The sequence below is a fragment of the Papaver somniferum genome, unplaced genomic scaffold (genome assembly GCF_003573695.1).
Source record: "Papaver somniferum cultivar HN1 unplaced genomic scaffold, ASM357369v1 unplaced-scaffold_150, whole genome shotgun sequence".
Classification (NCBI taxonomy): Eukaryota; Viridiplantae; Streptophyta; class Magnoliopsida; order Ranunculales; family Papaveraceae; genus Papaver; species Papaver somniferum.
This window is the reverse complement of record NW_020624377.1, coordinates 4,427,257-4,498,878: the sequence shown is the minus strand read 5'-3', so window position 1 is coordinate 4,498,878 and position 71,622 is coordinate 4,427,257. Positions and strand designations below refer to the sequence as shown.

Sequence of the window (71,622 nt, the reverse complement as noted above, 5' to 3'; positions counted from 1 at the left end):
TTGTTATTCTAAATCTAATGTAATAATCATTTCTGTTAATGTGAAATAAAACTATCTTGCTTTCTGTAATTCATTGACTTGCCTGCCTACTCTAGCGTGGGGACGGTCTATTTACTTGCACGTTGCACCACCGGTTAGATAATCTAGGTACCAGGTCTACATGGTAGGGACAACCAATGAGACATGGCATTACATAAATCATCTATTGGCGTTTGGCAAACATGAGGATCCTTTGGTTTGTCCTTTATGCCGTATTAAATTAAACATCTGGGTTTTTCGCACTACTTTGGAAAGTAACATTATTGTTAATTTTTCTCGCAAGTGATTGAAATGATTTTTTTGTTCTTTCTTTGTAGGCAAATAAAAAGTAAAAACTGTCCCTTATTTGTCAATTGTCACCACATAAAGTAGGCACAAGCCAGACCGGTTAGGTTCATGTGTGTAACATGAACCTTTGCCCAGTTAGCTAACCTATGAGATGTCCGATTAGCAGATCAGTTGATATACACAAAGACACCAGACCTAAATATGAAAATTAGGGTTTGTATATCTTGATACACAAAGCGAGTACGTAGATCTCCCATGAAAGTCTTCTGGTTGATTTGTTTCAGTATCGTTTCAGCATCGTTCTCGATAATAATCCGATCTTTCTTTTTTCCCGCAATAAATTTTAGGGAATCTTTAATGACGCATACCTATGCTTCTTCTGCAAAAAAACAAAGGAGGTAAGTTGCTTGAGCATAGATAAATTCACAATCCGAATCTCTGATAATAAATTCTAGCCCTTCTTGCTTGAGCATTGAAGTGTTTAGTTGGTTTTATCTCTTCTTGGTTTCTCTTTTGACATTGTAGTTATTTTAATAATATTGTCTTTTTTTGTTTGATAAATTCTTTTTGTTCTCAAAACTAAATAAAATTGTTAAAGGGTATTGCCAAATTTGGTTGCAAATTGCTTGTAGATGATGATGTGATGTCATGTAATCCCACGTCGTCACGGGCCTTAGGTTATGGCTTTGGCTCCAAAAGAGTGCACCATTTATAATTCAGGGTGTACGTATGATTGGAGAGATTGTTTTTTATCTTTTGAAAGAGGAAGTTTTAGGCCAAGCACTATGGTGCCCGATTTCCCTTCCCTAACCCTCGTTCGTAGGGAAGAATCCAAATTGGTAGGGCTGTCAATGGAAGAATATCCGTCGGATATCTGGATATCCGATATCCGACAGGTTAAGAACTATCGGATATTCGATATCCGAGAATATCCTATAGGATATCAAAATCAGATATCGATATCCGATAGGTTAAGCTATCGGATAACGGATATTTATCCGATAATATCCGTTAGTAACAAAAAAATCTGTAAAGGTGAAATTATTCTCATACTGTCATACATAAAACTTGGAAACAGTACTCATAAGATGGCATCTGAATTGTCTTCATCTGAATGTAAGTCTCTTACTCACACACATACATGAAAAAAAGCACAAGCAAATGCTAAAGAAAGAAAAAACTTAACAGATATTCAAACAGGGTCTCTCTTGTCTTCATTCGTCTTCGGTTTCCAAAATTTCCATATCTGCATTATAACAATTAACAAGTCAACATTCAGATAGAATAAGATACACAACAATTGTCTAAGTAGTAATAATAGGAACTATGCACTGAGTTTAAGAAGAAAAAAATGTTTACCTTCATCACAAATGAAATCTGGCAACCAATCGCTTAAGCATAACAATGCTTCAACAACCTCTGGATCTAATGAAGCTCTGTGTGTTGTAAGCACTCTACCACCTGCACTGAACATTGATTCGGATGCCACACTGGTGACTGGGATAGCCAAGACATCTCTTGCCATCTTTGCAAGAGTTGGGTACTTAGGTGCATTTAGCTTCCACCAACTCAAGATTTCAAATAAATACTCATCTTTTGGTGAGCCTTTGCTAAGCATTGGTTCTTCTAAATACTTGTAGTACCACTAAGACTACCAGCATCAACTATCTTCTTGCAATGATGGCATGTACCTAGTACAACAGCTTCCCTCGCATTCTTTTTACTGTTGTATCTTACTTTACAGTCACTTTCAAATTCATCCCACACTGGTGACCTTGTTGATCTAAGCTTTTTCTTCAGAGCAGTTATCAGTGGATCCTCACCAGCTTCTCTATCTTCATCACCTGAGCCACCTGTATGAGAGCTTGGCATGTTGATGTTATCATCAGTTGGGTTTTCTTCTGGTTCTGTTGAGCCAATTGCTGAAGCTTGAACACTTTGTGATTGTGAACCATCCCTAGAAATGATAGCATTTGATGTAGTTTGAGGCAAAGGGGTTGACTTTGAGGTTGCAACTGTCTTTCCCTTGGCTGGTTTTTTAAACATTTTTGCAATTTCCTGTATTGAAATGTAGATGCCCATAGGGTGAGAAGGATATTGTATCATAAGCTAGAAGGCAGTGGAAGGACACAAGAAATAAAACAGTAAGTTACAAAAGATATTTTCACTATAGCTAACTAGAAGTAAAAGCTACTAAGCTAGATTTCTGTATCCAGTTTCACTAATTTAATTTGAGCAGGAATCATACAAAGAGGGAAACTAAGACACATGAAACTCTCAAGCATCAATGCTACAGAGCACTAATAATACCAGCTTAAAGAAAAGTCACTGAAAGCTTAGTCTTTGTTCCCCAGTCCCTAGTTCATCCAATACTATCATGTGTATGATACAACATTACCAAATCATTTTCAAGAACAGTGGTCACATAATCACATTCCCCTAATTATTCTAAAAATCTCTATGATGCATTTGCTGAACCCCTAATTCACTTTTCTCAAATCAAAAAAAAAAAGGGAAAATCATACAATGATCGATCTAAACTACTAAAAACCCTATATCCATCCAACATCTAAAATTCAAAAACCAAAAATTAGAAGAAAACTCACATCAAAAGATATTCATCAGTTTCCCTATTTCCATAAAACTTTCATAAACTTTCATAATCTCAGATTGTTAGGCCTCATATTCTTATTTAAGAATAAACCCATCTCAAATCTTTCTCTAATTTCATCATACCCTAAATTTTTTTGCAAGACAGAAACCACAAATCCCTAATTTCATGAAAATCGAACATAAAAATCGAATATGGAAATAGAAGTACCTGATTGAGCGGGTGAGTGATTGTCTGATTGATAAGCAAAGCAACTGAGTGAGTGATTGATCGGGAGAGACAGAGAGTGATCGATTGAGAACTGAGAAGAGAAGAGAAGGAAAAAAAGAAAACGAAAAAAATGACTCGGTTCTCGACTGAATCCACTCAATCCAGGCAGTGATAATCGATTAATAGATGAAATTACAATTATACCCCTAATTCTATCGGATATCGGATGTTAAACAAACGGATATAGCCTAATCCGATATAGATAGGTTAAGGAAGAAATATCCGATAATTTTTTTTATCCGATATCCGATAAAACGGATAAAATCCTATAGGATCTCGAATAATCGGAAACGGATTCCGGATATCGGACATATATTGACAGGCCTACAAATTGGCAACCACTATGGTGTCCCATATCCCTACAAAAATAAGGAAATTCCTTCCCTTCCCTATTATGTGGATCGCATCTGATCCGGGTAGTTGGGAAGGGAAATGAGACGGATACTCAGTTTTAGTCAAAATTTCTGCTTTACAGAAATTCAGTATCCGTAGCATATTTAACGGTAACTAAGTTTCCGTATTTGGTATTTTTAGTTTTACCCTAAAACTTTCTTTTTTCACGCTCTTTTTACTAAAACTCTTTTTTTTTACCTATAATATCTATTTTTTATCTATCATGTCTCATTTTTTTACTCTAAATTATCTTTTTTTATCTAAACAAATATATTCCAACGGAAAAGAAAATTGAGAAAAAAACGAAAACTAAATTTCTATATGACATTATTCATGCGAAAACTGAGTTTCCCTAGGAAAGGGATAAAAGGGCACTACAGTGGAGCTGCTCCATCACATCCAAATAATATACTCCCAATTTCAGGGTGTCATTCACAATAACATGCATGCCTAAATGTGTCACTCAGTGACCCCCAAAGAACAATATGCAACTTTGTATAGTATATCATCTAATCTAGTATATCATCTAATCTAGTATCTACGGACTCACATTCAGACCTAAAAGCTTTTTCATTGTGTTCGGGTTTCCAAACAATAAACACACATTTTTATGGATAAAACAAGCGGATTTAGTCTGAGGTGATCCGACAATATTATCACCGGATTTTACAACTGAGACTAAAGATAGAAGTATGACAGCAAGTTGGTGTCTGTACTGAACTAGAATGATTATGGGTAAAATCAATCGGAAATTGAACGGGAAAATCAGTAACCTCTGCCTAAGCAGCCATTAACACTTCAGTAATTCATAAATGTTCCCAAAATCGGATATTCTTTCAGCTTAAATGAAAACAAGAGAAAGAAAGAATCCTAAGCTAATGACGAATACAGTCCACACACCTGTATCTCTAGCATTGGTTGGACGACAATAGCTATCAACCACTGAGAGACAATTATTAAGTCACCCAATAAACAGACGAGGGCAGCCACTCATGCAAGTTATAAGAAAGGCACATGACAAATACCCTCCCCATTAGTAAATCCTTGTCCTCAAGGATCGAATTTGGGAAAATGATGAGCTATGTGCTTGGTGTCTTCCCAGGTAGCATCAGCTGCAGAAGCATTAGTCCATCTACCCAGTAGTTTAGGTACAGAGACTCCCCCTCTTATGACAGTTTTAGAATCCAGAGCAGCAGCAGGAATGACTAAAATCTGTCCATCTGTATCAAGTGCTGTCAATGTTGGAGAAGGAGTAATGGAGGTACTAATCTTCTTTTTGAGTTGTGAGACATGTAAAATAGGGTGAATCCTAGCCTCTGGAGGTAAGTCCAACTTTTAAGTGATAGACGCATTTATGTGTCTATTTTGTTCTCAATATTCTGTATTGTTAGACTCGATTAAGTACTTATTGTGTTATTTTGTGTTTTTGTAGATGTTTTTAGAGAAATAAGCCTTTGCGGCGAAATGAGCTCAAAAAAGTGATGATTTACACCCCGGAGAAAAGTACTAAAGGCACCCCAGAAATGCACCGGAAGCGTCCCAGAAATGTACCGGAGGAACCCAGAAAAATTATCATTTCCACCCCAAAATTACTATTTCCACCCAAATTACTATTCGCACCCCAGCACTCTGGATAAGGGGCACCTTCTTCTCAAATTCAAATAAACTTTTTGGCGGGAAAATTGGTTCATCAACTGGCAGAATTTCAATCGACAAAATGAAGGTGTTGTGGTGCGATTCAATGGCTCAAACTTGGTAGGAAGATGTGATATAGGTTAAGGAACACGTTTTGGGCTTTTGGTTCGATCAAATTTGGCCATAATTAGCTGGAAAATTCACGGAAGAAAAACAGGGAAACACGGGTTGGACACGGGATTGGAGAAGATTTGAACGTGTTATTCTCATGCATGAGGGCTCTAGCAACGTTTTGGGTCGTGTTTAAACACTTCTAGAGTGACCAGGATGGAAATCTATGCGTACCAGAGCAAGAATGGAAAGAAAATATTCCCAAGAATATTTTTCTTTACTGCCGAGTTAAAGAGAATTATATGGAGTAATTGAGGGAGATTCAACGAGCTGTAGGTGTATAAATATGTTCCCTGGGAGTACTAGAGAGGCTGTCGAGAGTTGGGAGAAGAGAGGAGAGCCACAGACGCAGAAATCAAGAGTTGATCAAACTCTGCTGCTGCTGATGAAGAACACCAAGAACACGAAGAACGGACTCGCAGCAGCAGTCGTTTATCAACAGTGAAAATGACTCACATACGTGGGTCGTAGGTGTGGGTCTTAGCATTTCAGCGACAACAGCACCTCAGCTTTGTCGTTAATTTTGGACGCCTTCTGTGGGTCGCAGAATCCTGTTTTAGAACATTTACTTATCTTTCTCTTTATTGTAAACATCAATTGAGCTTAATAAAATATTTTGAGAGGTTTTCCAACATGATGAGTTAATTCCCTCGTAACCAAGGCAATGGAGGAAGCTATTCACGCAACATAAATGGGTAACTATTTCATTTAATTATATAATTCACCTAATCGCTGCTTTTGCAGAGTTTTAAATTGTTTGAATGATTGTCTTAATTATTTTTTATTCAGTTTGATAGGTTATTCTTGGTTTAATCTCTTGATAATCTATGCTTAAGGTTTACAAATAATGTTTGAGAATTTGTATGATTGATAGTGAATTAAAGATAAAAGAGGACTTAAGAATTGAATAGAGTTTTGAAATATTTATCATTCAATCTTGCGTAGTAGTGGAATCTAGTGTCTTGGTTACCTCTCGCCCAAAATTGTTAATATTTTGTATATATATTTTTATAAGTCTAAAAAAATCCTTTACCTTCACAAGTCTTAGAGTTCGAACCTTTATTACTACAACCCCCATTAAATCTTTAATCATTAAGCAACAACTCATATATTCTGCAGAATAGTGAATGGGCCATAAAACTTTGCTGCCAACTTGAGGTTTCTTTTGAATGCCACAGATACTTGTCTGTAAGGTTGTAGCCTCAGGTAAACCTTGTCACCCACCTCAAACACCCTCTCGGTCCTCTTTTGATCAGCAAAAAATATGATTCTTTCTTGTGCTTGGTGGAGGTTGTCCTTTAAGAGAGAAAGCATGAAATCCATCTGTTCATGTAAACAGCAACCTCAGTGGCTGAAGTAGTAGTAGCATATGGAAAATCTAGGTGAGGAGGAATGTAATCATATAGATCTTGAAAGGGGATCATCTTCAATACTGTGTGATAATTGTTGTTGTACCGCCACTCTGCTAATGGAAGCCACAGGTGCCATTTCTTGGGTTGGTGACTGCACATACATCTTAAGTATTTTTCTAGACAAGCATTTACTCTCTCAGTCTACCTATCAGTTTGTGGGTGGTAGGCAGTGCTGAGGTGCAGCTGAGTTCCTAGAGCTTTGAACAGGTCTTGCCAAAAGTGACTTGTGAAAATCTTGTCACTGTCAGAAGTAATTGATGCTGCATGGAGCTTCAACACATTGGCAATAAACTCTCTGGAAACATAGGAAGCTGTGTAAGGATGATGAAGGCCAATGAAATGGTTGTACTTGGTAAGTCTGTCTACCACCACCAAAATGATAGACTTTATTTCGCTCATTGGGAGTCCTTCAATGAAGTCCATGGATATGTGCTGCCAAGGATGATCAGGAATTAGTAAGGGATGAAGTAAACCAGCTGCAAATTGATGCTCCACTTTGTTTCTTTGGCAGATATCACATGTGGAAACATATAGCAAAATATCCTTCTTCATTGCAGGCCAGAAGAAGTAAGCTTTAGCTTTATTCTGTGTTGCCTGCATTCCAGAATGACCCCCAACAGTAAAGGAGTGAAGAGACTCCAGAATATTGGTTCTTGTGTTAGCAGACATGCCCACATATAATCTACCCTTGTATCTCAATAATCCATCAATGTAAGAGTACTTGGTAGGTGCATCTAGTGTGAGGGAGAGTAGTGTGATGAGATTTGTACCTTGGGGTCTGCAATATAGCAATGATGTCTTGAGCCCATGTGGTTTGTGAAGAAGTAATGGAGTTATAGTGTGCAGAGTCATGAGGTCTTCTAGACAATGCATCTGCAACTTTGTTGTCTGAGCCTTTCATGTAAAGGATTGCATAGTCAAAACAAAGAAGCTTCATGAGCCACTTTTGTTGTAAAATAGTAGAAATCTTCTTCTCTAAGAAGTAATTTATATTCTGATGGTCATTTTTTATGATAAACTTTTGACCTTGTAAGTATTGTTTCCATCTGGTGACAGCTTGCACAATTGCCAAAAGTTCCTTCTCATAGGTAGACAAGGCAGCAACTCTTGGTCCCAAAGGTTTGCTGTAGAATGCAGTGGCTCTATTCTCCTGCATCAATACAACTCCAATGCCTGATTCACAAGCATCAGTTTCTAAGGAAAATTGCTTGTTGAAATCAGGCAAGGCCAGCACATGAGTTGTGGTCATGGCAGTCTCGAGAGCATTGAATGTAGTAGTGGCAGCAGGTGACCACTGGAATGCATCCTTCTTTAATAACTTAGTCAATGGCCTGCTGATGATACCATAATTCTTGACAAATTTCCTATAGTACCCTGTGAGACCTAAAAATCCTCCCAGTGCTTCAATGTTTGTAGGAATATGCCAATCAACCATAGCTGAAATTTTAGCAGGATCAGCCATAACCCCAGTGCCTGTAATAATATGGCCCAAGTACTCTATGTTTTGTTTTCCAAATGAACATTTGGAAAAATTGGTAGACAAGTCGTTGTTTCTGAGAATTTCCAATGTAGTTTGTAAGTGAAGCAAGTGGCTTTCTAGGGTAGGTCTATAAATCAAAATGTTATCAAAGAATGCAAGGATGAACTTCCTTAGGTGGTCTTGAAAAATAGTATTCATGAGAGCCTGAAGAGTGGCAGGAGCATTGGTGAGGCCAAATGACATGACCTGAAATTCAAAGTGCCCATGATGGGTTCTGAAAGTTGTTTTATGAATGTCAGATGGGTGTACTCTGATTTGGTGGTACCCAAATTTCAAATCAATCTTAGTGAAGAACTTGGAACCATGTAACTCATCTAGAAGCTCATCAATGATGAGAATAAGAAATTTATCTTTGATGGTGAGGCTGTTTAACTTCCTATAGTCAACACAAAATCTCCAGGAATTGTCCTTCTTCTTGACAAGAAAAATTGGAGAAGCAAAGGGGTTGTTGCTGGGTTGTATGATTCCAGCTTGGAGCATTTCTTTAACCAAATTCTCAACAACAGTTTTCTGCAAGTAAGGACACTTGTATGGTCTGAGATTAACTGGTTCTGAATTTGGTTTTAGAGGTATTTTGTGGTCCAATGCTCTCGTAGGGGGTAGCTTGGTTGGCTCACAAAAAACATCAGGGTATTGGTTGAGTAATGATGATATTTGAGGTGGTGTGGTGGAGTTGGTGGTGGAAGTAAAAATGGAAAATAACTGACCCACTAATCCATGAGTGTGCTTCTAGAAAAATTTCTTAACAGGTGAGCCACTCATCATGCTGAGTGAAGGTTTGTGTTGCACTCCAGTGAGAGCAATCTTTTTACCCTTACACTTAAAAGTAATGCACAGTTTAGAAAAGTTGAAAAGTACATCTCCCAAGTTTCTCAACCAGTCAACCCCTAAGACAATGTCACAGCCCCCCAAGGGAAGTAGCCTCAAATCACCACAAAACTTGTGCTCTTGCATTGACCAAGTTAGCTGAGAGCAGATACCTGAGCTGATAGTTTTATCATCATTTTCGACAGTAAGTAATAAATTAGCAGTTTGTTCAACTGGGCATTTGAGCTCTTCGACAAGAGCACTGTCTATGAAACTATTGGTACTCCCAGTATCAATAAGGATAGAAATGTTTTTCTTATTAATTGAACATGGTATTCTAATTGTATCAGCAGAGATAGTACCAGTCAAAGCATGTAGAGAAATCTCCATGTCACTTTCCACAGCAGGTGCCTATTCTGTATTCAATTGGAACTCCTCTTCTGGCTCAGAACTTTCAACAGTTTCTTCACCTATTAAAACGCACATATATTGCTTCTTGCAGATGTGACCTCTTTTTTAGTATTCATCACAGTTAAAGCCTAGGCCCTTAGCTTTTCTTGCTTGTACTTGTTCATGTGTAAGGCTTTTAAGGGGAATGCATGGGTGCATTGGTTTTTGCGAGTGGTTGTGGATTTAGTGAAGTAGAAGGAACAACACTAGGCTTCAGAGTGGATGTAGTGGGAGAAAATGTCTTGGAGTTAGAAAAATTTGGGTTGAAAAGTTTTTGTGGTGGCTTGGTAGCCTTCTGTTGGAGGTTGAGATTTTTTTCTTGCATTCTAGCAAGTGCAAAAGTCTGTAACAAGGTTTTAGGATCGAACATTGGTACTGCGCTTCTTAGTTCTTCTTTCAGACCACCAATAAAGCTAGGAATGAAGTATGACTTAGGAAAATGTGGATGAACACTCAACAATAAAGATTTCAAATACTCAAATTCTTCAAAATAAGCTTTAACTATAATGAGTTGATTCATCTTATTGAACAAGCCCACGATATTATCATTTGCAGGGTTTTCAAAAAGATCACACACATTATCACAGAAGAATTTCCAAGAAATATGAGGCTGATTGAGGCAAAAGTTATCATATCATTTAGAAGATTTACTATCAAGATGGATCGCCGCCATCCGAGTTTTGGTGTTATCTGGAAGATCGTGCATCTGAAAACAATACTCACATTTCTGTAATCATCTTTTTGGATTATCACTATCAAAACGAGGGAAATCAAGTTTTGGCATACGTTGTGGTGGTGGAAGAGGTCTGCCTCCTGAATGCATATGGAATTGAGATTCAACTGTGTGGTTACCTCCTGAATAAGACTGTCCTGCGATAGTAACAAATAAGACTGCCACTGTAACAAATAAGACTGTCGAGCGACAGTCGCTGTAACTGTAGCAAAATAAGACTGCACTGTGTGGGTCTTATGTTCTTCGTGTTCTTCAGCAGCAGCAGAAAAATGGCAGCTCTGTAACTTGATTTTTTTCTTCTTCTATGGCTCTCCTCAGACCCCCAAACTCTCGACACCCCTTCTATGATACCTTGTGAACATATTTATACGTGATTGCGACGTTGAATCTCCTCCATCAACTCCAAATAATATTCATTTACTCGGGATATTTTCTTTCTTTTTTTATCAATGATTTTGATTTTTACGCATCTGCAGCTGGATTAAATTCCTTATAAATCTTCTTCACGTTCCAAAGTGTTGATTAAGGCTTCCAAACACGTGCATTACACGTTTAGATTCACCACAACTCGTGTAAGATCATGTTTTTCCTCCAACTCCCTGTTTGAATTAAACCAAGTTATCCAAACAAATTTGATTGAAACAAACACCCATACTAGCTTTGTTAAGACATATCACAACTACCCATGAAGTTTCAGCGATTGAATCGTACAAAAACTCCTCCAAAATCCGATCGAAAAATCTGCCTGTGAAAAGAAATATTTTCCCGCCAAAATATTTTTTTGAATTTGTGAAGAAGGTCACCCCTTATCCAGTGGTCGCCCCTTATCCGTTGCTGGAGTCCGAATAACACATGTCCTTTGGGGTGCCTTAAGTAATTTTTCTGGGGTGTTTCCAGCATTTTTTCTGGGTTCCTCCGGCGCATTTCTGGGGTGTTTTTAGTCTCTATCCTGGGGTGTAAAACACCACTTTTCGAGCCAATTTCGCCGCAAGAGCTTATTTTTCCAAAAACATCTACAAAAACATAAAATAACACTATAAGTATTTAATCGAGTCTAACAATACATAACATTGAGAACAAAATAGACACATAAATGCGTCTATCAGAAGGTAGTTAGAGAACTTACAAATGGAGAAAATAGCAAGGAATAGAAAACTCGTTTATTAGCTAAAATGATAATTTCATTTTTGAACCTTCGACATTAATCTCAAGAACCAGACAAATTAGCTTAGGGGTGTAAATTGGGTCGGGCCGGGCAGCCCGGCCTATTTATTAAATGGGACGGTATAGGGCGGGCCGGAACATCTCTTATCCATGAAATTAAAAGGGCCGAGCGGGCAGGGTTATTTATCTACAGTTAGTACCCATGGCCTACCCAAGCCTGTTTTGTAATTTGGGCTCGGGCGGGTAGGGCCGGGAGGGCCTTGAATATTACAAACAAATATATATATTATACATATATATTGTTAAAAATAAAAAGAAAGTAGTAATAATACACAAGTTTTACTTAAAATTAATAATCAAATACGAGAATTGAGATGGGAATAAGATAAACCAAACTTCCTATAATTTTTCCTGAATTGAATCATCAGAAAAGGAAACTGCCTTAGATTTTGCTCAATATTTTCTCTATATGGTTAACAAAATTAGACTCTTATGGAATAATAGTTAAGAAATACATATGAAAACTATGAGGGTTGACTGTATTAAGTATATGTACCAAGTATATTGTAGGATAAAACAAATGAGAACAGTCACTTGGGCTAGGTAAATAGGGAAGGTATTGGGCCGGGAAAGAAAATTTGAATTATGGCCTGTGCCCGCCCTCTTATTTAAATGGGCTAGGTCGGGCCAGCCCGTAAAGGGCCACGGTCACCCATGGGCTGTCATGGGACAGGGCGGACGGTACTGGGCCTCGGGCTGCCGGGCAAAATTTACACCCCTAGATTAGCTCCAGTGGGAGGATCGGGCGAAAAGTGAGTCGATTCGGTTGATTAAATCGGTGAAAAATTTCATAAACTTTAATCTAAATCTCTTTTGTTTTCATGTCTAGTTGAATTTAACCTGTCGTTTTTTACTGATTTGATTACGTATTTCTCTATTTCACTTTCATGTGGTCTCTTTTGCTAATCAAATGTTAATATTGTTTACTTTTCACTATTGTTTTAATGTTTTTTCTCTGTGTGTGATGAAGAACTGAGTTTCGTGATTTGTAGTGCTTTGATTCACTCTAGTAGTGTACCAGTTGTGGTCTTAAGTGGGAGCAGTGGTGCTGATTTGATTCTCTTATATCTCGTTAAGAAACAATAGTGTTTCCCGTATCTTGAATATGGACATGTTAAAATCCATGAATGGTTATGTTTCATTTATAATGGTTTTCTGAATTTGGTGCTCACGAGGATTGATCCATGAAGATGTAGGCCTCACTGCTAAATCCTTCATCAATCATCCATTGCATACAGTTCAGTTCCATCGTTCATTTTTTCCTCAACTCGGTTCTCAGAATCCAAAGGGCAATTTAGAGAAAATCAGAAATTACAAGGCGCAATTTTTGGAAATTCAAAAGTTTGAATACCACTTACCTAAATTCAAACCCTATATCCTTGCATATTTTCTTTCAATAACCCACGAAAATATCTCAAAGATTTGAATTACCTTGGAAAGTTTCCTTTCAACTTGGGTAGTCTCTCTAGAATCCACTCACCTAAATTCAAAGCCTATATCTTTGCATATTCGCATCCAAAACCTCACAAAAAAATCTCAACAGATTGATTTATCTTGGAAAGTTTCCGTTCAACTTGGGTAGTCTCTCTAGAAACCCTAAACGCAAATATTCTTATATAAAGGCAGTTTCTATTGACAATAAGATTATCTCGTCTTACACTTGCTCAAACCCGATCAAAAATATCAATATTCTTTTCAAGCCAAAAATGTCTCAAAGCTCTAGGCTTCAAGTAGCTGCTCTTACTAGGCGTTTTCAAAACTCTAACTTGGGAAATGCTCATCTTATTCGTGAGGGAGGAAATCTGATCTCTGAAGAAGAAATCGCAGCTGCTTCTAACAAATGGGACAACAACCTTATTGGGAAAATAATCTCAAAGGATGATATCGAACATGAAAAAGTTCAAAGGGATGTGAACATCATTTGGAGGAGATTAAGAAGAGTGGAAATACACACTATGGGCAGAAATCTCTACGTATTCAAGTTCAAGAACTTAGAAGTTGTGCAGGATGTTTTCTCAAAAGTGCAATGGATTATTCGTGAACATCAGGTTGTACTCAGGGAATATGATAACTCGATCCCAATTGATCAATATGACTTCTCTCATCAAATTTTCTCGGTTATGTTCAAAGGCTTATATCTGGAACACCTGGATGATGGCATTATCGACAAGTTATGTCAAGACATTGGAAGGAAGATTCGTGAAGATGTTCATAACGGTCATACTATTATAGGTAGAGTTGTTACTACAAAGATAAAGGTGGATCTTAGTAAGCCTCTTAAAAGAGGAAACTGGCTTTTTAATGCTGTTAAAGAAAAAGTCTGGTGCAGATATCATTTTGAAAAACAACCTAGGAATATTTGTCCAGATTGTTTTACAATTAATCATAATGCTGAGATGAACGTGCGTGGAACATCTTCATTTTTGGCATGACTGAATCTGCTTTTGAAGAGTTCTATGCCAAACATGCTCATATGGTTGAAGCTATGCAAAACGGTATACCTGACAATTCTGGAGGTGATGGTTCGAATAATCTGGGTAACGGGTCTGATGAGTCCGGTGCGTTTGAACCCGATCCGAGGAAGTATAAAAGAAGCAGAGATTCGGGTCTGGAGGATAACTACGTAATGCTCGAAATGAACTCCCAAATCCCTAACTAAGGGTGTCAATGGATGTCCGAAATATCCACTATCCGTCCGTATCCGTGTCCGAATATATGAATTTTATCCGAAAGTTATAACCGGATACGGATATCCAAATCCGAAAATTAATACTATCGGAAACGAATTCGGAAGAGCAGTATTCGTATCCGAAATATCCGTATCCGATTTTGGGTAATTAATGGCTATATAATAAATATATGTCGGACGTATTTATGTCACTGTACATTGTATCCGATGAGTAGATAATTCCCATAAGAATTTCGGTAGACTTTTCTATTCTCCAAGTTCCAAAATCGATCTAATTTCTACAAACTTTCCATCTTCTTCTTCTACCCTTTTCCCCATGATTCTCATACTTAATGTTTCCATGTTTCCCAATATAAAAAACCTTGTTTTTCTCTTCAAAGGCTTGTTATTTCCCCTCAAATCTCAGCTCTCAAATGGTTTTCAAGAAGCTAAAAATATAGTGAGTAAGATTCGTGAGAGTGTTAGGTAAAGGATTGGACCTAAACAAGGAAAGCATAAGGTGATTTTTTTATCTCGTTTTACATTTCATTCAATGTCTATTTTTGTTCCATTTGTGTATATTACAATTCAATATCATAGGCATGATGCTAAACTTTTTACTTAAGCAATATTAGTACTAAAGATTTTAATGCTTGGGTGTACATGCTAATGTTTGATCTAATGCCCAAGAGAAAAATATGTTCTATAAAATTATCTTTTACCGTTAATTAAGTAGTGAAGATGATTTTAATACTTGGGTGTACATGCTTATTGTTTGATCTAATGCCTAAGAGAAAAATATGTTCTATAAAATTATCTTTTATCGTTAATTAAGTAGTGAAGATATGATGTTAAGTGTTGTAGGAGTTCATGTAATTGACTGATAGTAATTGGTTTGTTAAGTTGTTGATATTAATTGGTGTTTCATGTTTTACATCTTAACATGTATAAATATGTCACAGGGCTCGCAACCACCGTCAACTGTTGTTGGTGATACTACTATTGTTACATTTGTAACATCCGTTCCTCATTCCCTTGATGAAAACACGAGTCCAAATGGTAATGAGGAGCAGGAAAATCAATCACCTAAAGGTAGAAAATTGTGGTCTTCTGCGTGGAATGACTTTAAAAGAGAAAAGCTAAATGATGGAGTAATAAATGCATACTGCAAGCACTGCGACAGAAAGTTTGATGGGGATAGTACAAAAGGAACTTCCCATTTGAAGAATCATATAAAGACTTGTTGGAGAAAAAGGAATCCTGGTCAAACACGTTTAACCGTTAATAAAGTGAACAAACGTGTTAAGTTAGCGACTTGGAAGTTTGATGCTGCAAAAACACGATTGGCATTTGCTCGAATGATTGCTAAACATGACTATCCCTTCAATATGGCTGAGCATCGGTATTTTCGAAAGTATGTATGGACCATAAATCCAGATGTAAAGTTCAACTCAAGAAACACAGTCAAGATTGATGTCATGAAAGTTTACAATGATATGAAAGCTGAGTTGCAAGGGGTCTTGGATCAATTGTCATCTCGAATTAGCCTTACTACAGATATGTGGACATCTGAGCATCAAAATATTGGGTACTGTTGTGTTACTTGTCACTACCTCGACGATGATTGGGTGTTGCAAAAAAAGATCATTTCTTTTCACGCAATACCATCTCCACACACAGCTGTTGCTCTCAGTGAATTCATTAAATCTCTGACACTTTCATGGAATATTGATAACAAACTTTTTGTTATTTCTGTTGATAATCATTCGGTTAATGGTCTTATGATATAACTTCTAACTACTTGGCTTATGGGAAAAGATGTGTTATGTCTTAATGGTTCTTTGTTGCATATGAGATGTTGTGCACACATTCTTGACCTCATTGTTCAGGATGGGCTGGCAGTTATAAAGGAATTCTTGAAGAAAATTAGAGATAGTGTTAAGTATGTCAAAGGCACTCCTAGTAGAAAACAAAAGTTTGAGCATGCTCTATCTCAAACTAGATTGACTGGTAAAAGGCTAGTGAAATATGTCTCATCCAGATGGAGCTCTACATACCTTATGCTTGAGAGTGCATTGGAAATACGTCCAGCATTTGCACGTTTAAAAGAGTTGGATACTGACTACAAACATCTACCGGCACCAGAAGAGTGGAAGGAAGGGCAAGCAATATGTGAGCGCTTGAAATTATTTTATGATACTACTCTCCAATTCTCTAAGGTTAAGTATCCATCTGTTAATTTTTATTTTAAAGGAGTTTTGGATGTTGGTAGTAATATAATAGAATGTTTATCTAGTGAGCATAATTATATTCGTAATATGGCAACGGAGATGAAACTCAAGTTTGATAAATATTGGAATACATGTAGTACAATGATGTGCATAGGTGTGGTATTAGATCCTCGGTATAAGTTTGAATTTGTAGAATTTGGCTTGGAAGAAATTTATGGTGAATTTTATTTTAGACATCATGTCGAGCTGGTTCATAGTCACTTGAACGAGGTATTTTCCTTTTATGAGGGGGGGCTTAGTTCTATGGATACATCTACCAACAATCTTTCTACCAATGTCGATTCACTTAATTCTATTGGCAACACTTCTACTAGAACAAAGTCGAATTCAAAAATGGAAGAAAAATTTCGTGAAAGGAGGAGACAAAGATTAGGTAATTCACAGGAAACTACAAAGACAGAATTGGAGAAGTATTTGGCTGCTGATTTGGTTCCTATAGATGATAATGATTTTGATATATTAACTTGGTGGAAAACCAATAGTCCTACTTATCCGATATTTGCAACAATGGCTCGTGATATTTTAGCAGTTCCGGTATCAACTGTAGCCTCAGAGTCGGCATTCAGTTCTGGTGGTAGAGTAGTTACAGAGTATCGCTCTTCGTTAGCTTCTGATACAGTAGAAGCTTTGACCTGTATCAAAGATTGGTTGCCGGAACTCAATGGTAATTAAATTCATTTTATGTTTCCAAGTGACATTTCCAAATAATACATCTTTGTTTTGTTTTTTTTTTCTTTATATGTATATTTATTTATTATTCGTGTACAACTGATTCTCATATTTCTGTTGTTGAAATATATGTCGACTTGGTGGATGAACCAGAAATCGTAGATCTGAACGGTTCCTCGCAACAAGTTAACTAGGATGGGCGGCGAGGGGAGTCAACGTTTTGGACGACAAGGTATTCGCAATTAGTAAGGACTCTCTGTTTTTGTATTAAATAGAAGAAACTGATACTTGAAACAACTTTGTACTAATCTACAACAACAATTCAACACTCACCTATGCGATTCATTAGTGAATTTATTCATGTAATGATTTTGATTCAGTCAAATTATATGTTAGATTTTGTCATAATCTAATGCCATGGTATTGTTATGCAACCTTTCTTTTTCTGTGAATTTGTATTAGATAGCTCAAATATTCTTACCTAATGATTTTCCTTATAAAACCAGCTTGATCCTTTATGTTGGCCTTAACTTAATAAATTTGCTGCCTTATACGGATGAACCTCTTGCATTACCGTTTTTGTTATGTTTTAAATTTACTCGTCATCGCTATCACTATATATGTAACTATTGCACCGTTCATCGTGAGTGTCCACTTCTTATGTTAGTTTCTAAATAATGTGTACTTATGTATGCCCAGGTTGGCGATGTGGGTGGTGTTGGCAGCTTACTGCGAGTTATGTCATTTTTATGCTTCATGGAGTCTGAAGTAGCAGGATTCTTTACTCGGAGCTTTTTGTTTTTGATGCATGATGGTGTCTGAAGTAGTAGGATACTTATAGTGGGATTTGAGATTTTTCTTTCATGTTTTAGACTTGTTTGAGATTTTTCTTTTGTTTTGGATCTTTTCGGTGTTTTTGAATCCTACAACGCTGCTTTATTAGGTTTTTAATGCTTTTGTTATTATTGGTTTGCATTGATTATCACTTAGAACAAGACTGGAAATTCAATGAACATTTTATTTTAAATCTTTCATCAGAGTTTTTTTCGGATCGGATAATTATCCGAAATCCGTAAAAGATCTCGGATACAATTTCGGAGTGCAAATATGAATATCCGGTAGAATTTCGAATCGGATTCGAATGCTAAAATGTATATTCGGATACGAACTCGGATTGTCTGTATCCGCATTCGAATGCATCCGTTTACAGCCCTATCCCTAACTCTAGCTTTGAAGACTCTTCAACTGTGATGATCAATAGCAGAGGCGATCAATCAGAGCTCGAGAATCCTAGTCATGGTGATGCTGATTTGAACATGGTTGATGTAGAGAATGGAGATAGAGAATCAAATCCTGTACTTCACCAGATCCCTGCTATTGGATTGAACGGAAGCACGACAAATCGCGTTTTTTTACTATTCTTTCACCCTCTTAAACTCAATTTCAAATCTGATTGTCTGTTTTCTTTTGATAATTACTTAAACTCCTCTTTCTCCTTCGATTACCCCTTTTTGTCTAGGTTTGGTTTATTATCTGGGAAATTTTTTTTTTTCGCTAATTTCAGCATTCACATAATTAGTAATTCAGTTTCTTCCCTGGACCATAAGTCAACTGATACTGCTCACTATTACCCCTCTCAATCCCACGTTAGACAAGTTAATTTTAACCTTATTTGTGATTACAGTTTCTGCAATAATCTGTTTGTTACTACAATTATTTCTAGTTTGTTGTTTGATTCTCATAGTACTAGCTCTAGTCGCAATTTTAAGCAGTATTTAATTTGTTCCCAATTTTTAAAAATGAGGATTTTGTCGTGGAATGTTCAGGGTTGAGGAAACCCTACAACTAGAAACTCACTATGAAATTTGATCAGGAGTCAAAACCCTGATATGATCTTCCACACTTTTCAGGGGAAAGTTCTTAATCATCATTCTACTGCTAGACTAGCCCTTAAACTAGTCAATGACACTGAAACTTATCTAAGGAATGATCACACCAATTCTGTCCATTCCCATGAACCTGTAGAAGAAAAAAGCTTATCTTCTGTTACTGTTGCTTTACCGCAAGATTGTGTTATTGTTTTTAGTGATGCTGCTTATGATAAGGATTCTAATTTATCTGGTATTGGTTTGATCTTGACTGATATCTCAGGTAGCTTCATTGGATGTAATCTTAAGACAGGGTCAGTAAGGAATGCAGAAGAAGCAGAAAGTTTGGCTTTATTGGAGGATATTCAATGGCAAAGGAGAAAAGTTTGGAACAAGTTTTTATTAGTGATGCTAAATTAGTGATCGAGTCTCTGAACTCACTTTCAAACCAGTTATACTGGTACAACAAAACAATCATAGATGACGGCAAAACATTAGTTTCTGATTTTCATTTTGTACAATTTACTTTTTTAAAACGTAACCACATTATTCTGGCTGACCAAGCAGCCAAGTTTAGCATGAGGTCTAGAACCTCAGGGGAATGGTGGGGAAATGTCCCAAGTTTTCTTAATCGTTCGATGTAATAGTTCTCCCTCGGTAATAAAAATCTTTTTCTTAGAAAAAAAAAAAACAAAAAAAGCTAAAATGATAGTTGGTGACCCGTCCGTATGCATGGTGTAATGCCTGTGTTCGAAGGCACATGAAATACTTGCGCTGATAACCCATGCAAAAGGCAAGAGCCATTAAGGCAAAGGATACACCTAGTGTCAGATATAAAAAGAAATATAAGACTTTTAAGAAAAACACTTTCCTCAATCACAAAATTGGTTAAAAAGACCAAAATCAATAATTCCTGGGTGAAATGGACAGTTAGATTTTGATACTGTTTAAATGGACAAAAATATAAAAATAGGCGGGATGTAATCAGTTTCATCATGCCCATTTTCAAATATTTTTTCTTATTTTTAATTTACACAGGATGTATCCAGTTTCATCCTTGCTATTTTTTAAATTTATGCTAATATGAAACCAGTTTCATCCTTAATATTATTTTTTTGGCCATTTCACCCAAACTATTTTTTATTTGTCCATTTGAACCGTGATTTAAAAATATTTGGACAAATGACCCATTTTCGGTTCCTCAATACTACTTAGCAGGGCCATTACCTTTTCTACAAATGGAAATATGCTTGGGGAAATTTTACACAAAGCAGTTCCCACAAGAAAACGAATAGGTATGATCTTTCAGGACAATTACTTTCTTGCAAACGAATATGCATATTCCACCTAACCAAGTCACCAATAAGAAACATTTTCATTTTTGTTTGACAAAAACTGTAAGGAAAATTACTCTCCCTAAATTAGACGAAATACATGTTAAAGAACCCTTCTTCCATCCAGTACAAGCTGATTAATTTATACTAGCTCTTATGGTTCCGAAGAACACAACCTAAATCGATAAATCGATAATTTGATTATGCATTGCTTAAGAGTTTCAGTACAGAGATACTAGCCTTATATAGCTAGGTTTACTCAAACCGATCTAACGAACGCAAGGCACCCAGATGATTACATCTCAACAATCTATTACACTACTAGTTAACTCTAATTAAACTACCAATCAACAATTAATATTGAAGACTAACTAACACCAAGATTATGATAAGGGACACCCTCTTCTCTTAGGCAGGTACATGACAGTATGATCTTTAAGGACAATTACTTTCTTTCAAACGAATAGGCATATTCCCCCTAACCAAGTCACCAATAGCAATAAGGAACATTTTCATTTTTGTTTGACAAAAACTGTAAGGAAAATTACTCTCCCTAAATTAGACGAAATACGTGTTAAAGAACCCTTCTTCCATCCAGTACACGCTGATTATACTAGGTCCTATGGACATGGTCACTGAAAAGTTCGTTTCAAAATATATGCCACCTTAGTTGCTAGAGTAGACGAAATACATGTTAAAAGAACTCTTCCATCCTACATGACATGGTCTCTCCATAGTTCTTCACAAATACATGCATGCCACCATGGTTGTGGGAGTCAACCAGGTCGTGTAGACTCCGAAAGTTGGCTCCAGAGTCTGGACCAAAATCTAAAGCTGAAATGAAACATAAAGAAGAAAAAGGAAAAAAAGAGAGAAAAGTGTTTGACCTCATAGAGAACTCATTACTCTCTTCACTTTTTCTCCAAAGTAGTTTCTTATTTGCAAAATGATTATATTAAGAGATAAAAAATTAATCCATAGGACGTAGTCTTGATGATACATTCTTGCATCATATTCTTCCTCCTTTATAAAAGCCTAGCTTCGTTTAGAATCTGAAGATATAAATCAAGACATCAAAGTGAATTGACAATTAAGAGATGATGAATTACTTAAAGCCGCATGTTGTTTGTATACCATTTCCAACACAAGGTCATATAAACCCTATGTTCAAGCTAGTAAAACTTCTCCATCACAAAGGTTTTTACGTAACTTTTGTCAACACGGAGTACAATCATCAACGTTTACTTAATTCTCGAGGTCCGGATTTGTAGTTGCAGGAAATCCTACACTATACCTCTTATAAGATTTCATTAACATTCAACTCATTTTAGATCAACAATTTTAATTTTATTGATGAATCTTTGAACAATCTTACAAGGAAAGATAAAGGAATCAAGAATAACCAATGCTCTAAATTTTCTCTCTCCTCTTTACTTGCTTCTCACTCAGAAAAAGATTTCCCTTTTCCTTTACAACTGAATGACTATTTATAGGAAAATACATATTGGATGAAAGCTAATCTATCCTTTATTTTCGGATATGGTTTGCGACATTCTCGCAACCTCACAAATATTAATCTCGCAAACTCTCTAATTTTCGCAGGACTCTCACATCTTTCTCATGATTCTAGCTGACGTCATTTATTATATCATTTCTGAAATTGTTTTGCGACGTTGTGGTGTTGTGTTGCTGATAATTTCGCTGAGATATTATCCTTGCGAGATTATGATCCTACATCTTGCATCTTCTCATATCATTCTCTGCGAAGTAGAGAATGATGTGAGAAATGCCGCAGTTATCCATCATTTCATATTCTGCATTTATCACACGTATCTTTTTTCTCATCCGTATCTTGACATGTCTCTTATAACTGCTGCCTTTAACCGTTTATATCTTTCCGCATTAATCGTGTTTATCTTCTCGATAAAAAATTTCTTCTATATATATTCTTTCTAATTCTCTTTTTCTCTCCTTTTATTTTCTCTGCAACTTCACCGTTCTTCTGCAAATTCCATTATTGCAATTTTTCTTCTTTCTTCTTCTTTCTTTCTTCTTTCAATATTTTTAAGTTCTTCTTCATCTTCATATTGTTCCCTCTGTAGATCTTCATCATTTGTAATTTTCTTCGAAAGAATCTTTCTGTTACTGTTTTCCATGGATTCATCAAGGTTAGTTTTCTTTTTTCTTCCTTATGGGTTTTGCTGAAATTAATCTTGCTTACTGCCTTATTTGATGTTGTTTTTGTGATTCCCATACTGTTGTTATTTTAGCAAAAGCGCCTCTAACACTAAATTCACGGTTCAAAACCCTAATATTCCCAAACCGCAGCATAAGATTGTTGTACATAAAAGAAAGTCTGCGAATCAGAAGGTAGTAAGAGACATTATTCTTATCTAATAACAATATTGTTGCATCTGTTTCTTATCTGGATTGTAATTCGCAGGGTGATAAGGATGTCAACAGACCTCTCAAGAAATCTCGCCACCTTAAAACTGTTGAAACCTCTGTTTCATTTCACTCACTTGTTCCTTCTAAATTTTCTGCGACATCTTCGCAAGTTAAAGCATCATCTCCAATTCGCGAAAAAGCTGCCTCAGACTTCATTTCTTCAACTGATCTTTTAATGATTGAAACCCCCATTGTTGATCCTTCTGCGAATGAAACTTCTTCTCTCCCTATTGATAATATTTCTCAACATTCTATCATTACCAGTTCTCCACCTGAGCCTCTTCCCTTTTCGAAAGAAACTGTGGAAGGAATAGATATCGCTTTTAAAATCTTGTCTGAAGTTCTAGATGATGGCAAGAAGTCTCCAACTGATCCTGTCAAGTCTGGCATTTGCGAAATTCTGAGTAAGTATTTCGGTTCTGATAGAGCTTCTTCGCAAACAGCTTTGGAAAAATAGTGTAATGCTCTTCGTCTCGAAAATCAAAAGCTTCAAAATGTTTTGTTGGATCGTGACAATCTTCGCAAGAAGAATGATGAATTGAGAGGTATGATTTCTTTATCTGTATCTTCAACTTGCCTTTCTAATGATTTTATCCTTCCCATATTTAATTATCCTTGAAATCCCTCTTTCGCATGTTAAGCCTTAAACCAGAAACGAATAATGGAGAGATATCAATTTGAATCTGCTGTTGAAGAAGCCCGTGTTGATAAAGAAATTTTGATGGATCAATATAACCAATTAGATAACCTCTATTCATATTCTGTTGATCATATAAATAATCTTACCAATGAAAATACTCAATTAATTCAGAGGCAAGACTTATTAAGTAATGAAATATCTCGCCTTTCTTACTCTTTAACTAAAGCTAATTTAGGGATGGAAACTTTATCAGATGAGAATAAAACCTTATCCCAAGAGAAGCGAACTTGTTTAAACAAGATGGCAATATCTTCGCACCAACTTAGCATTCTTCAGAAAGTATGTGATGACCAAGAACAATCTCTTCGCTCTTTGAGAAATGAACTTAAAGAAGTAACAGAGTCATCTATCTGAAAGAGATACACTCATTCAAGGTAGAATAGCTTTAAGTGTAAAGGCGAATCAACTTAAAGAACAATATTCCAAATTAGAAGAAATCATTCTTCTCTTGCGAAGAAAAATGCCTTTCTTATTTCTAAAGAGAAAAATCTTCAGTCTCGACTTAAAGGTTTAGTTGGAGATAAATTTGATGACGCAATGGACCGTTGGGAGAATAGTTGTCTGACCTTGATTCAACACCTTATTTCGCAAAAGGAAGGTAGTCATAATATTTGACTGCCTTACTATTTTTCTTTGTCATATCTTTTTGAGTTCTTCATCTTATTGAAATTTTGTATTCTACCTTTCGCAGAGAGAAAAATTCTTCATTTCATTTCTGTTGGAGGCTAAATATGCCAAAATTCGCAAAGAAAATGCATTACTGTCTCTGTCCTTACTGGTTCTCGCGACCGAGCAGAAAGAAGACTTGATTATCTTGCTTACTTTAAGGATATTCAAGATAGGAATCATCAGAGAGCACTTCTTCGTCAAGTTCATCTCCAGGCTGAAGTCCTTGTAAATGATATTTTATTGTCTAAATCTCTTCCTCCTACATCAATCGAACCTTTGGAAGTAGATGATGATGAAGTTCCTCGTCCTGCTGATAGTGATTATGATTATGAAAGTGGTGCAGAGGATAGTTTTTGGAAGATGGAGAAGAAATTCCTTCTAAGGAACATGCTGGTGTTAATGAAAAAGAAATCTCTTCTGAAGAAGTAATTGCTGGCGATAATCAAGGTGCTAATCAAGGCGAAGATGATCGAATGAAGAAATGAGAGATGGCGATAATGAGAACATTGGCGAAGAACGTCTATTATCTCCTTCTACTGGAATTAATACTGAAGCATGAGCTTCTTATCTAGTTCTATCTTCTTGAATTGTCTCATCTTTATTACTTTTTGCGAATAATATTCTTCAACCAACTTTGGAATCAATTTTCCCTTTTAGTATTTTGCTGGTGAGAAAGATAATGCCTCTTGTTTATTGATTCCCATACTTGCCTCTCATTATCTTTCTTGCGAAAAAATCTGTTATGAATACTTATAAATATGTGGTCTTATTTTGCCTTCCTAATTAAAGGTCTTATGCCACCTCTTGTCATTGCGACAAAATCGCAGGACGTTCTTGCACTTTCATGCAAGAACCCATTGATCTTGCCTTAACTTTTTCTTTTGTATTATGGCCTCTTCAGGAATGTTGCGACAATATGACAGGCCTAAATATTCTTGCGAAAATAAAGCCCCATGACATTGCCGTCTTGCGACGAAATCGCAGGACGTCTTCGCACTTTCATGCGAAAACCCATTGATCTCGTCTTATCTTTTTCTTTTGTATTATTGCCTCTTCAGGATTGTTGCACAAATATGACAAGCCTTAATACCCTTGCGAGTAAAAAGCCTCATGACATTTGCGTCTTAAGACACTTATCAGCTCCCTAATGGAGGGTGCCGCCCTTATCTCCCCCTGGTTCCCCTTCAAGGAGGCGTACTTCTACCATACAAGGTTAGCTCCTCCCATCCAGTCTTAACAACAACCAGTTGTTTTCGCAGCCTCTTATCCCTTTTACCTATAGGGCTTATGGTTACGAGACTGCACCCTAAGTGGGGTTTTCTTCGGGCCGAGTGCAGTATAAGCCAAGACTTGTCAAGAATGGCAAGGTACGCTTCAAACGCCCCTGGCACTCTTGACTCAACCGTGTACCTCGGCGCCTTGATCAGATTCTGCACTCCTTGGGAGAGTCCTTATTACCTTAGTCGCCCAACCTAAGTCATATGCTTAAGCTGAGAATCCAAGGTGCCTCTCCCGGATGGGCTTTATTGACCCCAAATCTCCATGACTCAGGTTCCGGTGGCGGTGTAGCCTTTCCCTGAGCCATAACAGGTACCCCCTTATATGACGTACTTTAGGTCTTACATTTGCCTCTTGCGAAATTTTATTCGCGAACTAGGGTGTACGCCATAAAGGTTCGCCCCTTTCTTTTATGTCATTGTTCTATGATTATCTCTGCGAAAGTTTCGCACATCATGATCTTGTTTTGATATGAATAATCTGCAATTATTCTTTCAGTCCATAACTTCTCAAAGCTTCTTACGGATAATATCTTTTTAAGTACAACCTGTTCCATGGTCTGTCAAGTCTATGACCAACATCTCTACCTTCTGGATCCATTAATTTATAAGCTCTGTTCCAACTATCTCCTTAATGATGTAAGGTCCATCCCATTTTTTCGCTAATTTTCCACCATTTTCTCGCTGATATATTGGTGTCTCTCGCAGAACTAAATCTCCTGGTTGGAATTCGCGTACTTTGACACGTTTATTATATTCTCGGGCTAATCTTCGCTGATAATTCTCCATATGTTGTAAAGCTTTTCTTTTTTCTTCTAATTCATCAAGTTTGTTTAAGATCAAACCCGCACTAAGATTTTTCTCCCAAGCTTCTCTCTTTGTTGTCGGAATAACAACTTCTGTTGGTAACACCGCTTCAACTCCGTATGTTAAACAAAAAGGTGACATTCCAGTAGCTTCTCTTCTAGTTGTATTATAAGCCCATACTGCATTATGTACTTGTTCGCACCATGCTCTGTGATGTCCTTCCAATTTCTTCTTTAATATATCTGCAATTGTTTTGTTTGTTGCTTCTACCTGCCCATTAGCTTGTGGATACAAAGGAGTAGACTTTCCACATTTTATCTTAAATGCATTAAGTAACATTTCTATGTTCTGTCCTTCAAACTGTTTCCCATTATCAGATACCAACTGCGCAGGAATTCCGAATCTGCAAATGATATTTTCGAATATGAATGTAAAGATATCTTTGTCGCGAATATGTTGTACTGCCTTCACTTCTGTCCATTTTGTGAAATAATCTGTTGCGACTATTAAGTATCTTCTTTGTCCAGAACCTGGTAAAAATGGCCCCACAATATCTAACCCCATTTCCAAAAGGCCACACACTGGTTGAAGATGACAATGGTGCTCCAGGTGCATGTATTTTCTTTCCATGCCGTTGACAATCTTCGCAACGTCTTGATATTTTTTTGCATCTTCGTGCATGTATGGCCAGTAATAGCCTTGCATTTTTGCTCTATGTGCCAAAGATCTTCCCCCGCTATGATTGCCAGCATCCCCACTATGTAACATTTTTAGCACTTTTTCTCCTTCCTCTCGTGTCAAACATCTGAGTGATGGTCCATTAAAGGATTTTCGGTATAGCCCATCTCTTAATTCATAATTCGTTGGCGGCTTTTTAACTTGTGTGTTTCCAATCTATTTCTTGGTGTTTCTCCTTTCGCCAAATATGCATGAAGTTCGTTCTCCAATCTGCGATATTGTTCGTTTTTTCTTCTTCTTCACCGTCTATTATCATCACGTCACTTCTTCTTCTTTATTGATTGATGGTGACAAGTGTTTGTATTTTTATGCATCTCGCAGTTGGATCTGTCATCATGCTTGAGATGAAAGCAAAAGCGTCTGCGAGTCTGTTATCCTTCCTTGAAATGTGCCTCCATTTTATTTTTGGGATTTTCGCTGACAATTCTTCAACGAGCTTCTTATATTTCTTCAAGGATGGTTCAGTGTATACTCTCCCTTTATTTGGCGAATAACTAGCTGCGAATCACTAGTGATCCTGGCATTTTCTAGTTTCATTTCTATTGCGAATTTTAAGGCATGTATCACAGCTTCATATTCCGTTTCGTTATTAGTGGATGCGAATTCCAATCTGAATGAAAAAGCCATCTTCACTCCTTCTGGCGAAATTAAAACAATTCCAACTCCATTGCCTTCTCCATTTGATGATCCATCTACCAATATCTCCCATCTATTTGGTTCTGTTAATAAATCTTTTGGATCTCCGTGTTCTTCTTCTATATCCATCATTTCTTCTACCGCTTCATCTTCTTCTAAAGGAAATTCTGCCAAGAAATCTGCAACAACTTGTGATTTTGGTGAAGACAAAATTTCATATTTAATATCAAAGTGGCCTACTTGTGCATTCCATCTCTCCACTCTTCCTGATCTTTTAGAATTCTTCATCACTGATTCAATTGGTACTTTTGTTAATACCTTTATCTTGTGCGCTTGAAAATATATGCGGAGCTTAAATGATGCATAAACTAATGCTAAGATTAACTTCTCAATCTTTGAGTAATTTTCTCGGCTATTAAAAGTTTTGCTAATGTAATATAGGGTTTCTCCACTCCTGCGTCTATTCGCAATAACAACACTTAATGCATGCGACGTCGTCGCAAGATAGATCAATAATTCTTCTCCTGATTCTGCTTTTGTAAAATAGTTGTATTCATAAGATGTTCTTTGATCCCTTGAAAAGATTTTTCGCATTCATCAGTCCATTTGAATTTCGCCCCTTCTTGAGTATATCGAAAAAATATTTGCATTTGTCTGATGATCGCGAAATGAATCTCCCCAGCGAAGCTAAAAGTCCATTCAACTTCTGTACATTTTATTGTTGCGGGTGTTGGCATGTCACGAACTGCTTGCACTTTTTCTGGATCAACCTGTATTCCTTCCTTTGATACAATGTAGCCTAAAATTTTCCCGATGCAACTCCAATAGTACACTTCTCAGGATTCAGTTTAATGTTATACTGCCGCATTTGTTCAAAAATCTCCCTCAGGTCCTGTACATGGTCTTTGGCTTCTTTACTCTTTACTAACATGTCATCCACGTATACTTCTAATGTTTTGTGTATCCATTTCGCGAACACCTTCTCTACCATTTTGATATGTCGCTCCGCATTTCGCAAACCAAATGGCATTTTCGTGTAACAATATAAACCTCTAGGGGCGAAGAAAGCAGTATGTTCTTGATCTTCTTCAGCGAGAGGAATTTGGTTATATCCTTTGTACCCATCTAAAGACGATACTCTATTATTTTCAGCTGCGGATTCCACCATTTGAGGAATATCTGGTAATGGAAAACTATCTTTAGGACAATCTTTGTTTAAATCAATGAAATCTATGCAAATCCTTATTCCTTTGTTTTTCTTTGGGACAATGACCATATTCGCTATCCATTCTGGGTATTTAGCTTCTCTTATGATTCCTGCATCAAGCATTATCTGTAGTTCTTCTTCTATTTGGGAATGGTAAGATGTTGCGATTTTTCTTATTCTTTGTTTAAATGGTCTCACATTCTTGTTAATCTCTAACTTGTGACATGCAATTGTTTGTTGGATCTATTCCCGGTATCTCATCCATGCTCCCTGTGAAAACGTCTTTATATTCTCGCAAAAGATTAACAGTTCTTTCTTCTTCTTCTTCTACATCCATCTTGGTTCCAATTCTCAATATTAGAGGTTCTTTTATAGTCCCAACGTTTACTTCTTTCGTTGGTTCTGCGGCAGTGTAACTGGACTTGGATTCTCCCATTGGTGTTGGTTCTTTTGTTGTTTTCACAGGTCCTTTTCCATCTTCCGAAATTTCGCTGGGTATTCCCTTGCCTTCTTTTGCCCTTATCATGTATACTCTAAATTCTTCTTCTTTCTTTGCCTCCTTTGCCAACTTTCTGCTAAATTGTTTCCTTTTTGCTTGTACTTCATAATGCTTCATTTCAATTTGATGACATAATTTCGCATTGTCAACATCTCCTCTGATTTCACCTATTCGGTTTGGTGTGGCGAATTTAATACATTGATGTAACGTTGATACTACAGCTTTTATTGCATGTATCCATGGTCTTCCTAACAACATATTATATGGCGATTCCATAGTGTCACGTGTGTTTCGATCTCTCCTAGTGGAATTCGTACTACTATTTCTCCATTAGGTTTTGTTGTGGATTTTCCAAAGCCATGAACAAGATATGTTGAATTAGATATTTCTTCATCTTTAAATCCCATTCCCCTAAACGCATGATAGAATATTATATCCACTGAACTTCCTGTATCGACTAAAGTTCTGTTCAATATCCATTCTTCCGTGGATTTTGTTGTTGTTCCCTTCTCTTTTCGCGTAATAGGCACTGTAATAACCAATGGAGATGTGTGATTCAAATTTTCTTTTGGTATTTCCGCCGCTATGAATGTGATTTTTTGCTTTTCCCAATCTTTCAAGGGTGATGTCTTTTCTACTATCATAACCTTCCTTCCTTCAAAATTTTGTTTATGTATTCTTCCTTTGATGTTTTCATGGAATTCATTAATCATTGTTTTTGTTATCATATTACATTCCAATCTTTTGTCATCTTTATTGACTCTAATCATCTTTTAACTGGTTCACTGATCTATTTAATCACTTTCTTGATTTGAACAATTTCAACAACAATCTTTAACTTTCGATCCTCGTCCCTGTTTCTAGCGCCATTATGTAGTTGCAGGAAATCCTACACTACACCCCTTATAAGATTTCATTAACATTCAACTCATTTTAGATCAACAATCTTAATTTTATTGATGAATCTTTGAACAATCTTACAAGGAAAGATAAAGGAATCAAGAATAACCACTGTTCTAGATTTTTTCTCTCCTCTTTACTTTCTTCTCACTCAGAAAAAGATCTCCCTTTTCCTTTACAACTGAATGACTATTTATAGGAAAATACATAGTGGATGACAACTAATCTAGCCTTTATTTTCGGATATGGTTTGCGACATTCTCGCAACCTCACAAATATTAATCTCACAAACTCTCTAATTTTCGCAGGACTCTCACATCTTTCTCATGATGCTAGCTGACGTCATTTATTATACCATTTCTAAAATTGTTCTGCGACGTTGTTGTGTTGTGTTGCTGATAATTTCGCTGAGATATTATCCTTGCGAGATTATGATCCTATAGGATTCACTTAACGGTATACCAGATTTCAAGTTCGAAACAATTCCAGATGGTCTTCTAGCAACTGATACTATTAATGTGACTCAAGATATCACTGCCTTATGCAATTCCACCAGCAAAACTTGTTTAGTCCCATTTCGCAAACTCCTCAAAAAAACTCAACGGTCCATCTTCTCCTTCGCCTCCTATTAAGTGTATCATCGCTGGTGGTTGGATGAGTTTCACCCTTGATGCTGCTGAAGAACTTGACATTCCAGAAATTTTGTTCTGGACACCTAGTGGTTGTGGTTTCATGGCTTTTATGCATTACAAAGATCTGATTGAAAAAGGTCTCACTCTCTTAAAAGGTATGTATAAAGATAATTCGTTTTTGTGTTTCCAAATTTTTTATTTGAACATTTCCTAGTAAAATCCATGTCGATTTTCAATTTTTTTATTAAAAAACTATGTTTATAAATGCAATATTTGAACCTCTCGTCATCAATATGGCGCCACTACTATTATATTAAAAAAATCATTTGACAAAATTAATAAAAAGATCCAAGAAATCGTTCTTGTTCAACATTAAACCCAACCTTATGATCAGGAAGAACATTTAATCATCTATAAATGCATGATAAACTTTTCTTTCTTGAAGTTATTTTCTTTTAGTACAAAGGAAAAGTTCATTATAGGGAGGAAAGAATTGCGTTGTTTGCAAGGGCTGTCACTGGGTACCCACTACATGATACCAAAACCGTACCCGATGGATTAGAGTCTAATTTCGGATCCTAAAATTGGACCCATTAGTAACTTAACATCCGAGGGGTATTACCCGTCTAGATCCGTTAAGATTTTGGGTCCAATTGGATAATATCCGGTGGGTGCCCGTTGGTATCGGGTACCAGGCTTTTCACTCTTTAATTCAACATTTTAGCAAAATTGTTAGTGTTTTGCTAGTTTCGACATTGATTTTGTTTTTTTTTTTTCATTTTCACCGTCATATTTAATCTTCATTTAAAACATTAATAGAGAAATCATGATTAAATTTTTATAAAATAATTTGCATTCATGCTAAAAATAGATAGATATTAACTGTTTAAGATTTTTTTATAGTATTTTTAATACCCAACGGGTACCCATTTTATTATAGGGTCTGGTTCCGAATCCGCTAGTTAGGAACTGGACCCAGAATCGTTAGGAATCGGATCCGACTGTTATAAGTCGGGTTTGGATCTGAGTCTAGTGATATCCAAGAGGACTCAGACACATTGACACCGCATTAGTATTATATAATTAGCAATACCTTGGGATAAGAATTTCAAAGTTCAAAACTTTTAAAATTCCTAACATGCCCTGCTAGTTTATTGATGGATTATTACGAGTTTTCCTAATAAATTTGCAGTGCTATAATGGACGACTGCTTAACTTAGATCTGATATCTAAAATAATAGATTGATTATCTCATACCACTTTCTGATAATCAACATTGAGTGCAACAGTTACGGGCTAAGCTTCCAGGCTTTCAGCTCAAAACATATGTTTTGAATTCTAAGCTCCTCTGCCCATTTCATGGTAGTACCTCGAACCAAAATAAAGCACTTAACTTGTTATGCACTCAAGTGTCTGTCTGTATAGAACTATAGATGCACCTGGCTTGGTCATAACTATCTCATATTTCTTTATTCCAGTTTATTCCTAAATCGTAGGTTAGATTAGAAATTTTGTCTTCTAGATGTTATGATCTTACGTCTCGCACCTTATTCTGTTTTCCATTCGGAAAATGGGTCGATTTTCCAAATATTTTAAAAACACGGTTCAAATAAACGAATAAAAATTAGTATGGGTAAAATGGACACAAAAAAATAGCAAGAATGAAACTGGATTCATCCTGGCTTAAACTTAGAAAAGAGCGAAGATGAAACTGGTTGCATCCTGATGTAAATTAAAAATAAGAAAAAATATTTGAAAATGGGCAGGATGAAACTGTTTACATCCTGATTATTTTTAAAATTTTGTCCATTTAAACCGTATCAAATTTTACATGTCTTTTTCACCCAGATATTGTTGATTTTGGTCTTTTTAACCAATTTTGCATTTTCCTTTCCATTTATGAATAAATCCTCTCACTGAGTTTGTTTTAGAAAAACCAAAAAAGAGTAATACTACTGGTTTTTTCTCTCCTCATTGGCCAGGTCAATAGAGGGAGAAAAGTGAATTTCCATGCATGAAATGTCTTCACTTTTTCCTTTTCATGCTTACTCCTTTGTTCGTATTAGTCGATGATTTATGTTGTTGTTGAGTGTGTAGACCTAATTCAAAATTTTCTATTCATTTAACAAAATCATTCTCTCGTTTTCTTTTTGCCGTGTATAGAGGAAAGTCAGCTTAGGAATGGGTATCTTGACAAAACAAAGGTCGATTGGATTCCAGGAATGAAAGATATCTGTCTTGCAGATTTCCCAATTTTTATTCGAACGACAGATCCCAACGACATCATGCTCAACTTCATAACAAGAGAAACACAAAGATATAAGAGAGCATCATCAATTGTTGTCAACACATTTGATGCAATGGAAGGTGATGTTTTAAATGGAATGAAGTCTATTTTGCCACCAGTTTATAGCATTGGCCCTCTGTCGTCACTCCTCTCTAGTCTAGTACCTCGAGAAAGTGAAGTTCATTCACTTGGATCAAATCTATGGATAGAAGAACCGAAATGTATAAAATGGTTGGATACTAAAAAACCCAATTCGGTTATTTAAGTGAATTTCGGTAGTATCACTGTTGTAACTGCTCAACAAATGATCGAATTTGCTTTTGGGTTAGCTAATAGTAAATGCACATTCTTATGGATAATTCGCCCTCATTTAGTCCAAGGTGATTCGGCAATATTACCACCTGAATTTACAACTGAGACTCTAAATAGAGGTATGATAGCAAGTTGGTGTCCACAAGAAGAAGTTTTAAAACATCCATCCATCGGAGGATTTTTAACTCACAGTGGTTGGAATTCAACACTGGATACAATTGTCGGTGGTGTTCCTATAATTTCTTGGCCATTTTTTGATGAACAACATATAAATTGTAAGTATTCTTGTGTTGACTGGGGAATTGGAATGGAAATTGATAAAAATGTGAAGAGAAATGACGTGGAGAAGCTGGTTAGAGAATTGATGGCAGGAGAGAAGGGTAAGAAATTGAAGAAGAGAGTTATGGAATGGAAATCAAGTGTTGAAGATGCAATTAGTGCACCTAATGGGTCTTCTTTTGTTAATTTAGATAAATTGGTTAATCAGCTTCTTAATTTTTAAGAGTTTGGGTGTGTTAGTCCATTTCTAGTATTGCTATTGATTAAAATTAAAATAATTAAGTTTGTACTCCTTTTTCTTTGTCATTCTAATGTAATAACCATTTTTATGAATGTAAAATAAATCTATTTTTCTTTGTAATTCACCGACTTGCCTGATTACTCTAGCGGGCAGATGGTCTATCTGCAGGAGTCACTCTACTAGGGTACTCGGATAAAATCTCAGAATCTAGAAGCCAATAAGTAACAAACTTATCAGAGAGTTTGTTATTAGAGAGGTTTTGGTTTGTAGCGGATTCTCTAACAAACTTTGCAATTGCATCAACTACTTGATTATTCTCCCTACTGATAAAAGAAAAATTACAATGAATGAAACTTGAACTTAAATGTTTTATATCCTTCAGAAAGTTTCTGTTCTCCCATTGAATTAGGAGAACATCTTCTATGATTGATTGAATGACTAGCTTTGCATTAGCTTCTCTCTCTTGCCTACACCAAAACTTCACGTATGGTCATGCATTCACCAGCTTCAGGACTCCCTCTGTGTATCTCCTTTCGAACAGTTTCTTGCATTCATACGTAAGGCAATGCCAGTTCGAAGCTTGTTAGTTTCATAATCATAAGAAACATCAACATTAAATTTGAAAACTTCAGGCAAAGGGTGGTTTCCAATGTGATATCATGGTAGAATTTGAGTTGTTGTTATTGATGCATGTATCATGCAAACGAGAATGAAGGTGATAATGAATTTTGTGCACAAAGTTAAAAGGGTTAAGAATAACTCCCTAGAATACCACGTCGTATCTGTCTTTCCAAATGATCCACGCACTTATCATCAAAGTATACAACCATTTCTCATCAATATAGTAATCATTTCCTGAAAACCAGGTTTCAACCCATTATGAAACACTATTACACCTACTTTGTACTTCATCTATATCCACATTGACTAATCTTCATACTCGCCTTGCATGACCACAAGAAAAAAACAAGTGCTCTATAGTTTCTTCACTTCCCTCACGGATGGCACACTGTCATTATAAAGATCCAACTTATATCTTGTAGAATGCAACTCTCGAATACATTTCCATGCAATTTTTTTATCATATGTGCTGTATTGGTCTTCCATAAATAATTCCATACTTTACTTTGGATAATTCTCCCATTCACTTGAACATCTAAAATGCTCATAGTATGCTTCTTAATTGTAGGTACTCTTAACTGAAAATTTCCCATCCTTGTTCGGCATCCAAATCATGATATCTTTCTTTGAGGTATCCAGAAATAAACTCTGTATTTTTTGGGAAGTATTAACATCAAATAATTGGCTAAGAAGATCAGTATTCCAGTTGTTGGTGTTTGGCAAGAGGAATTCTTCAACATCTTGATAGAATCCGTGGAAGTCATTGATTGAAGAAGGAGGAGAATCTATACTAGGTAGATATCCATCTATCCAGCCAAATTTTAGTTTTCCTTCCATTATCAAATTCCACAAAATAATTCTTTTGAACAACTTGTAGACCTTTATAATGCCATTCCAATTTCTGATTGAGCTAGTGCTGATTTTATGGAGAAGATCCAAAAGATTATTAGCTGAAGAAATATTTGCTTGAGTGAAAACCAAGCAGTCATCTGCAAAAAGCAGATGATTAATGGCTGGAGAATTTATATCCACTTTAATACCTTTAATGGTGTTGTTTAATTGAGCATAAGAAAGATGTCTTGATAAGAATTTCATTGCAAGAAAAAATAGATATGGTAATAAAGGATCACCCTATCTAACTCCTCTTGTTGGATGAAATTCTTCACAATGGGAACCATTGATCATGACAGAAAGAGATGTTGTGATCATGCATTGATTAATAGGGTCACAAAACTCTTCACTGAAGCCAAAATACTTAAGAACTTTGATCAAAAAATCCCACTACAATCTGTCAAAAGCCTTGGACATGTCTAGTTTTAGCGCCAACCATCTAGTCTGACCTCTTTTCTTTTTTCATAGAATGAATTATTTCTTGAGCAATTACAGTATTATCACTTATTAATCTCCCAGTGACATAAGCATCCTAATATGGCGATATAATTTTCTCTATTAAAGGCTTTAATCTTTTGATAATAAGGTTGGAAGTAATCTTGTAGGAAGTATTACATAGACCAGGTGGTCTATAATCAGTTGCACATGTAGGCTTTTTCTTCTTAAGAATAATTGAGATACAAGTATAATTTATCTGCTTTAGAATATGCTTGGTTTCAAAAATCTAATGATCATCTGACAAACATCTTCACCTATAATGCTCAATTGGATTTTGTAGAAACCTTCTTGAAACCCTTCCGGTCCTGGAGCACTCTAATTTTCCATACTTTTAAGAGTATCATGAATTTCTTGATGAGAAGGAATTCTTGTAAGGAGAAGATTATCTTCCTCAGTAATAATGGTAGGAAGAAGCATAAACAGATTTGCATCACGATTCACAGTTACAGAAGTACTTATATCGTTGGTTGCAATAATTCTAGACTCACCGAACAAAACACCGTGAATTATCGTGACTTGCTAACTTTGGATAGCACTGCTGACTTGCTGTAAGTCATATAACCCTCCCCTTTATGGATAAGTGGCCATTTTGCAAAGAGTTTGTAGTAGTATGACTTTTTTTTGATGTGATTGTTTCGGATAATACCCACATGTTATATAGTGGATTGGAATGTTAAAGTTGGTTCGTGTGTCCGTTGTCGCTCTTTTGACTTTGCAGATACTATGTTTTATAATGATTTTTCTGCTATCGATGAAAAATATTTCATCATTGATGCACGGGATTAACCAAAATCCATATAACATTGAGGTACACCCCCAAACAATGTTGGTACTTGGTAACCCCTGCTGTAATCTTGAAAATAAAAATTGTTGAAGGGTTTCCCATAGGGTATGGACCGGTTTTCGCTTCATCCGCATCCAATCCATTGCACTACGGATTTCAAATTTGGCATCCGCATCCAATCCATATCCAACGGATTTTGCATCTAATGGATGCACAGATGGACGGATTGGATGCGGATAATCCAATGGATTTGTTTTAGTTAAAATTTATAGTAAAGAAAATAAGCTGACACAAATGACTCCTTATAAAACCTACATATCCTATATATGTATACAAATATAAATATGTCATATATAACACCCCAAACAAACATCTTAAAAATTTCTAAATGATCCATTGTATTTTCTAGAACTATATAAATCCCCTTAATTTAACGGAATGGATGTCCAACGGATTTTCAAGGTTGCATCCGGACCCGATCCGTTGTCCGTTGGATTTCAAAAGTTTCATCCGTATCCAACCCGTTAACGAACGGTTCGGAAATCCATCCGCAAATGAACGGTTGGTCCGGTTAAATCCGCGGATTACGGTCCAAATGCTCCCATTTAGTTGCAAACTGAAACTGTTCCCAGATAGGGATGCGACCGCCAAGGCCCAAGATTATGGATTCCGCCCCAACAGAGTCCACCATTTTTCACGAATTGGGTCATCTGCACCATCCATAAGTCCATAACACGACTAGACACGCCTTCGTTATAATGGAAAGGTAAGAAGGATATATATGTAAAAGAGCGACATTAAGGTGGGCGTTCGATCTCAATTTGCATCTCTAATTAGGTTAGGCCAGAGCCGTGGAGTTCCGATGAAGAAATTAAACCTTCTAAATTAAGAACTCCAAACTTACACCCAATTCCACTGGTTCGAAGTTTCAATTTTACTCCAGCCTCTTCGAATCCTATCAACCCATTTCACGTAGGGATCTACCAATCAAACTCACTAATGTAATCAACTGAACTTTCTCTTACGCAACTTCTTTAAATTGATTTGCGTTGCAGCTAGCTGAAACCCATATTTGTGGGAACACTAATAAGAATCAAGAAGCTAGCCATCTCATCTTTTGAGTTGGCTTTGTGTTTAGAAATGAAACAGTGGAATTGCATCTAATTGGGAAGGGTAGAATGTTAGCTCGATTCTACTACTACCTTTGTAATCAATTTTAGTCCTTTTTTTGTTTTTGTTTTTGTTTTTGTTTTTGTTTTGTAATTAATTGCATGGAGTAATTTATTTTAGTCATTCCCTGATTGTACTTGTTCTTAATTTGACAAGCACTACTCTAAATTAGGTACATTTCCTGAATGGTGATGTTCTTATGTGAACTACTACTTATCCCCGTTGAGTAGATGACATCTTTGCTTCATTTGTTTGTTATTGTGGAGTCTTCAAAATTTATCATTAGACAGCCGTAGTGCAGTCCCAGATGTCCCTGCGATTTGTTGGGTGTCGTTGCAGTTGGGATTTGGTTATTAATTGAGACATAGACTGGCCTATGCTAAGTGATTGCAACATTTTGTAAACAGTTACTCAGGCACAAGTTACTTAAAGAACAATAAAAGAGGAAGGAAATAGTGCAGACGGAGGTTTATCTTCCATTTGGAGAAGACTGCTTTTGTGATTGAGCATGATCTTAGAATGGCTACTTGTCTTGCTGACGGAGTAATTGTGTACGAGGGGCAACCATCTATTGACTGTACTTCCAATGCTACTCAATCTTTGTTGACAGGGATGAACCTTTTCCTATCTGTGAGTTGCACTTCTAGCACGTTAAGTTACTTCAGATATTCTTTATCTCAGATGAAAAGATCCTTTTTTTCTTTTTTTATGTTCAGCAACTGACTGGAGTTACATGGTGAAAGAATCATGTTATTCAAGCTTAATACGTTGTTTATGTGCTGAAAAATGTTTCTGAATTTCTGAATTAAAATTGCAGAAAATCCGGTGCAACATGACCGGACGAAGCACGTGGAAATTGATGGGAACCTCATCTGTGAAGAATTCAAAGAAAACATTATTGAAGTACGATATGTTCGTACACAACAATTGCCAGGTAATTTGACCAAGCTCGCAATTACTAGTATATTTAACCATTCACTTATCAAGTTGGCATATGTGATATATGCGCACCGCCTTGAGAGGGAGTGTTGAAACTGAATCGTACACTTAGGTAGTAGTATAACTATGTGGCTATATGTATTACTTAGTCAAAATCTTTTGTGCAGTTATTATTCTTCGCCTACTTATGGTTAGACATGTTTGTGGTTGTATTTACTTCTTCTGTTTGTTTTTTCTTTTGATAAATATCTCTGTTGTAGTTGGATAAGATATACAACATTATTGAACTGAACCTTAAGTTTGAGTGTATTGTTGTTGAGAAAGGCATAACCCCATCTTTTACTGATATTTCGATCGCTAGAGTAATCAACGGCTTACATTTGGAGAGACACATTTCTTCACAACCTACAGTCATCATATAGTAGAGTTGTTGTTGTAGAATTCTTGTTGGTTGTTTTGTTTCTCTGTAAAAGGTTATCACATCCGATCACTCCTCTACATATAACATTTTTTGTCACCTCTTGATCGCTCAAGCCAGGTATGATTTTCCTTCACATTTTTTAACCGTATGTTATGTTTACATCTAGTCTTTGTGACCTCTGTAATCAATTCTATGGATTTTCTTTCTTCTGAAACTTGTGCTGTGCTCTTTGTATTCTGAACTCATCTTGTTTACACACAAGTGACTAACGCCACTATGACCTTGGTTGGTGGACTTAGAGACTTAGCACCTTTATTGTGCAAGTCCCTGCACAAACACAAATTTGGGCCATAAGGAGAGAAAATTCCCTGGAGGTGACCAATTTACAGGACTCGTATTAGCTGATATGATTTGTGTCTCCGGCGGGCATCTGTCCACCATGTGAGAAAATATAGCATGACATTCTCTAGATCCGAGACCAGACCAGTGTGAATTTACGATATCCTTGGATGATACCCATCTAGTAGATATAAGGAAATGATAGAATGATATATAGAAACTAGATAAGGCCAGTCAGGTAGGCATGGTTCGTGTGATTACATTAGCTGTCTTAATTAAACACATATTTGGAACGGCTTACCTTGGATTGTGGCTCGTTTCTTTGTTTGTCTACTTGCACTTAGAATAATCAACTAATGTAGTGAGAGATGTACAGGATTATTTTTCAGCAAGAGTACTTATAGTACAGAAGAACTTGAGTTTAGAAGGTTTTACGGACTGACTAATCGGTTGGATATGTTTAATTTCTAGGAAACATGGTGGTTGGAGCAGTTAATGTATGTGAATTCCAAGAGTTAGCGAAAAAAGTTCTTCCAAAGATGCATTATGATTTCTTTACTGGAGGCGCAGAGGACGAACACACATTGAGAGAAAATGTGGAAGCATTTCGCAGAATCACGTGAGATATCAAAGCTGAATCACTACAGTCACAGTTATTAATAATATGGACTAATGAATTTATGATTTGACTGTTTATTTTAAATGGTATATTCATTATCAGGCTTCGACCAAGAGTTCTTATTGACGTGAGTAGAATAAATCTATCAACGAACATATTGGGTTACAATATGTCATCGCCAATTATGGTTGCTGCAATTGCATTTCAAAACTTAGCTCATTCTGAAGGTTTGAATTCACTCAGAAAAAAACAAACAAGTTAGTATGTTATATTTCTTTTATGTGATTCAGTTAGGGTTGACGTTTGACATTTACATTTTAGGAGAAGTTGCAACAGCCAAAGCCGCAGCTGCAGCTAATACGATCATGGTAACAATGTCAAGCGTATTTGTCCTTATATTCAATTCAAGATTTCAGTATAAAAGTCTGCTAATATATTTCTCTTGTACGACAGGTATTATCCACTACCTCGACTTGCACGATAGAGGAGGTTGCTTCAAGCTGCAATGGTATTCGGTTCTTCCAGTTATACGTAAGCTACTATCCACAAAATTTGATTAGTTTCAATAATCTTATGCTCACGAGTGGTTGCCAACTTAGTATATCATTTTATGGCTTTAAGGTATACAAAAGAAGGGATGTTTCTGCTATACTAGTGCAGAGAGCTGAAAGAAGTGGATACAAGGCTATTGTATTAACGGTAGAAACTCCAAAACTTGGTCGAAGATGGGCAGACATAAAGAATAAGTGAGATCCCTTTTCTTTTATTTGCTAAATATGAGGATGCTTTACTCCAATTGAGCATACCGGTGATGTTTATGCAGGATGGTTGCACCTGAATTGAAGAACTTCGATGGTCTTTTGTCAACTGAAGTGGTTGATGTGCGTATATCTTTTCATTTGAAATCGAGGTTTTCGTTGATCATTCTATTGCAATTCAATTCTTATTATCTTTTCTGCAGGAGAACGGGTCAAAACTTGAAGCTCTAGCCTCTCAAGTACTTGATTCTTCTTTAAATTGGAAGGTATGGAACGATCAACTATCTTGGTTATCCCTTCAAGCATTGTAGTGATACTCCAATAAACTCCCAATATAGAACTTTTCATTAGTTTCTTAAGCTTCATATGGTTATTTTGTAGGACATAGGATGGTTGAAATCTATAACAAAATTACCAATTATTCTCAAGGGGGTGCTCACCTCTGAAGACGGTAAGTTCCACAATAACTTAGTTTCGGTTCAATGCATATCCATAACTGAGCAGTTCATACTTCATGGCCTTCCTTGTAGAGCATGGTTTTCGTTGTTGCTCTTAGTCTCATTCAGTTTAACAGGGTTGTTTACAAACGGGTGTTTTCTTTGCAGCTATAAAAGCTGTAGAAGCAGGGGTAGCTGGGATTATTGTATCAAACAATGGAGCTCGTCAACTTGATTTTGTTCCAGCCACAATTTCTGTTCTCGAAGAGGTGATTTCTTGCTTAAATTTTTTGACAAAGTCCTAGTTTCTTGATAAAAGAACCATCAATAATTTCCCAGCAGCTTTAGTTTTTCGGTTGTGAGTGGTGGGGATTACTAAGCCACCGAAAGGAAATTGTGCCTAAAATATTTCCTAGCATACGAAACGACAACTATTTTCTTTTTTCTGCTAAACTGTTCTCATATTATTCCTTGTAATGTGAAGAATGTGTTGTTCAAAATGTATAATTGTAAAATTATAGAATGTTCTTCTGATGATGAATAATTGCAGGTTGTGCAAGCTGTTGGAGGAAGGATTCCCATTCTGTTTGATGGGGGAATTCGACGTGGAACTGATGTTTTCAAAGCTTTAGCCATCGGAGCTCAAGCTGTTCTTGTAAGTCGATCATCAACTCACAATCTTGCAATGGTTTTCAAGGAACACTTGATCGTTTTAACGCAATGCTACTGAACATACCTCCTACTTATTAAAAAAAAAAAGTGGCAGCGAGATTGGGAGTTATAGGGAGCTTATATTTGCAATCAGCTTGAATCCATGCCCATTGCAGGTTGGCAGGCCAGTGATCTACGGATTAGCAGCAAAGGGACAAAATGGGGTAACACGTGTCATTGAGATGCTGCAGGATGAACTTGAACTAACCATGACCCTATGTGGATGCTGTTCTGTGAAGGATATAACGAGGAATTATGTAGGTACAGAACGTGATAGATTGCGATCGCTGCTCTAAATACCATGGAAACAACTCCATCATATGTTAAAGCAATACACCAGCTCCTTCAATTAAGAGCGATGAATTTTTCTATTTATCGTTTGTTTGTGTGGGTCTATTTCCTTGTAGAAATAAAGAATTTATAATGGATTTTTCTATTTATCGTTTGTTTGTGTGGGTCTATTTCCCTGTAGAAATAAAGAATTTATAATGGTTTTCTTGGACATTATCTGAAAAGGCCGGCTTATCTATTTCTTTTGCAAGTTGCAAACAGCCCGTCGTGCTATGACACCAAGTCAAAGCAATTTCTCACATTTGTCATTTGTGGCAGCGAGAGAGTGGGCCTGATATTTTTCGCCCGGTTTTCTGTGCAGCCCTAGAAATTTCTGTTTGTTTCCTAGTTTTGATGTTTTCCTTTTTCTAGTCCTAGTAATATTTGGAATCATGAAGCCTAAAGGACTAGTATTGAAAAGCAACACAATTTTACATCAAAAACTATTATTCACTGGTTTTGCTGTTGTTTCTGTGAATCTATTGATTTCTCAGTAATTTTCATTATTTATCGGATATTTGATCCAAAGTATATGCTTCTGCTACTGTATGCATATACTTTGGAGAAGATTCGACGTGCGGTTTTATTAATTCTTTGGAGATTCATTCTTTTTTGCAGACGTAGATATAGCTTGACATCACTTTTCAATGGAATTTCCTAAACGCTCATTAGAAACTGAACGTTATGAGACCGTAAAGAAAGCCAGAGAAAGGTATTGGCGTATTAAACGTGCCAAGGAGGAAGCGGAGAAGGATATTGGCACGTCTGTACAATTTTCTAAACGCTCATTTGAAACCGAATGTTAGATGAGGCCAGAAAGAAAGCCATAGACGGTCAACTTACTGAGGAAGTGCAGGAGGATATCCGCACGTCTAAACTGAAAGTTGCGCGCATGCTACGTCGGGTAAAACTTCCCGTCAATTTGCAAAGAAGACAAGAATGTTGGGGGAGAGTCAGTCTGAGAAAAACCATGAAGTATGGAAAAGCAAAAAATTGGGAATCACAATTTTGGGGTGGGATCAGTCTAAGACAGAACATGAAGAGGCCAATGTTAAACCTTTAGCTGACCTCAAAATCTTTCCCAGTGTAGGAGAAGGTGGAGAGACCGCTGTTGGCAACCTTGAATTCCATGCAAACGGGTTCTTGTATTCAACCTCCAGTCGTCCCAATTTTTCCTTTTCTTTCTTGTACGCAGATATAAGTAAAGCTTTCTTTCGAGTTGAAGACGAAAACATGCCAACTCTCTTGCACTTCCATTTGCATGAACCCATCAAGGTAGGGACAGAAAAAAGACAGAATATTCAATTCCGTTTGTTGAAGACCCGATCTTATAATGAGTCAGATAAGACTGAGAAAGAGAAGCAAACAAGAGATAGGATTCGTGACGAAGAGTTAAAAAAAACTTTGTGAAGAGTGTTCGAGAAAAATGGAGATACGTATCTACTTATCCAAATAGGGTCAAATTGGGTACCATCGGAAAGCACTCGAAAAACTCTAAAACATTGCAGAAGGAACCGAAAACTAATTCGGGCCATAAGTGGTCTAAAAGCTCAAAATACTATTTCTGTCCCTAAGCCCAAGACCATTAGGCCTGGACCAGACCGGCCCACTGAACCGGCCCACTAGACCGTTTTCTAACCCATCGGTCAACCCATGAACCGACCCATTAACCCGGTCCAAGACCCATTTAGTCTGACTCACACCGAGTCAGATGAGTCAAATGAGTCAGAAGCTGACTCGGTCATCTTCTTCACTAAACAGCTGAAAATATTCCAAGTGTTTTATCAGAAACAGATCAACTGGTCGTTTTCCAAGGTCTCTATATTACATCCTATAAACCAAAATTAAACAATCTTAAATTCTCTAGAATCACGGGATCATTTTCTACAACTTCTACCTACTGAATATTTTCCAGTTCTCATTCTAATCTATCAAGAAAGACTCTAACTTATATCAACTCGTGACTGTTACTACATGGTATCAGCTGCGTTGGAACATATTCGATCAACTATATTTCACACGTTACTTAACCAAATTAAACAAAATTTATATGTATAGAATATAAATCCGGCGTACTACAAAATACGTTGATAGAGATAAGTCTAATTATGTCTTTAAGGTATCTAATTAGGTCTCTACATATAAGCCAGTGAAACAAAAACCACACATAAAATTATGATCTTCATATATTAAGAATTTGATTGTTTTTAATCTAATCTTATTTCTAACACATACCCAAATCATTATAAATACACTAGAATTGGTTTTAGAGATTACCTTGGCTATAAAAGGATGTTCTACCATAATCTTCATCATTATCATAACCACCATCAACTTTCATCACCATCATTATTCAACCTCATCAGCAATCACTTCATCCACATAATTCTATCTATTTTCATCATATACCCTCTTCTAAAGTCAGAGAACATCATCAAGGATCAATCCAACCTTTCTTACTTATATCATTCACAAAAACATCAAACCACCACACAAGTTCTTTCTTTATTTACCTCTCCCAAACAAAAACCTCTTCCTACTTCTTTTCTCTCTATCTTTCTACTCAATATTTATCTCCCTAAATTTCTACTCTCTCACTCAATAGCTCTCTGTTTTTCTAAAAACTTAACACCACCACCTTCGCCCATATACCTTCACGTGCAGGAGAGGAAAGGTAAGTTTAATTTAAAAGAAAGGGATAAGTATTATCTCCACTCACACTTTATATACACCTCAACTACTATGACGATCTCTAGGAACTTACTAGGGGATAACCCAATTACTAAGACGGGTCTAATGGTCCTCCAGGATTCAAGCCGAATCCTGGAACCCATTCAGCAAAACGCTTTGCCTAGCCGAAGTGGTTACCCAGGATCCGGCATTGGAACGCCTTTAGAATTGGCGCGGCACGCCATTAGAAATGGTGTATCATTGAAATAAGAGCACGCGCCATTAGGAATGGCGTATTGACTTCATTGACCGGTCCAGACGCCATTTGTAGTGGCGTGTCAGGGTTAAATCCTGAAACACGCAGCGACTCTTCTTCTCTTCTCCTCTTCTCTTCTTCTCTTCTGTATGTTTAGTTCTTTCAACAAAAAATAAGAAACGGGTTAAGAAGATTCAATGGTGTGTCGTAACAAATTGGTGGGTGTTTAGGTATAATCTCAATAGGGTTTGTTCCATCCGGTAAGGGGAAGCTTTGGGTGGTATTTTTGTTGATTTTCATCAACAAATAAAAACTAGGTAACAAATTTTAATTTTGATTGATTTTCTTTATTTGTTGTTCATGATAGTTACTCATAATCGTGGGATTGAATTGCTTATGTTGTCATGGAATATTAGCACAAAGTTTTAATTGATTTGAAAATTATTCCTTTCAAATTAGGGTTTTGGATATTTGGGTTTATTTAGGTGAAACACAAATTATTTGATTGATTGAAGTTGAATCCTCCAATGGCGTTATTTGATTGATTGTAGTTGAATTGGGCATATATAATGTGTGGAAGATTACATGGGTGAATATGATGTTGACACTATGATTTTGTTTGATGTTTTCATATGGGGGTTGTTCATACGTAATGTGAATTTGATTGTGCATAGATAACACCGGTGGATGTTTGTTTGTTATTAAAATTTTGATTGTGGTTATTTTTTGTTTTAGGAAATTATGGAGCATATCGATTTGTCTAGGTTTGAGAATTTATCTGAAATATCTCAGAATAATTTCCTTTTACAGCATAAATGTGAGAACTTGAAGCATAGACGTTTTAAATTTAGGGGTAGCTGGACCACGGTAAATGATTTTTACCAGATTGTGGTTGCTAATAACCCTCGTGCACTGCTCTTGCTTCATATGCGTGGCTTTTCTTCCGTGTTTCAATTTAAATTTAAGTATGCGGATAATGGATTAATTGAAGCTTTACTTGAAAGGTGGTGGAAGAAGACTAGAACCTTTCATTTCCGTGAGTTTGAGATAGGTTTGACCCATCTAGATTTCTATCGGTTGACCGGTATTCCAATTGGAGGAGGTAAACCAATCCCACAATTACCAACCGAAACACCCACGTCTGAAGAAATTATAGATATGGATGATAAATATTTCCGGGGTGTGTTAGATCATTTGGCAGTTAGAAAACATTTGGAGAAGAAAAGTGGCGATTATGAGTCAAAGGCACTTACCATCCGTCGTTCTCACTTGGATAATTACATTGTAAGTAGGAAACCTCCTGCTGATAACACCGATATTTCTAATGATTTGATTAGGATGTACTTGCTTTGGTGTATTGGGTCTTTTTTGATTCCCAACTGTACCGGTACAGTAGATAAACGGTGGTGTTCAGTATTGGATGATTTGGAAGAGGTAGGTTCTTATGATTGGGGTACTCCAATTTTGGGTAATTTGTATAAACATATGGATGAATGGAGTTCGTGCGTACGATCAGATATGGGTGGGATGTGGATGATCTTAGAATTCTGGTATTATTTTTATTTTCGTAATTGTTAGCCTGTTCTAAAAGACGACCTAGAAGATGATAAACTTGATGCACACCCAGCTATTTCTTTATTTTGTGGCACGAACCTTATGTCTGATTCACGCGCTCAGATAGACATAAGGATGGGAGACGCAGTAATTTGGGATCCTTGGTTCGGGGATAGCTCACACCAACAAACTGAACACTTTCAAATAGCACTTGAGATGTCTAAGAGGATATTTGTTTTCAAGGATGTTAAGGACGGAACAAGAGTTACTGCTTATTTGGCTGAGAGATGTATGAGGCAGGTTGCAGGGGTAATAGTTATCCCATGTAATCCCCCTAGTCTAGATACGGTGTTTGATCAGACGGAGCTTGTCAATGGTGACCACTTTCATTATGTCTCTGCAGACTTATATTCTCAGTTTTGGACAAGTCATAGCGTGGGAGCTCTTTTGACAGAAACAGCTCACCTAAACACACGTGATGATCTTGGAGTGGAGCACATTGGTATACCCCGGAGTTTGATGCCCCAGTACCCACCACCTACCATGTATTCCCAGTCATACAAATACCACCAAGCCGGACCGTCCATGACACAACTACCAAGCGTACAATGGGATGTGCCATTCTACAAAGACTCGTTTGAAGATCTAGTTCCAGTCTCGAGGCAACCAAACCCATACAATTTTTCTAATATGAATGTATCAAAGGTTAGACCAGTTATTTTCCATTATCATTTTCATTTGAGTAGTATACCTTATTACATTAGTATGTTAAGAAACTTAATCTTAATTTTTTAGGAAGAAATGGTCCAGTTTGCGGCGGACACTTACTGGTGCCTCCTCTCTACTAGACAGACAGTGTTCGATGAGTCTCGTCGACGAGAGTTGTATAACACCCCCACTACACATCGTAGTCAGTAAGAACAAACTAATGCTGGCACTTATGCCGCGGGTGTATCAAAAATACCAGAGTATGGATCTCCGGAGTCATCATCTACTTCATCCGGTCAAGTCTGATACTCGAATTTATGTTTGGATAGATTTTGTGGGTTAGTCTGTTATCAACCCTCACGAGACTAAGCTCGTCCGTTAGGCCCACCTAACGGACGAGTGGCTTGTTGCACGTGTTTAGTGTAACCGTGATTCCTACGAAAGTGAATTAGGTTCTTAATTATGTTGTTCTAATGTACTATGAGGTTTAAAATAAAAGTAGTTATTTCAAAAGTTGTGCGTTACTTGTTGCAATAAGTAAGAAAACACATAACATCATAAGTTGTTCTAATGTACCAGTGGACGCCTTTTGAAATACCGTGCCGCGCCTTTTCTAACGACGTACGAGGGAACAAAATTTTCGAATATGCTACAGCACGCCTTTTGTAATGGCGTATAGCACTTTTTGGGTGCGCCATTTCTAATGGCGTGCCTGGATTACACCCAGATTAGATCCAAGCAATCGCTTGGATCAATTGGGAATCAGGCTAACAGTGACATATTAGACCATGCTTTTCCTCCAAATCCTTGATCTTGGAGTACCATTAGACTAAGATTAAGGGTCTCGAGGTCTGGTCTAATTAAAACCGGTCAAGTCAAAGGAACGGTCAACGACCAACGGTGACGGTCAACGGCAGAGTCAACTTCGGTTGACTTTTGTCAAACTTCGATACCCAAATTTCCGAATGTGATATCTTCTTCGCCCGGTATCCGATTTGCGCGTTCTTGTAGTCCATTTCGCTTAACTTTTCGAAATCTATCTAACAGTACTAATTTTTTGTCCAAATTATTATCTTATTAATTTATTTTAATCAATGTTCATATTTAATTAATTACGTTATCAGCGGTTAATACGTCTCTTGACTAGACAAACATGGTTGACGTGCTTGCGGGGCCTTACACTACCTTACACATTCAATTTTCCCCTATCAATACCTTTTACAAACATTTGAACCTATGTTTCTGAGAAATTTGATGACTCAAACTATTTGGTATGAAAGTTTCAAATGGAACCCATCCTTATGAGCACAGATCTGTATGGTTCCATTCCATTACCTCCTGCTACTATCACCACTGCTACTAGTACTGTTCCAAATCCAAACTATGCTTTGGGGAGGAAGTGGGATAGGTTTGTTATTAGGTGTCGTAATGCCACTTTTACCTCCTCTGTCTCCAAAGATATTATTGGATTTACTACTTTCAGATAGGTATGGGAATATCTTGTAACTTCCTTCTCAAATCATTGTGTAGCTAGGAAATCTATGTTGAGAAATCAGTTTATTCAATATGAAACGGGATACTGACTCAGTTAAGATTTACCTACAAAAACTTAAAGATATATCCGATTCGTTGTCAGCTATTGGTGAACGAGTTAGTGACTCAGACCTAGTTATGCATGTCTTGAATGGGTTGGGTCGCGAGTTTGACCAGTTTCTGATATCAGTTCAAAACAGAAATGTATCTATGAAGTTTAATGAGATTAAATCCCGTCTTTTACAACAAGAGCAGTGGCTTCGAAACCAATTTCTTGATACTTCTTTGGTTGTTGACAATCTCATGTCTTCCGCATTCTTCACTAAAAACACCCTTTCTACTAATAACTCTGGTTCATGTTCATCTCATGCCAAACCTGATTACAGTGAATATGTATGTATGTCAGATATGCAAAAAGGATAGACACTCTGCCTATGTCTGTCCTTATAGATATGAAAAACCCAATGGCTGCAAGCCTTCTGGTCCTAAGCATCAGTCTCGTAATACTATCATCTTCAACTTCATCACCCATCCAATGATTCAGCATCCACAAGCCACATGACCAACACTGCTGCAATCTTACACAATCCAATACCTTATTCTTGATCAGAACAAGTTGTAGTGGGAGATGGAAAGCTGATACAAATGAAGATGGTGGGTGATTCTGTTCTCAATGCAACTGATTCTACTATTGCTCTCAAAAAAGTGTTGTATGTTCCAGAGTTACAGCAAAATCTTGTGCTAGTGAGAAAGCTCACTAATGATAATTACTGCTCAATTTAGTTTAAACCATGGGAGTCTACAATTAAGGACCTAAATACTCAGGAAATTATCTCTGAAGGCCCTAAGTAGGGTAATCTCTATCCTTTGTTTTCTCCTACTTGTGTTTCACCTCAAGCTAATGTCACTACTAAGTATACCACCAACATCTGGCACCAGAGGCTTGGTCGCCCAACAAACATAATACTTCAAAAGCTGGCTGTAGAGTGTTTGATTAACCTCACTACTGCTAGCTCCAATTCCATCTTCCAGTCATGTCAGATAAGAAAAAGAAAAAAAACTCCCATTTTTACCCTCTACCAGAGTATCCACTGCACCACTTCAACTAGTCCACTGTGATATTTGGGGACCATCCCTGTGCCATTTACGTTAGGGTTCAAGTGTTACATCTTGTTCCTTGATGATTTCAGCAAGAATACATGGATTTATCTCATGAAGACTAGAGATGAGAGCCTTCAATGTTTCAAGTACTCCAAGTCCTTAACTGAGATTTTTTCTTCTTCTACAGTTAAAGTATTTCAACGTGATGGGGATCATGAGCTAGTGAAGGGCCTTTTCAACCAACTTTTTGATGAGTCAGGTATCCTTGCATGCTCTTCTTGTCCAAGTACTCCTTAGCAGAATGGAGCCGCAGGGAGGAAAATTAGACACATAAAAGAAGTGGGCAACAATTTAACTTTTGATGCCTGCCTGCCAAAGAGGTTCTGGTTGGATGCCTTCCTCACTGCTACCTTTCTTATAAATAGAACACCATCCAAGTTACTTGCCTATAAGACCACATTTGAGGTTCTTTTTAACAAGCCACCAGATCTGTCTTTCTTGAGGGTCTTTGGTTGTGCTTGTTTTCCCTTTATGGGTCACCCAAGGAAGTACAAGTTAAGCCCCAAGTCTACTCCATGCACTTTTGTTGGATACAATCATCTTCACAAGGGATATATGTGCTATGATAAATCTAACAACAAGGTTTACATCTCCAGAAATGTGGTTTTTGATGAGCTGGTGTTCCCATTTTGTACTTGCACTACATCTGGTGATCCTTCAACCACATCACAGGTAACCATCCCTCTTCCCCTTGCCATCAGTGAGATCCCATCATCCTCTTCAGTCACTATTGAAGACATTGAACATGATTCTATAGTGCTTCATTCCCCCACCATCCCTGATGTCTCCCAAGTAGATGTAAATCCAACACCACCTACAACTACCATAGTTCCTTTACACACAATGACCATTAGGTATCATCTTGGCATTCATAAACCAAAATACTTACCATATTTTGTCACCTACCTTACAACCATACATCCACTACAAATAGCTTTTGTTACCTCAGTCCTATGTCCTCAAGAACCCAAAACTTACAAAGTAGCTGCCAAAATCCAGTTTGGGTCACTGCCATGGAGAATGAAAACCAATCTCTTAAGGACAATAACACTTGGACTACAGTTCCGTATGATCTATCTATGCATGTGTTGGGATGTAAATGGGTTTACAAGGTCAAACTCAGGTCAGATGAGACTATTGAAAGGCACAAGGCACGCTTGGTGGCTAAGGGATACCATCAGCTGGACGATATAGACTACACAGAGACATTTAGTCTAGTTGTCAAATTCACTACTATAATAAGGGCTATTCGTACCATTGGTCTCACAAATGGATGGACCATATGCCAGTTGGATGTCTTAAATGCATTTATCCATGGTGATCTACAAGAAAATATGTGGAACAAACCAAGGGATTAATGGATCTTGATCACCCAACTCATGTCTGCAAACTTAACAAGGCCATCTACGGCTTGGAGAAAGCACCACACACATGGTTTGACAAGTTTAGCAGCTTCCTCATTGTTGAAGGGTTCATCATGTCAGAGCATGATCATTCCCTATTCATCTACGTCTCTATCTCAGATATATTGCTCCTCCTTCTTTAAGTTGATGACATCCTCCTCATTTGTAGTCCTACATCTCTTCTGTCATCCTTCTATAAGAAACTAAGTACAGTCTTCGCACAGAAAGACTTGGATAACTTATACTACTTTCTCGGAATTGAGGTTAAGCATGATTCTTCAACAAACTCACTGGTTCTTACACAATCCAATTATACCGTGGAATTACTTCAGCGCACTGGAATGATTGACTGCAAGCCTTGGTCAAAGAGCATTAGTCAATGACGGTGAACAACTTCCAAATCCAACTGAGTATCGCAGGATTGTTGGAGCTCTACAATGTCTCACCCTCACTCGTCCTAACATTACCTTTGCTGTAAACTACACATCTCAATTTATGCATGCTTCAAGGACCACTCATATGCTTCTGGTCAAGAGGATATTGCATTTTCTGAAATCCTCACTTGGATCTGGCATAACCCTCTCAATTGGTAATATCACTTCACTCACTGGATACTCTGATTCCGATTGGGCTGGCTGCCCAGACACTCGGAAATCAACATCTGGCTATTGTGTATTCCTTGGCAACTGTCTTATCTATAGGCAATTCAAGAAGCAGCCAACTGTTTCAAAATCCAGCACAGAAACAAAGTAGGGCTATTTTGTGTTTCCTCCCCTCCCAAAATCGCTATTTAGCGTTTCCTCCCCCAAAAGACCAAAATTAGTGTTTCCTCCCCTCGTTAGTTTTTCCATCCATTACTCGGTTAGCTGAGTCAGCATTGTTGTACACGTGGCAAAATCAAAATTTATTTATGTGAATTTCCTAAAATGTCCTCATCTTCTTCACTAATAAATGCAATAATGGTGAAACCAATTTTGGTTCTCTGCTCAACTCTTGTTCGCGTACACACCAGTGCCTTTCTTCTTCTATTGCTTTCATGGCTGCTTTAATCTCCAGCTTCAAAAATGGAGGAATAAAGTTCCCGAAATCAATGGATCTATTTCTTCGCCTTAAATCTTCCAAATCTAGGTAAATGCTATCAAAACCTGATTCCAATTTGATTGTCTTTAGCTTCTGTTCTAGAGCTAAACAATGTCATCATCGCAAACCTTAACTTGGAGAAAATATACTAACCTTGTATCGACTTGTGAATCTGTTTTAGACAAGCTAGATACATCATCATCAGATCCTAAAACAAATTTCAACTCATCGATTCATGAATTTTTCCTTTCTAATCCTGAATTCTCTCCGGAGTCGCTTCCACACCATGGCTGCTTTAATCGCAACACCCAACTGTTGTTGATTTTTCTGCTGCAAACATAACCTTAATTGGATCAATTGTATTTTTTAACAGAGGATGAATCTCTACGAACCGTAAAAAATCAGTAATTAGATTAGTTATCTTATTTAACAGTAGGTGAATCACTTGAAGATGTCATTTTAATCTGTAGCCATGGTAAACTGCAGGATCCACACTAATAACGAAACATATTTGGGGGTTTTTCATGCCATCCAAAATTGGATTTAATGGTATGTTGTTGATAATTGGAGGGCAGTTGATAATGAAGAATGGTTGGGTTGTATGGTTGTGGTCGAGTGAGGCAGTGGTGGTCTTTTTAGGGCCCTAAAACAACGACGACGGCATTTCAATTGGGTATTTTTGAGATAGTGAAGGTTTTAATCGAGCTTAAGGTGGTGGATGTATACAGATCACCGACGACAATGAAAATGGAATCGAGCTTTTAATCGAGTTTAAGGTGCTTTGTAAATATCCATTTGAGGTTGTTTTAGTTTGTGGCAGTAGTGATACTTCTCTAGTATGGAGCGGAGATTTGTTAATTGAATTTTGTGCCGACTGTAATTTAGTTGACGATATTATGGTCCAGATCTAATGTATAAAGATAGCCCAACAAAGTATAAAGATCTAATTTTGTGCCGACTGTAATCGCTAATTATACTTCTCTTAACGCTAATTAGCGATTTTGGGAGGGGAGGAAAGGCAAAATAGCCCAACAAAGTATAAAGATCTTTCACTCCTAGCTGCTGAAGTTATGTGGCTCACCACACTGCTATCTGATCTTAATGTTCCACTAGAGACACCCTATACACTCTACTGTGACAATGATGGAGCGAGAGCACTTGCAACTAATCCAGTATTTCATGCTCGGACTAAACACATTGAGGTGGACTGCCATTTTGTTCGTGACATGCTTGAAGCTGAATTCGTGCCCTTTGCCTACATTCCTTCATTCGAGCGGCTAACGGATATTCTTACTAATTAAGGGTCTCAACTATCCTACCTTCTCTGGTTTACGAAGCAATCTGATGCATTTTACTAACCCTGCATCAGGTTGAGGGGGTTTGTTAGAAGATAGCCTTATTCTTATTGTGCACGACACTTGGGTGCCTTTAGTATTATATCTCCGTTACTGTTAGTTGTCCTCTAGCTTTTTTATGTTAGGTTTCAGTTATTTCAAACCCTTACATCTGCTATAAATGTCAAGGTACTTCCCTTGTGTTGGCTGCGCAATATTAACAATCAATGAAATAAACTCTTTCACTATGGTTTATGGTTTACTGTTTGTATGTACTTTTTCTTATGTATTTCTATGTTTCCAACTATTAAAGGAGAAGAATGGGCGGTGTCAGAATTGCATCTGCTATCAAGTCTCATTTTATAAATTACTCCCTCCGTCCTAAATTATTAGTCCGCTTTGACTAAGTCAAGATATTAAGGAGACTGGAGGAGTTTACCAAACTATCCCTATTAAATGTTATGTTATTACTAAAATTAAAAGGAGTTTATGGAGCATGTAAGAAAAATACATATTTGGTAATTTTATTATTTATAGAAATATTTAAATAGCAGATAGAAATAAAAATATTTATTGATTGATTTAGTAATTTTGTTTCCTATTGGGGAAGATATCATTTAAGACGTTTAAATAGAAGATAAAAAATAAAAATATTTATGAATTGATTTAGTAGATTTGTTTCTTATTGAGGAAGGTATCATTTAAGATTTTTGACTGTCTACATTTGAAAATAATCTTATAATTATAAAATTGAATGATATATTTGAGAGTTTGACTAAAAAATATGACTATAAACAGAATCTGGCCAGTATTTTAGGACAGACGAAAATAAAATGAAAGACAGAAATTTTAGGACAGAGAGAGTACTGTCTTTGGAATTCTATTTTATAAACTATTCCTTTTATGTCAATTAATATGGTTTGAGAGTTATTGTACTCGGTCTTGTTTTACGTGAATTGTGTGCTGAACTATTAAGTGTATTTGACTGGTTTTTAAATCTTCGGTTTGTTTACTTAATTTTCGTGGGGTGCATTATTAAGCAATCATAAGAAATTTCCTTTATATTGTCAAAGCTACGATAAGTGAATTTCATTTTTTGTTTTCCACTCTTTATCGTTAGCCTTGAAAATTCTGTTGCCCGAATTGGAAGTATACTTTATTTTGTTTTATTTTCCGAGTGACAGACGATTTGGCTTTGCTAAATGGGTTGAAATATTAACGCGTCGTAAGGGAAATTTCCTGTCTGTTACGGAGAGAGAGAGAGTTTCCTTTTTCGAGTTTTGGTTTGTTTCCTAGTCCTGATGATTTCCTTTTTGATTTCTTCTCTCTGCTATAAATACCAGTGTTCTCTAAAATTTTATTCTTAACTAAAATTTATGTTTAGGAAATCTTCTTTCTTTATGTTTCTCGTCGCTTAAGTTTTATTCTCGCTGTGTGTAAAACATTAGGGTTTCAGTAGTTTATATCTGTTATTGTTCGCCTTTGAAGAACAACGAAAACAAAGAAATCCAAGTTTGGTTTGAGCGTTTGAGCAACAATGGGAGTTCCAGCATTCTACAGATGGTTAGCAGAGAAATATCCAATGATAATACAGGATGTAATCGAAGAAGAAGCAGTTGAAATCCAAGGAATTTCAATACCAGTCGATACAAGTAATCCTAATCCAAATAAACTCGAATACGATAATCTTTACCTTGATATGAATGGTATTATTCATCCCTGTTTCCATCCTGAAGACCGGCCGGATCCTACCACATTCGACGAGGTGTTTCAGTGCATGTTTGATTATATCGATAGGCTTTTTGTCATGGTTCGCCCACGTAAGCTTATATACATGGCTATTGATGGTGTGGCTCCAAGGGCAAAGATGAATCAGCAACGGTCTAGACGTTTCAGAGCTGCTAGAGATGCGCAAGAAGCAGCAGAAGAAGAAGAGCGGCTGCGAGTAGAGTTTGCGGAGGAGGGAAGAAAGCTTCCTCCTAAGGAAACTTCACAGGTCTGCGATTCAAATGTTATCACCCCTGGAACTGAATTTATGCATGTTTTGTCAGTTGCGCTGCAGTACTACATTCATCTCAGACTAAACAATGATCCTGGGTGGAGATCAGTTAAGGTTATCCTTTCTGATGCTAATGTTCCTGGTGAAGGGGAACACAAAATTATGTCTTATATTCGTCTGCAAAGAAACCTTCCTGGCTTCAATCCAAATACCCGTCACTGCCTCTATGGTTTGGATGCAGATTTGATTATGCTGGCATTAGCTACACATGAAGTACATTTCTCTATTCTCAGAGAGATTGTCGTAAATGCACAACAAGAAAAATGCTTCATATGCGGTCAGGTGGGTCATTTAGCTGCAAACTGTGAGGGAAAGGCTAAGAGAAAATTTGAACAGTTGGATGAAAAGCAGGACACTGCTGTAACAGCAAAGAAGCCATACCAGTTCGTAAACATCTGGACTCTTCGGGAGTACTTGGATTACGAGATGAGAATTCCTAATCCACCATTTGAGATTGATCTTGAACGTCTTGTGGACGACTTCATATTTATATGTTTCTTTGTTGGAAATGATTTTCTGCCTCATATGCCCACACTGGAAATTCGAGAGGGAGCCATCAACTTGCTCATCGCTGTCTATAAGAAGGAGTTTGGGGCAATGAAGGGGTATTTAACCAACTCTAGCAAGCCTGATTTGAGCAAGGTTGAACACTTCATTCAGGCAGTGGGGTCGTATGAGGATGTAATTTTCACCAAAAGAGCTAGACTTCATCAGCGGCAGGCAGAAAGAATCAAGCGTGACAAAGCCCAGAAACAAAGGGGTGATAATGTGGAACCTACGGTGAAGCCTGAGTCCCTTGTCCCAGTTGCTCGGTTTCAGGGCTCTCGTCTTGCTTCTGCTCCGTTGCCGTCGCCATATGAACGAACAGGAAAGGTGGCAAGACACACTTATTCAGGGGGATCTGTCGGTGCAGCCATTGTTGAGGCTGAGAATAGTTTAGAGCTGGAGACACGTGATAACAAAGAGGAGCTCAAGGAGAGGCTTAAAGACTTAATTCGTGAGAGGTCAGACCTTTTGAATAGAGATGACCAAGAAGAAGACAAGGTGAGATTGGGTGAGGATGGGTGGAAGGAAAGGTACTACAGGGAAAAGTTCTCAGTTGAAACCTTGGATGAGATTGAAGCAGTAAGAAAAGACGTTGTTCTAAAATACGTACAAGGCTTGTGCTGGGTGATGGAATATTATTATGAAGGTGTTTGCTCTTGGCAGTGGTTTTATCCTTATCATTATGCACCGTTTGCCTCCGATCTCAAGGATCTTGGTGAGATGCAAATAAACTTTGAATTAGGTTCACCATTCAAACCATTTGATCAGCTGATGGGTGTCTTTCCAGCTGCAAGTTCCCATGCGCTACCTGAGCATTATAGGAAATTGATGACTGACCCAACTTCACCCATTATTGATTTTTATCCGACTGATTTTGAAGTTGACATGAATGGCAAGCGGTTTGCATGGCAGGGTATCGCTAAATTACCATTCATTGATGAAAGTCGTCTTCTTACTGAGATAAAAAAAGTGGAACATACTTTGACGGAGGAGGAAGCAAAAAGAAACAGCGTCATGCAAAATATGCTGTTCATCTCGACATCTAACCCGCTCTCTCCATATATATTTTGCCTCGCTGATCAGTTGTCTAACAAAAAAGGGGCTGAAGTGAAAGAAAAAATTGACCCCAAGGCCAGTGGCGGGATGAATGGATATCTATCTCTTTGCAATGGAGATCCTTGCCCACCGGTCTTTCAATCGCCTGTTCCCGGAATGGAGGATATTATGAATAATCAAGTCATATGTGCTATTTACAGACTTCCTGATGCACATACTCATGTCGCTCGACCTCCATTAGGTGTTATATTCCCAAAGAGGATGGTCGAAGTAGAAGATTTGAAGCCACCACCTATTTTATGGCATGAAGATAATGGAAGGAAACCATGGGAAAATAATGGCAGGCAAAACAACCACCACGGAAATGGAAGGGGTTCTGGTCGACATCTTGGGAAGGCAGCACATAGATTTGTCAATAACAGTTTACAGTTTAAGACAGACCGTAATGTGGAGCAGATGCATGGACACACATCTTTCTCAAATGGCAGGCAGCACAACAGTAACCATGGAGGTCCACATAATCATGCTTCTGCTCCTAATAATAATAATTATCCTAACCGCCCTCAGAATGAAGAAAACTGGAGAGCGGCTCATACCAGAGACCATTATCCCGTGCATGATTATCCACAGCCTCCTCCTGGTGCAATTGGTGTCCCACCCTTGTATCATCCTGGTAACGTGGTACAAACATATGTGGCAGGTGGACACCATGTAATCCAAAGAGGAGCTGCATATGGTGGCTATGGGAGCCAGCAGCACTCAAGTGCAGGTGCTGATAACCATTATCACGATAACATAGGGGGCAGGTGGGGGGATCCTCCGGAAAATCAAAGAGCTGTAGGTAGAGGTTACGAGGGTTCTCAGTATTTAGGGAATAGCTATGCAGGTTTAAACAGAGGAGGATCAAGTAGAAGGCCTAATCTACCAGACCCAGGGTATAGTTGGTCTTAAGTTGATCTGCTGTGCCTGTTTGTATACTAGTTTTTTTTCCCCTTATTTAACCTTCCTGAATGTACATTACCTAGATTGGCGTGTCAACTATGACCTTGTTGAAATAAATAGTGTCTTCAAGAATTTATAATGATTTTTTCAAACACCATCTGAAAAGGCCGGCTAATCTATTTCGTTTGACAAGTTGCCATATCACCCGTCGTGCTACACCAAGTCAAAGCAATCCTAGCACTTCTTATCGCAGCATCATTTGTCTTCAAACATCATCATCTCTCCAAAAATTCAACATTGACTTTTTTTCCATTTTCATTAATCTTCATCTCTTGTCTCTCAATCAAGAATTGCAAAATCATGATGAACAGAGAACAACAAGCATACAAATCCATGGGATTTTTCGCCATCTTTAAAGAAGCTTTCAAGATTATAGTCTCACAGAAAATAATCTACTCACAAATCACCTTAGCTGTACTCGTCCCTCTAACCATTCTCTACTTGTCTCAAGCCTATATGTTATACTTGATCCAAGGAAAGACTTATCAAAATGGCGAAAGCTTCAGCCTGAGTGCTTACGATTAAGGGATAATCATAAGCGTAATTATCAATACGATCATCGCCTCCTTTTTCTCTTTGTTCTTAACATCTAATGCAGTTTATGCAACCACTTGTATCTACACCTCCACAGATATCAATTTCAAGAAAGTTATTGGTGTTTTCCCAAAGGTGTACAAGAGACTTTATGTTACGTTATTGTGGTGTTTCTACATGGTTCGTATATACACAATCACCGGTGTGGCTCTCGGATTTGCACTCTGGTATTTCCTCATCATAATGAACAAAAACGAATGGGAAGGGTTGAAACAAATATGCTTGATATTGATTGCTTGTCTATCAATCCCTTTCTTAACCGGATTGGTTTACATGACAAGTGTTTGGAATATCGCAACGGTGATTGCAATACTAGAAGAAGATTATGGTAAGAAAGCGCTGCTAAAGAGTATGAAACTGATCAGAGGTAAAATATTGGTTTCGTGTGCTGTTTTTGTCATGCTTGACATTACTCTTGTTGGTATACCTTCAACATACATTTTAATTGTGGTTCATGGATCCTTGTCGAGTTTCATAGGTACAATATTTGCAGGAATTGTTTGCTATTCGTTAATGACTATTGTGGTCCATTTTTCTCTTGTAATCCGAACGGTTATCTATTTTGTCTGCAAATTTTATCACAACGAGGATATATGGAACATTACTCCGTTCCCAGATGTTTGTTATGTTAGCTTGGTTACGGTAAACAAGGACGACAGGGGCAACTACATCGAGCTTTAGTATGAAATTTACCTGAATGATATCTGTCAGTACATACAGAAAGTTTGTATTCCTAGTACAATTCTACATAGTTGTCTTTCTGTTGTCGATTTTGACAAATTGGTAAATGGAACCTTTTGCCAGCAAATAAATGTTATGAATTTGATTGTAATATGTTCATTTCATGGATTGGCAATCAACCGCACCGGAAAGAAATAAAGAAACACTTCAAATCAACTCAATCTCCCACCCACCATTGTTTACCGGAATACCATCTGCCCTGCCGTCACCTACTACACTAATGAACAATTAAGAAATAGTACTTGATGTCTATGGAACTATTTATAACTCCTCCATAGATTGATCATGTTAAATCGATCTTTGGCTACTTTGCTCATGGATTAGAATTCAATACCGTTTCGCGCCCTATTTACCGGAGTGAATTCTCAGCGTGTCTATCAGAAATCTGTCTGATTTTTTTTTTTTACTTTGCATTGTACATTTATACTTGCATTTAAAGCACACTATACGTTTGGTTTTTTAGCTTTCCGTGCCATCCGAACTGTTGGCATGTATCCAATTGTGGTTTGCTTTGGTTCAGTTGCTAAGCAAAGCATCCATCAAGTGACTTGGTCACATCATTCGGACTAGGTCAATAAAAGACGTATCCATTGTGGAAATTAACAAAGTGTCTTTACGAATTCATAATGGGTTTTTCAAACACCAATCTGATGAAAAAGGCCTTACCTACTTGCAAGTTGCTATCGCACCGAGTCCGTGCTTCTGATCTCATTTGTTTTCAAGCACCGTCACCTATATATCCACTTTCCAAAAAAGAAGTTCAATATTCGTTAGTTAACCTCCATTTCTCAAGACTTTGTTCTTAATCTCTATCTCTCAATCTAGAGTTTCAAAATCATGATGAGTAGAGAACAAGCGTATAAATCCATGGGAGTTTTCGCAATTTTTAAGGAAGCTTTCAAGATTGTAGTCTCGCAGAAAATAATCTGTGCACAAATCACCTTAGCTGTACTAGTCCCTATAACCATTCTCTACATATCTCAAGTCTATATGCTATACCTAATCCAAGAAAAGGCTTATACAAACAGCCAATATCCCGAGCTGCGTGCTTACGGTTACAGGATAACTACAACCTTATTTATTGATACGATCATTATCTCCTTCTGCTCCCTGTTCTTAACATCTAATGCAGTTTATGGAACCACTTACTTCTATACCTCTAAAGACGTCACTTTCATGAAATTATTAGTGTTTTCCCCAAGGTGTATAAGAGACTTTATGTCACGTTATTGTTGTGTTTCCATATGTTGCGCGTATACACAATGGCAGGTGTGGCATCACTCTGGTATTTCCTCGGAATCAAAGGAGCCGAAGGGGAAGGCTGGAAACAAGTATGCTTCATGTTGATTGTTTGTCTGTCAATCCCTTTCTTAACCGGATTAGTTTACATGACTAGTATTTGGAATATCGCAACGGTAATTGCAATACTAGAAGAAGATTACGGTAAGAAAGCGCTGCTAAAGAGTATGAAATTGATCAGAGGTAAAATATGGGTTTCGTGTGTTGTTTTTCTCCTGCTTGAAATCACTCTTATTGGAATACTTTCCATCTTCATTTTACTTATGGCTCATGAATGCATATCGAGTTTCATAGGCACAATATTTGCGGGAATCGTTTGCTGTTCGTTAATGACTTTTATAGTCCATTTTTCTCTTGTTATCCGAACTGTTATCTATTTTGTTTGCAAATCTTACCACAACGAGGATATATGGAACATTACTCCATACCTAGATGTTTCTTATGTTAGCTTGGTTACGGTAAATGACGACAGAAGGCAACTAAATTAATTTACTTGACAGTGTCTTTCTTCCTAGTACAATAATTCTCCATTGTAAATATCGTAATCTTTGTATACTCTTTCTTCTTCGATATAAAATCCATAGATTAGTTAATAATCTTGTCTGAATGGACTGATTCAACGCAACAATAAAATATCTCTTCTACTTGCAAATCAGTGGCCATGCATTGCAATTGGAAATGTCAAATTCCCAAAACCAAGTTGATTTTAATTTGGAAGGCCCCCCAGAATGTCCATTTCATATGACTCAATGATTGCTCCTTGAAGTGAGAAAAAATAATATCTTTAATCTAATCATTTATCAAGCTGACTGTCTCAAGAAAAACACTACCATGGTAAAATTGTTGATCAAGAACCCAGACATCCTTTCGGATTAAGGCCAAGTTCAACTCTGTAAGTCCATAACCATAGAATAAGAACCAAAAACCATATGCACTGTATGCGAGTTTATCATGTTCTCTTCAATTTTATTATTCTGTCTCGGTCTACATTTCAGTCTACTTGTTCAGTCCAACAAGTACTAATTATATTACAGCAACCGGGACGGGAATACCTTGCGTGGGAAATGCATACTCCTTGTTAGGACTAAAATCAAAGTCTAAGGCGTCTACATCCTGAAGTTCTATCCACAATTAGTTTTTATATAACTATGCTAGTCTCTGATTCAGATTCAAACATCCTCATCTTTTTGATTTGTCTCTCTCAAAATATCTATCTTCTCTGGAGTTGCAAACCATGAATAGAGAACCACCAAATAAATCATTGGGATTTTTCGACATCTATAAGGAAGCTTACAAAATTACAATCTCATGGAAAAAACTATTCTCACAGATTACCTTAGCTTTAATCCTCCCTCTAATTATCCTTTACTTGTCTGATATCCATATTTCCGACTTCATAATAAGCAAGGCTTATCCGAACAACGTACAAGCTAAATGGATAGTTTACGGCATAACCAGCTTTGTCTACTTAATCCTCATCCTTCTTTTGTTTTTCTTGTCAACCTCGGTTGTAGCCTGTTGCATTTCATGTTTCTATACCTCCAAAGAGACCACCTTCAAGAAAGTTGTACGTGTATTTCCTAAGGTATGGGGAAGGCTTTTGGTAATGTTCTTGCTGCTTTTTCTTATCTTGGGTATATGTGCTGTTGCATATCTTGCATTGATATATTGGTTTGCAGCAAGTTTTAATGGACCTGAAGGGGAAGGGAGGTATAAACTATTGGCGTTTGTGATTTCTCTATCAGTCCCTTTCTTCATTGGATTGATGTACATAACAAGTGTTTGGAATATCGCTATGGTAATTTCGGTATTGGAAAAAAGTCACGGTACAAAGGCGATGGTGAAGAGTATAAAGTTGATTAAAGGTAAAATATGGGTTTCTTGTGCTGTCTTTCTTGCTCTTGAGATCATTTTTGCTGGTATAACTTTCACATACTCTTTACTTGTGGTTGCCGGAGACATATTGGATTTGGTTGGTGAAGTCTTTGTGGGAATTGTTTGTTATATGTTAGCGACTGTTTTGATACATTTTTCTCTTGTAATCCAAACGGTTGTCTATTTTGTCTGCAAAGCATACCACAACGAAGACATATCAAACGTCGCCGCACATTTAGATGTTGCATATGTTAATTTGGTCAGGGGAAATGACGACCATTAGTTGGTTTCCATTTAATACTGTGTTACAGTAAATCTGTGGTGTAACTTGCATAGACTGTACATGTTATTGATGTTGTGAAAGAAATACAAGAACAAGATTGAAAAAACAAGCTCTAATTAAAAGCAAAAATTAATGCCACTTCGCACAAAAGAATTATATGCGACCCATCATAATTGTTCCAGAGGACCCCGTCCAAACCGTTGCTTACCCCCAACAAATAAAATAAAATAAAATAAGTCATATCATTCTATTAACAGTAATGCGCGCCCTGTTAAGAAACAATCTAAATCTGTCACAATCTTCCCATGCTAAGTCCAATTAGGGAAATTTTGATTTAATGTTACTGATTCAAAACAGCATAAAAATATATTCTTCTACTTGTTGTGTCTAATCTCAAAAGTCTAATTCATCTAGACATCTTCCAAGAGGATTTTTTCTCATGTAGTTTGTATACAGATATGTTTCTGTTTCTCTGTAAATGATCAAAAACCATAATCTCTCCACTTTCCCCTCTCATTGTAAATACTAATATCATTATATTATCTTCTATCTATCAGCAAATCATGAGTAGAGAAGCACCGCATAAATCCATGGGATTTTTCGGCATGTACATGGATGCCTGTAAAATTACAGTCTTATGGAAAAAATTATTCTCACAGATTGTTTTGGCTACAATCCTCCCTCTAACTATCCTTTATTTGTCTGACATCCAAATTTCTAAGTTCATTCTTGGCAATACGTTTCAAGACAACAAAAGAACCAAATGGATTGCTTTCGGCATAACCAGATTCGTCTACTCAATCCTCATCCTTATTTTCTACTTGTTCTCAACTTCTAGTGTAGTGTATTCAGTTTGTTGTTTCTATACCTCAAAAGATCCCAACTTGAAGAGAGTTGTTGGTATATTTTCTAAGGTATGGGGAAGGCTTTTGGTAACATTCTTGTTGCTTTTCTTCATCTTGGCAATATGCACCACTGTGTATCTCGGATTGATATTATTGTTTGTGGCAAGCTTTCATGGGCGAAAAGTATTGGCTTTTATTATTTGTCTTACAATTCCTTACTTCATTGTGTTTCTTTACATGACTACTGTTTGGAATATATCTATGGTAATCTCAATACTGGAAAAAGATTACGGTAGAAAAGCGTTGGTCAAGAGTATGAGATTAATTAAGGGAAAGATATGGGTTTCTTCTTTCATCTTTATTGCAGTGGAAGTCATTTTTACGGGTATGAGTATTGGATTCTATTCGATGGTGCTTGGGAGAAAAAAACTGAATTTGGTGGGTAAGATATTTGTGGGCATCATTTGGTATCTGTTATCTGCTTATTTTCTTCATTTTTATCTTGTAATACAAGCAGTCGTCTATTTTGTCTGCAAATCCTACCACAATGAGGACATATCAAACGTTGCTGCACACCTAGAAGTTTCTCATGAAAGTTTTGTTAGGGGAAATGAAAGAGTTTAGTTCGTCTCTGTTTGATGCTCGTTATTTTTGATTAACTTGCGACATTTGTTTGATGAGATTTGTGACAGTACATTTGTACAAAAGTCAATGACATTTGTATTGATTGTGTGTGTCATTGACTTTTAATTATTGGATTTAATTTCAATTTTCATCGGTTTTATTGATTAGTTAAAAAACAAAAGTTTTGTTCCATTCATGTAACGGGAAAACTTACCATGGTTTCTAATGGATATTCCAGGTTATCAGAGAGGATAGATGTTTTTCTGCATATTCCAGTTGAATATGCTAGCTACCTTGTCAATTTTCTTGTTATTACTCCATCCATCTCTAAAAGATTTACCCACAAAGTTGCCTATCTTTTAGAGACGAAGGGAGTATTATTCTGTGAATTTTGCGACTTATTTCCCATATTCAGACTGTGCCCCGACGTACACAAAAAAAGATGTGCATCCAATGGCGGTTCTTAGCAATAATTAATCCACATCTGAAATACCTACAAATGCAAAAAAAAAGAAAAAAAAAGCACTTTAATGTGTAAAAATAGCCCCCCGGGAAACAAGCTTCCAAAACTGCCATCCTTAGTTGAAATACACAAATAACACCCTTTTAGGGTTTTATAGACATTTATACCCTTATTTAGAAAAGGTCCCGACCCTCTTGACTGAGTCAGCTGCCACCTCAGCAAAAAAAAGCCGACAGAGTCCGCTACCAACTCAGCAGATTTTCGTTATCTCCGTCCTCTTGTTAATTCCGTCAAAAAAAATTTGACTTCGTTATCTCCGACCGCTTATTTCTTTCATCTCGTAGTTCCTCTTTTCATTTTCTTCTTTTCTTGTTTTCTTTCTTCTTTCTCAGCAGTATCTCCATCAAGAATACAAATTAGTTGAAGAAAAGATTAGGGAAGAAGAGATCAGGGACGGCAAGGTTTTCCTTATGTTGAGTACTTGAACGGTTAAGTTAGTCACCTCCATATGATTAGCTTAGTCGTAGCCTGTTTCTCCGTGAGTTTACTTATGTTGAGCACTTTCAATTAAATTGATCACTTTTGTGGTTTTGATTTAATTGTGTATCCCAGTTAGAATACTCATGGATTTAATTATGAGTATTTTGATTGAGTTTTGGATATAAAAAATCATTCACATGGTTTTTGGTGTCCAAATAAAAATCCTTCTTTTCTCTCGAAATTAAGGTCGCTCTTGTTGTTCCTTTGGGATTGGCATCAAATGGGGGAGAGTTCTTTTGAACTTGTGTTTAATGGTAATATCTTGCGGGGAGTACCGCTGTGGAATTTTATAGGGGTTATCTTGCGTCTTAAAACTCCATGATGAATAAGATGGCATCTAAATTAAGATGATATGTTGTCCTTATTTTGGTCATGAAATGTCACTTGTGGAAATTTCATTATTAACCCGTTCTTGTAACTTTGCCAATTTTATTGACAAAAAGGGGGAGAAATATTGTAGGTCACATTACAAATACATATGGTTTTCAGATCATTCTGTAAGGGGGAATGGTTTCCATTATCGAGATGGAATATTGACTAAGAGGGAGTGATACATATCACCATAGTATTATTTTTAAAGTCGTGATGCAATTGTACTTTGATGTTCATAATAATACTATGACTCTGTATGATAATGATCGAGAATCTCGATTTCTCTCATTGTTATAGCTACGGATCTTCAACAAGGGTGATGCTAAACTTACAACCTTTGGGATCATTGGAGTACTATTTTCTTTGGGTAATATTTTGATTGAATTTTATGTCAATATTATGTTTTTCTATTTCGTCAAGTATATACTTACCGAGGAAATACTCAAAAGAATAATGAAATTTAAAGTATATACTTGCCTTTTATTCTTTTGTGTATTTCCGAGGTAGGGCGTAAAGTTAATCAATACCTCCCCAGTTGTGCCTCTATAAGCTTTGAACCTTGCGAGATCCTTCTTTCCCTTGGGGTTCATGAGGAATCTCGCCGCGTCTTATATTGAATTTCATCTTCGCTTCTCACGTTGTCTCCCTCTTCGACTTTCTTATTTCACTTGCTCTTTCCTTTTCCTTTCTCGACGGGGTGTCATATTTTGGCGGAACGCTGAGTCTTGTGAGGATAATGCTAACGAAGAACATAAAATGTAAAAATATATACTTGCCTCTTGTTCTTGTTGAGCATTATCCGGTCAAGGCGAGGTCGTACAAGTCAGACTATCACTTTCCCTTGGTTGCTTTGCCTTTATTGCGGTTTCACAAGCTTTGAATCTCGCTAGATTTTTTATTTTCCTTCTTTTCTTTTTGGAATCCATCAAGCGTCTAGCCGTAGTTAGTCCTTATTCACTTTATGATTGTTATATGTTACTTTATACAAGGTCTTACTGCGCCTTCTAATTAAGGTCTTATTGTGCCTCATCCTTCTTTAAGGATTTAAATTCGGCGAAGTCTCAGGCGCTTATTACTCTTTCGAATAATAATCCATCAACCTCGCCTTAACATTTATTTTTCCCCATCTCGCGTCAATGTGACAGGTCTAGCCATTCCGATGAATGTTAGTCCCATGATATTGCCGTCTTTTTTGGTCACACAACTCCCTAATCTGGAGGGTGTCATCCCTTTATATTCCCCCTGATTGCCCCTTAAAGGAGGTTAACCCTAACATGCATGTTGGTCTCCTCTCATCCAGTTATTACGACATTCAGTTGTTTTCGTGAGTTCTTATCACCTTCGCCAATATGGCTTGGGGTTACGAAGTCACACCCTAAGTGAGGTTTATTTGGGATCGAGTGCATCGTATCCAAGACTTGCCATACGGACATGGTCGGTAACGCTCCAGACGTCCCAGGCACCCGCAGCTCAACCGAATACGTCGACGCCTTGGTCATATTTCTGCACCCCTTACCGAAGGCCATCATAAAAGGGACCCTCGGCTTACTTCGTGAATCTTATTTTCCTCCTAACGCGAGGTCTTATCTTTTTTTGGTTATCTTGTAAGTATCAAAATTCATATTCATGATAGGATTCATCAAAACTTCATTGCTATCCTTTTGGAAATTTGATATATTATCAATTAATGGATTAAAATAAGTACATTCATCTTATTCCTACGACCCTTCCTTGATTATCAATGTTCTTCTTCCATGTGAATGTGCTCAGATTGATATCTTTTCAACTCCTTCATCTTCACTTCGTTCCTGATCTTGAACAGAGTCGTGAATAGTGGTTGTGTAGTTGACAATGCATAGATGAACGAGCGCACTAAATCTTCCTCTGAGATCCTTCCTTTTAGTTCTCTACTAATCGTATCCCATCTCGCTACTAGACTTCGTAAACATTCATTTTCCCTTTGCTTTAACCAGAACAGTACCGCTTTTTCTGGCTTGCATGGTTCGTTTTTTGCACATTTTTTCATCATTTCTGGCTGCAATCCGGTTGCCTTCTTTGTCACTGGGATATTGTTCCTTTTCCCACCGGCCATCTTCGATTGTTGCATTAGATACTCTCTTTCTATGAATTCCCTCATGCTATTCTCTATGGATCTTTTTAGGTGTTCCCGTTCATTTTGTTCCCCTCGCCCCTTGTTTCCTTGTCGGTATTCGCGACGTTCTTCAGCTGCTAATGCCCTTTCCGGAGCATATTTTCCTCTTTGTGTACTGCTCTTCGTTTGTTTTCTTTTTAAATGATTCTTGTTGATTACAAGATTCTCATTTTTGATAGAGTTCCTTATTTGATCGTTCCATCTCTTCTTCTTCGTAAGCCTTTCCTCCCTTATCTAGAGAATCATGTAATTCAATGCTTTCCTCAGCCTCTTGTACCGACATTTTCTTGCGCTTAGAGGTGTTTGTCTTTGCTCCTCCTCGCGGGGTTCGTTTTTCCTTGATGGAAGGGGTTTATTTCTCATTTTTCGTTACCTCGCTTCCTTCAGCCGTTTTTCCCTTCTTCGCCTTTCCGCTTTGCTTTATTTCATCTTGGATTCCCTTTTCTGGAGTCATATCGCGGTTCTTTTCGCCATCCATCGTCGTTTTTTCCGCCTCTTCTACGTCTTTCTGTGTTGCAATTGGCTCTTCACTTATCCCAATCGTGAATACCATCAGCTGCTTTTCTCTTCTTTATTTGCATGTCTTCTTTTTTTGTTCCATTTTCTTCATTATTTTCTCCTCACAGTTATGGACATCCTTTTTAATACAATCTTGTGTGTCCTTAAGATATCCCCTTATCTCGCCAATTGCACTTGGCATAGGAAACCTTATGGCCTGATGATATGTAGATGCAATCCCTTTTATCCCGTGTATCCATGGTCTTCCTATAAGAGCATTGTAAGGTGAGTCTATGTCTATCACGCTGACTGTGACTTTCGTTTCCAGCTCACCAGCAAAAATATTTACAACTAGTTCTCCCTTTGGCTTAGATGCAACTCCATTAAATCCATATATGTTGTACGTCGGTGGCTGATAGACACATTTTTGTGTCTAATTTATCTCGATTCTATATATTGATAGTGCTCATTTTTGTACTTATTATGGTGTTTTATGTATGTGTAGGTATTTTTGGCCAATAAACATTTTTGGAAAAATCTGCTCGAAAAGTTGCGCGGGGCACCCCCGGAGGACACTTGCTATTCGGACCCCTCAAATGGATAAGGGGTAACCAATTACTAAGGGGAATCCATTTCCAGGAAGCTGCTAAAGGGAGACCAGCACAGGATAGGGGGAGGTCATCCTCATCATTTGAATTCTGGTTTTGGCGGGAAACAAAACCAGCGAGCCTGCATTTTAAGAAATCAAAATTTTGAGAAGTTTTAGGGAGATTCAACCTCGGATTTTTGTTGGGCTGGACGTGATATAACTAAACAGGCCTGGTATGGGTGATTTAATCGATCAAATTGGGCTGAATAATCCGGAAGAAGAAACATAGGTTGACTTGCTAAAGGAAACTGTATGGAATTATTTTAGGAATTTCAGGGAGACTAAAGGCGTGATATTGTTTCCTAAGGTGATATTCTATCTAAGGAAGAGTTTCGGATGATTTGGAAGTCTTAGAAACACGTAACGAAGTCGGCAGAGAAGATTATTGCCGTGGCTTGCACGAAAAGAAAAAGAGGAATTTAATTGATATTTTTAGGTTACTGAGGAGTATAAAAGGTGTGTTCGAGTCCCAGGAAGGGGAAGAAGTCATTGGAGCAGTCGCAGAGGAGTTTGTAACACCACAGAGCTGAATTGATCAAGTTGCAGGAAAACCCGAGTTTCTGCTGCTGCTGCTGAAGAACAAACGTTGCAAATAAGAACAGCGTCTCAAATTTGTAATGCTGCTACAGTAACTTCTTTGTAACAGTCAGTCCTTTGTTTTGCAACACCAATACATCGTTGCAAACAATCAGTGTTATTGTTTTTCATCTTTTAATCAACTTTTGAACCATAAACAAATATTTTGAGCGACTGATCAATATGAGGAGCTAAACCCCATTGCTGAGGCGATAGAGGAAGCTATTTTTCCAACAAGAAGTGGTATATCCTATTTTATTTATTTATTTGCAATTATTTTATGATTATTTGCCTTGGTTGAAAATTGTTTGAATGATTTTTGTTAAGCAATTGTTATTTCTTTTGATAGAGCATACTTGGACCTAGGTTTTTGATGTTCTATGCTTCGGATTTACACTTGTGATTTTGAGAATCTACTTGTTGCAATAGTTAGAATCAACTTGAACGAGAAAATTGCATAAATATAATTATTGGGATTAAATCACTTTGAACTTGGAAAATAGTGGAATCTTAGCCTCGGTGTTCTTTTAATATTGATATCATCTTTGGTTGAGTTTGTGACAATTTTTAGATTGTTTTCTATTTTAGTTTTAGAATTTAAGTCTATATTTTATCCTTCGCAAGTCTGAGAATCGAACCACTTTTACCACTATCTATAAACCACATTAATTTTTGGCGTCGCCGACGCGGATTTGTATTAGGTTTTAGATTTATTTTATTTCTTTTAGAATTTTTGTTCTCTTTTACGCCTTTGGTATTTTTCGATTCTTTTCAGATTGGAGCGAAGCTACAAGGAAAGAAAAAGTGCTATAAAAGGAAAGCATCGCCAAAGAAGGAAAGAAAAAAGGAATCCGAAAGGAGTGAAGAAGAATATTTTGTGTATAGTTATTTTGTTTTATTTTTAGAAACTGTAAATAGGGTTTAATTTTTTTGTAATTTTTCTTTTTATTTTTGGACACTTTTTGGACTTTATTTTTGGACTTGGACATTATTATTTTTAAACCCTAAGGAAGGGTTAAGATTAAATATAAACTGTTTGCAGGGAAGGACGACAGTTACGATACTGTCTGAGTCGATGGCCTGAGTCGACTTCAACGGTTCATCGCCCGTCTGGTACGGGAGGTAAGACTCGATCCACCCACGAATCCCCTCTCAGTGGGTTTTATTTTGTGTGACAACTCAAACCCCTGCAATAG

At 37.1% G+C, this 71,622-nt stretch overlaps 7 protein-coding genes and 1 pseudogene across 9 annotated transcripts in view; 7 read left to right on the top strand and 1 right to left on the bottom strand.

The window, feature by feature from the left end:
• LOC113336179 (7-deoxyloganetin glucosyltransferase-like) overlaps nt 1-69 on the top strand; it is a 1,667-nt gene extending 1,598 nt beyond the window's left edge. The window contains exon 2 of the mRNA XM_026582168.1: nt 1-69. This exon is cut by the window's left edge and continues 1,013 nt beyond it. The gene's annotated coding sequence lies outside the window, so the exon portion shown is untranslated.
• A 1,433-nt stretch (nt 70-1,502) lies between these two features.
• LOC113336180 (zinc finger BED domain-containing protein RICESLEEPER 1-like) lies at nt 1,503-1,952 on the bottom strand. Its single transcript, XM_026582169.1, has 2 exons — nt 1,687-1,952; nt 1,503-1,573 (listed from the first exon to the last, which is right to left on the bottom strand). The coding sequence occupies exons 1-2, from the start codon at nt 1,943-1,945 to the stop codon at nt 1,542-1,544; spliced, it is 291 nt and encodes a 96-aa protein (XP_026437954.1). The 5' UTR covers nt 1,946-1,952; the 3' UTR covers nt 1,503-1,541.
• A 19,548-nt stretch (nt 1,953-21,500) lies between these two features.
• Nucleotides 21,501-34,017, top strand: LOC113336052 (annotated as a pseudogene).
• Nucleotides 34,018-37,637: 3,620 nt separating this feature from the next.
• LOC113336126 (peroxisomal (S)-2-hydroxy-acid oxidase GLO4-like) lies at nt 37,638-42,752 on the top strand. 3 transcript variants are annotated; one of them, XM_026582115.1, is made up of 14 exons: nt 37,638-37,830; nt 38,407-38,629; nt 38,817-38,933; nt 40,170-40,317; nt 40,420-40,544; nt 40,639-40,685; nt 40,771-40,848; nt 40,939-41,063; nt 41,141-41,198; nt 41,279-41,341; nt 41,457-41,526; nt 41,681-41,781; nt 42,063-42,167; nt 42,340-42,752. In XM_026582115.1, exons 4-14 carry the CDS (start codon nt 40,175-40,177, stop codon nt 42,517-42,519), a joined length of 1,095 nt encoding a protein of 364 aa, XP_026437900.1. In that variant the 5' UTR covers nt 37,638-37,830; nt 38,407-38,629; nt 38,817-38,933; nt 40,170-40,174; the 3' UTR covers nt 42,520-42,752. The 3 variants fall into 3 exon arrangements, with proteins under 3 accessions (XP_026437900.1, XP_026437902.1, XP_026437901.1); XM_026582117.1 differs by having other exon boundaries at nt 37,638-38,629; nt 40,978-41,063; XM_026582116.1 differs by lacking the exons at nt 37,638-37,830; nt 38,407-38,629; nt 38,817-38,933 and adding an exon at nt 38,959-39,476.
• Nucleotides 42,753-55,789: 13,037 nt separating this feature from the next.
• LOC113336051 (5'-3' exoribonuclease 3-like) lies at nt 55,790-58,864 on the top strand. Its single transcript, XM_026582045.1, has one exon. It carries the CDS (start codon nt 55,790-55,792, stop codon nt 58,862-58,864), a length of 3,075 nt encoding a protein of 1,024 aa, XP_026437830.1.
• Nucleotides 58,865-59,626: 762 nt separating this feature from the next.
• LOC113336050 lies at nt 59,627-60,190 on the top strand. The gene has a single exon (XM_026582044.1). It carries the CDS (start codon nt 59,627-59,629, stop codon nt 60,188-60,190), a length of 564 nt encoding a protein of 187 aa, XP_026437829.1.
• A 1,322-nt stretch (nt 60,191-61,512) lies between these two features.
• Nucleotides 61,513-63,707, top strand: LOC113336049. The gene is made up of 2 exons (XM_026582042.1): nt 61,513-61,732; nt 63,229-63,707. The coding sequence occupies exons 1-2, from the start codon at nt 61,513-61,515 to the stop codon at nt 63,705-63,707; spliced, it is 699 nt and encodes a 232-aa protein (XP_026437827.1).
• Nucleotides 63,708-64,028: 321 nt separating this feature from the next.
• On the top strand, nt 64,029-65,213 carry LOC113335993. Its single transcript, XM_026581991.1, has one exon. The coding sequence runs from the start codon at nt 64,271-64,273 to the stop codon at nt 65,174-65,176; it is 906 nt and encodes a 301-aa protein (XP_026437776.1). The 5' UTR covers nt 64,029-64,270; the 3' UTR covers nt 65,177-65,213.
• The last annotated feature ends 6,409 nt before the right edge of the window (nt 65,214-71,622 follow it).

What these genes read in the sequence shown, in the direction of transcription:
- LOC113336180 (XM_026582169.1), bottom strand. Translation starts at nt 1,945, where the DNA reads ATGCTTAGCAAAGGCTCACCAAAAGATGAGTATTTATTTGAAATCTTG. An exon ending in AGATTTCATTTGTGATGAAG is followed by an intron (nt 1,574 to 1,686) that starts GTAAACATTTTT and finishes GTTATAATGCAG; the next exon opens with ATATGGAAATTTTGGAAACC.
- LOC113336126 (XM_026582115.1), top strand. Translation starts at nt 40,175, where the DNA reads ATGGTGGTTGGAGCAGTTAATGTATGTGAATTCCAAGAGTTAGCGAAA. An exon ending in GAAGCATTTCGCAGAATCAC is followed by an intron (nt 40,318 to 40,419) that starts GTGAGATATCAA and finishes ATTCATTATCAG; the next exon opens with GCTTCGACCAAGAGTTCTTA. An exon ending in CTGCAGCTAATACGATCATG is followed by an intron (nt 40,686 to 40,770) that starts GTAACAATGTCA and finishes CTTGTACGACAG; the next exon opens with GTATTATCCACTACCTCGAC.
- LOC113336051 (XM_026582045.1), top strand. Translation starts at nt 55,790, where the DNA reads ATGGGAGTTCCAGCATTCTACAGATGGTTAGCAGAGAAATATCCAATG.
- LOC113336050 (XM_026582044.1), top strand. Translation starts at nt 59,627, where the DNA reads ATGGTTCGTATATACACAATCACCGGTGTGGCTCTCGGATTTGCACTC.
- LOC113336049 (XM_026582042.1), top strand. Translation starts at nt 61,513, where the DNA reads ATGGCAGGTGTGGCATCACTCTGGTATTTCCTCGGAATCAAAGGAGCC. An exon ending in GAGTATGAAATTGATCAGAG is followed by an intron (nt 61,733 to 63,228) that starts GTAAAATATGGG and finishes ATTGGTTTGCAG; the next exon opens with CAAGTTTTAATGGACCTGAA.
- LOC113335993 (XM_026581991.1), top strand. Translation starts at nt 64,271, where the DNA reads ATGAGTAGAGAAGCACCGCATAAATCCATGGGATTTTTCGGCATGTAC.